At 48.5% G+C, this 71,580-nt stretch overlaps 1 protein-coding gene and 1 long non-coding RNA gene across 11 annotated transcripts; both read right to left on the bottom strand.

Annotated features, from left to right (window-relative positions):
• Positions 1-37,043: 37,043 nt before the first annotated feature.
• LOC308228686 lies at positions 37,044-64,808 on the bottom strand. 9 transcript variants are annotated; one of them, XR_013958228.1, is made up of 13 exons: positions 64,700-64,808; positions 64,270-64,496; positions 63,902-64,036; positions 60,552-60,647; positions 60,040-60,184; positions 53,463-53,579; positions 52,651-52,851; positions 50,762-50,822; positions 47,720-47,895; positions 46,251-47,376; positions 42,728-45,418; positions 41,360-41,452; positions 37,044-40,652 (listed from the first exon to the last, which is right to left on the bottom strand). It is a non-coding gene; the product is annotated as an uncharacterized lncRNA (long non-coding RNA). The 9 variants fall into 9 exon arrangements; XR_013958232.1 differs by lacking the exon at positions 52,651-52,851 and having other exon boundaries at positions 42,728-42,853; positions 43,763-45,418; XR_013958233.1 differs by lacking the exon at positions 52,651-52,851 and having other exon boundaries at positions 42,728-44,884; positions 45,234-45,418.
• Positions 64,809-65,644: 836 nt separating this feature from the next.
• ACKR3 (atypical chemokine receptor 3) lies at positions 65,645-71,326 on the bottom strand. 2 transcript variants are annotated; one of them, XM_080631997.1, is made up of 3 exons: positions 71,252-71,326; positions 70,745-70,904; positions 65,645-67,233 (listed from the first exon to the last, which is right to left on the bottom strand). In XM_080631997.1, the coding sequence occupies exon 3, from the start codon at positions 67,204-67,206 to the stop codon at positions 66,112-66,114; it is 1,095 nt and encodes a 364-aa protein (XP_080488123.1). In that variant the 5' UTR covers positions 67,207-67,233; positions 70,745-70,904; positions 71,252-71,326; the 3' UTR covers positions 65,645-66,111. The 2 variants fall into 2 exon arrangements, with proteins under 2 accessions (XP_080488123.1, XP_080488124.1); XM_080631998.1 differs by lacking the exon at positions 70,745-70,904 and having other exon boundaries at positions 71,252-71,310.
• Positions 71,327-71,580: the final 254 nt, after the last annotated feature.

Genomic DNA, 71,580 nt, shown 5'->3' with positions numbered 1-71,580 from the left:
CTGGGTGCCCAGTGACACTTCCTTCATGACAGGGCATTGACTCTCCATCAGCCTTCAGCATCCCAAAGCCGCAGCATCTCACCTCCTGCAAGAGGCCCCAGACACCGACAGCCTGGCTTCTCACCCCATCTGGGACACTGCAAGCAGACATAACCAGCCAAAATGCCTGGACTCAAAATCCACTGAATACCCCTATGGCCACAGCAGCTATGGCAGGAATGCTCCAATGGGCCACCAGCCAAAACCATGAGCTCCTCCAGTAATGTGGTGCTACATAGCCTGAACTGGGTGTTTTGCCGCTTCCATTGCAGTTTCTCCTTTTCATGCTAGTTTTGCCTAGACTCTGCAGCCCAGTAATTCAAGCATGCTCATCCTTCTTTGCAGTTCTTATATATGTATGATGGACCCATATTTCCAGTGGTCAGAGCGAGAATAAAACAGAATTAAAGAGTTTGTACTGTGCAGGTGAGTAAACGCAAAGCAGAGAGCAAGGAAAGCTCAGCCCTCCTTTACTCCTTAGTGACTACAGGTATGGGATGGGGCCTTCCAGCCGAAGTCTTCAGTTTGGAAGAACACGGGATCTGGGGACTTAACTGAACTAGAAGACAACAGAAAGATGAACTCCTTATCTCTGAGAATCTGAACTCAAAGCTGGAACCCTGAGTGCTATTGGGAACACTTCCCTGAGGGAGTTCACACCAGCCCCATCACAGTACTGCGCAGGACCAAACCCTTGATGTACATCCCATCCTGCAGGGAGGAGGAGACACCACTTAACATGATGTACAGATGTGAGGATTAGCACCCTTATCCCCCTCCATGCCCACAGAGAGCAGCATAGTCTTGCTGCCACAATGCTGACCTAAGATGTTCCATTAAAAGTTCCACATCTGAAAAAACATGCAGCATTTCCAAGCCAATCCTCCAGCCAGCATCTCAATTCATACACTGTCAAGTGCTGATGCCATTTAACACCCCACTCCCTTCTCTTGACATTATATTACACTGCACTGGAGCCAAGTGAAGCAAACCCACTGCCCATCGTATGTTAGTGCTCATCCTTTTCTCTTCTACCCACATCAAAGGGACTCTCAAAGGGACCAAGCACAAATAACTTAGCCTCTGCCACTTGGACTGGTTTTAATCGAAGGATTGCTGGGTTTCTACCATGTGGGACACCTCATTAACACCTTCACACCCTTAAGAAGGGCAAACCCAGAATGATGTTATCCATTTCATCATCACTGTGCTTAATGCTGGTATCTGGCGCTTTGCAGCAGGGTCCCCTCCCAGCACACGGTTCATTTTGGTGGGGAGCAAAACAACAAGAAGATTCATTAAGACAGCATTTCTGGGCTGAAAGGGCTTAGGGGTTGACAGGAGGGTGCTGGTCAGGAGGAGATTAGAGCCTAATGAAATTTGGCTTTGTGGCTGTTTCTTTTTTGGGGGGTGTCTTTATAAAGCCAGGCTTATTATAATGCAGGAGAGCCCCACACAAAGGACATCTCTCAGTGTCAAAGGCACGCTTTATTAATGCAGAGGGTTTTGTGCAAAGTGTGCCGGTCTGGGGAGACTTGGGCATGGTTTGGGGAGAAGAAAGCAAGCCTCACTGATCACTTTCTGTTCCGCTGTTAATCAGAGCAGCTGACGCAAGCAGGTGCTGCGATTCAAAGGGGCAGGAGACCGGGGGGAAGGGAAACATCATGGAGCAAAACTCATCTGCCGGAGGGGTTTCTTCTGGTTTGGCTGATTGGACTGCGGTGCAGCGGCTGAGTCTGTGCTCCTCGCTTGGGTGGCAAGTAGGGGCTGGGGAAGCATCGCACACCAGCAGAAGTCAGCGCCTGCTTCAGCTGTGATGGGTTGGCATCAATAGCCAGCAATGATAACCAAAGCATCCATTTTGCCATGTACATCTCTGGTGATACCAGACTGGCGTGGAAGGAAAGAGTGGAAAGACCTGAAAAATCTCCATGAGGCACTTTTAGCACTTCCCCTGACTCTCAACCCAAAGGGGAAAGCCCACATCTACCTCCTGGTTAGGAAACCTGCCCAAGGCTCCCAATAACCAGTGTTTCAAGTGTGACTTGTTTGCTATTTACAGCAGAGCCCTTGGCAGCGCCTACTCAAAAGAGCACAAACAGGAGTCTCTATTAACAAAGCTGTTGACACTTTGACAACAGTTGGATCCAACCAGATGGCTTTTTTTCCACACTGCTCACATGCTTCCACTTGCTACGCTGTGAAAGCTATGAGGAAAACCTTATGTGTTTCCTGAGGAGGCTTTTCTTTCTGAGGAAACATGGGAACTGGTCCTGTTCTGCCTCAGCCGAGAGCAGAGTCCACAGAGAGTAAGCACTGAGGATGCGACAAGCAGAGGATGGAACAGCAAGTGCTGGGAACAGAGCAACACGGAGAATGGACAGAACAGCATCCTGGAGAGGTGCAGCTGAAAACTCTCTTGGTACACATTTTCCTCTTTATGATTGATCTAAGCTCATTGCAACAAAAACCAGCACCGATGCTGAGGATAAAATACCATGAGCTACTCCTGTTACTGATTCACATGAATTATGTGTTCCTATGAAGTAGCTGATGGCTGTGTAGAAATACAAGTAATGACAATAAAATCCACTGTAAACGCATGACAGAACATCACCCGACTTGCTCTGCAGAGCCCCAGACAGTGCATCCTAATAAGATATAACATCATCAATGCCATCCCATTAAGATCTAACAAATTTGAGGGGTTTAAGTCCAACAAGGCACCCTATGGGCGAGAAAAGCAGAAAGCAAAGGCTGGGATAAAATCCCTTAATAAGCAATTTAGGGTCATTTTCACCTTTTGGGATCGTTTTCACCTTTGCTCAGAGGATATGTTAATGAAAATTAGATGGACGGAGCCTGGGGATAGGAGGTCAGCTCAGAGGAGCAACAGCTTCTCCCCCTGAGGCTGGTGATGGCGTGAGACCTCATGAAGTCTTTATTGTTATTGTACACTGCATCCCTGCTCAAGTGCCTCCCTCAAGCTGATGCCCCTGATTTGCACCACGTTACACAAGCACACACAGAGACGTGTTCCCTGACAGCTCACATATACTGTGATGGATCAAAATGAACATGACAATAGCATTAAAAAGTTGCCTGGGATAGTTCATCCCTAATCATGCCAGATGTACTTAAAGGAGGGATCTCTCAGTCAGACCCATGGCCAGCATCGAACAGGAGAGGTGAAGGAACTCCAATGATAAAGAGCATCTTTACTTGCTTTCAAATAGGTAAAAGGAGGATCAGCTGCCTGGCAAACACCATATAGCATCTTGGAAGGATGTCTCCCACCCCAAAAGATGCAGAGCTCAGGGCTTATACTGAAGGGTCAATGCGGAGTCTGAGGTTTTAAACCCAGTGCATGATTTGCACAGACTTCGTCTGCTTTCTGAAGGTTACCTTTGCTGGGGGTGTTTTCAGCACAGCAAATGGAGGGGCTTGGTAAGAGTTAATGGGATACCACAGGGCTCTGGGCAAATCCATGAGGACCAGCAGTATCGTGGCTGGTCCAAGTAACTCAGGCCCCTTGAAGTCCCTCTCTCACAGGCTACAGATGGTAACACTGAATATCAGCTAATTTAAAATGGAGATATATATATATATGTATATTAAAGAAATACAGATACACACACATATATATAAAATCACAGACCTGTGGAACACATTGCCACAACAGATTTTATCTCTATTCAAAGAAAGGATGGATATTTATGGTAGGAGCTCAGTCATTCCAACTAGGGTTTTCTTCACACTTGAAGGAACACATTCAACTCCATCCATCCCAAGGCAGGAAGAAATCTTGTTTGTTAATCACACCCTGGGGATTATTTCCACCTTCTCCTTGGGGCTGAGAAGCCAGACCAGGTGGACCACAACCAACTGATGGCCCGAACCTGTTGCTTGTGTTGCTTTAAGGCCCCAGACTCACCCCTGGCTTGGACCGACCACATCCTCTGGCCCCACAGCCCACCAGATGGTGCTCTCGGTATTAGTTAATACCCAGTTAATCTGTGCCTTTCTACTGAGAAGCTCCAGCTTGGTCAGGGTGTGGAGAAACACACCAAGAGCAATAGGTTTCTGTGTTTTCCTAGAGCACCAGCCAGGGTGCATCGTCCAAAACCCAGAAACATGGTTTTGAAGCACCTGAAGGCAATGGTGGGTTATAGGCTCTAGCATGGACCTTCAAGCCCTAATGCCATGTGTGAGCCTTTGGCTATCCCATTGTGTTGAGCCAAAGCACTGGGAGATACAGGAGACGCAAAGCAGTGAGGAGTATGAGAATGCCCCAACACTCATGGAATGGGTTGCCCAAGGAAGTTGTGAATGCTCCATCCCTGGTGGTGTTCAAGGCCAGGCTGGACAGAGCCTTGGGTAGCATGGTTTAGTGTGAGGTGTCCCTGCCCATGGCAGGGGGGTTGGAACTGGATGATCTTAAGGTCCTTTCCAACCCTAACTATTCTATGATTCTATCATTCCATATGCCAACGGACCTGTGAGCTCTTTGGAAACCCTCTGGCACATTGTGTCTTGAAGGCCTCCTCCACAGGATCAGTCTCTTGAGCTGTTCTGGAGCGATACCCACAGCCAAGATAGCTGTGAATAGGCTGGGATGGCCAGTGGAGTTTGGTATTCCTGCTGGCTAAAGATATGAGATGTTTTCTACTTGAAGGCAAATAGCAGGGAGAGATTGTACAGGGCCACCAAGGGATCTCCATTGCCCAACATGATCAGCTTGCACCAGCATTCACCAGCTGTGAGTTCTGATACACTCAGAAGCCCCTTTCAGCCTTCGTTTCCCCCCAGTTTTCTACAACAGCAATGGCTGCAGTTCCTGTGCCCTTTGCAGTCTGTGATGCTCATAATTACACAAGGTCTGGAGAACTGGGCTGATGTTGTAGGGCTGATCCTAAGGCTGTTTCTTTGGCCCAGCAGGATGGACTGCTTTCTTTCCGTGTTTCCGGCTTAATAAGGCTCTCTTTAATTTCTCTTTAATAAAAGTTGGGGCAAAGGGGAACATTTAATGTGCAGTTAAATAAGAACCAGAAAGCGCACCATACCGGCTGACTTCCTAAACACCAAGTGCATTTGCTACAGTTATCCATGGGACGTCAGCAATGAAATAAAACCTCAAGCACAGAAGTCTGACCGTGAAGCAAAGCAGCAGCAAGCTCAGAGGCTTAGGGGTTTTTACTAGCAACGTACTTTTATCGCCAAGAAGCAGGAAGGCGGAGAGCATTAAAGGTTGCCTGCATGGATATGCAGCAGCACTCCAGCCATTTAGGTCCATAATGAGTTTTGCTGCCTCTGAGCAGAGCACAGGTAATAACAGATCATAAAGTGGGTTTACCACCCGAATTACCAGTCTCTGAAGGTTACTAAAAGCCTGTTCAAATGAGCACGGTCAGATCTGCCTGCCTGTTTCCAAATCACCACCTTCTTAATGGTTAAGCTGAAACCTCTGTTTCTTCCCTCATTGAAACAGGTGAGAATGGGGAGCAGAGCAAATGAAGCCAACCTGGCTTTGTCCAGGAGAAGAGTCAGTGCCATGTGTTGCTGCATCTCAGTGGGACATAGAGAGAGCATCACTTCCCAGCCTACCTCCTCCCATCCCCCTGGGCTGGCGTCACTGTCCCTGGCACAAGCATCTCGTTCAAACCTCCACCAAGCTATACTGGTTTTCTGCTCAGCTTGGAGCAAAGTTTCTCTTCTTAGACCCAGCCACTGAGAGAGGGGGAAGGACTGCACTGATTGTTTCAGAAACAAAATACATCCGCTTGGAGCAGACTATATATGTACTTGCATTAACAAAGAGGTAGGAAGGCTATGTGGTCCTAAGCCCTTGGGTAAGCCAGGAGGGTATACACAGTGTTCTGCCTGAGGGAGGATGTGCAGCTAGTTAAGAATGAGATGTTAAAAAGCACCAAGAGGTCAGGGAGATTAAGGGCTCAAGCATGGACTTGCCCCAGAGGATGGTGCCCAGGAACTTGGACCACCTCTGCAGCATCCCATCCCAAGTGCTCTTGATGCAGGGCAGAGTATGTGCTTCCGTGCATTTTACTTAAGAACCATTTCACCTTTTGGAGAGCTCAACTCCATCTTGTGCACATGCTTGTTCATTTACAGCCACAAAGAGAAGCATTTCAATTGTTCCTGTAGCAATGATTTATCTCCATGTTCCTTGCCTTTGTCTGTGTGGGAATGTGCATTTGTGGCAATGCATAATGTGTTTTAATGTTTTCTGCAGTTGTTTAGTGCCTCTCCTTCTGCAGCCTTATGGACCACCATGGGATGAGAAACGGGGATGGAAGATCCAGAGAGACAGCCTTGTGTAAATCCAGAGTCATCCCTTTGATGTCCTTGGGGCTTCTATGGCAGCCAGAAGTAATTAGTGGAAGAAAGGAATTGTGAGAGCCATGCTGGCTCACCATCAGTGCTTCCTGCTGGCTCCAAACAAAGCGGAGCTGAGCCAGTACTGAGTACTCTTGGAATTACAACACCAAACGTCCAACCTCTTTATTGAGCAGGCTGCGGGGCTCAGGGACAGCTCTCCACAGCAGGACTCCCCCCATCAGCACCACAATTGTTTAGCCAAAATACACCAGATGTTCAGGTGCTGTGTCTGAGGTAGTCATTGTTCCTCCTATGTCCCAGCTGTTCCTCCTATGCCACTATCCCACCGAGTCAGGCTCTAACTTCCTTAGCAGACTAAGTTCAAGGCAGACCAGCACAAGCAAAAATTACCAAGTGACTTCATGCAGCTCATAGATTTGCGGAGAAAGTCATAATGGTCCCTCTTAACTCACTAAACCTCTTGCTCTGTCACCTCTGCCATGGAGTGCTGAGCTTTGCTGACCAGAACCATTCCTCCCCTCTTGATTCATGCAATGGCTCTTGCCGTATACTTGCCATTTCTGCTTGTCATTTTCTCCCCTCTCTATAAAGCAAAGCAGATAAAGTTTGAAGACTCTTGACTACTGCTAAACCAGTCAGCTCTCCCATGCCTTCCCCATGAATGGATGCTCCCTGTAGCTGGAGATACCACCTTCCCAAAGATGCTCCACATACAGGGAAAAGTCTGGAGTGCTGTTGGAGGAGATTCATGGGAGGATATTTTGGAAGAAAACTAGGGAAGAAACATTAAATGTGCATCCTGGAGAGGAACAAGGACTCTTCCTGCCTTTTTCCTTCTAGGCACGGCTTTGAGAAGCACTTTAACTCTGTTTTTCTTCTGCTACCTTGCTTTTTGTCTCCCATCTTGCCCCACTCCCCCTTCTTCCTCCCCAGCTATCTCTTAGCAAAGTTACTACTGCCCATGGCAAATACTGTGGGCATCATCAAGGTCAGAAGTGACCTCAGGAAGTCTCCAGTCCTACCTCCTGCTCAAAGCGGGGCCAGCTTCGGAGCTGGCTCTCAAGTTCTGCAGGTGTTTGTAAGCTCCATGCTATGAAGATGAGCACAGATGTGACAGCAAAGTGGGTTTGGGGCAAACCACTGAAATCCCCAGAGCTGTTTTCAAACAGTAAGTTCTGATTGAGCCAAAATAATTTCACTTGTGGAAGAACTTTGATTTTGAAGGGGTTGGACAGCAAAACCCCAGAACCACATCAGTTACTCTACCCTTTGCCTTAGTTTGACGTTTTTGTATCACTTCACCTGGTGTTTAGACTGAAACTAAATGGCCTGCTTCGGTAAGATCAATCCCATGTTTCTGACTGCATTTCACAAGAATTTCCACTCACTGATGAAAAACTTTGACTTCTCTTCCTCATCTGGAACAAAATGTGTCAGAAAACTTCATTCCATGCAATGGGAATGTAACTTTCGAGACAGCTTTCCCTGCTGTCACAGAGGAGTGGCTGCCTGAGACAGCTCATGAAGGCTTTGAAAGCTCATACAAAGGCTCTAAGCTGGCAACTTGTCCCTCAATCCTTGCATTGACTGCCAATAGCATGTGGATGGGATTTTCCAGGGTCCCCCCAAAGAACTGGATATATGGCTCCCAGAAGGCCTGAGGTCTCCAGTTCTGCTCGGCTCCCTTTGAAGAGTCCTAGCCTTTTCCAGTCTGTTTTAACCAGAGTGGGCCTCTCGCTCATGGGAAGCATTGTTAAATGTGTCACCTCCCACCAAGAAAAGTGAAGAAGGGAGGGGAAAAAGCCACATGAAGAAACTGGAATGTCTACAAACTGCTTGGAGAGTTCAGTCCCAATTCATATATCCCTATTTACTATTGAAAACTGCTATTAGCATCTTATGGCATTGTAAGAAATCACTCTTGGTTTCCACTTAGCCTCACATGGGTGGTTGGCACATATGTCTCATGTTGTACTTAAATAGGATGGAAAAAAAAGAGAGGGTATGGAAGTGAATAGACCTTTTTGGATGGCCACATCTGGTCCCCATGTGGAAAGCCCATGCTGACAGAGAAAAGCTGCATGCTGTGGTTCTAGACAAGCTGCTTTTATATATATATACACATGTGTATATATATACACACACACATACACAACCACTTTATGTATATGTGTAAAGATATATATACAGATAGATACTGAGCAAGAAAGAACCTTCAGTATTTCCTGAAGCTTGCAGAACCCACTTGGCCAGATGCAGACCACTGGGCAGCATTGATTTATTGTGGAGCTAGGATGCTATCCCTTACACGCTGCCAGATTGCAAGAAGCTGGGGAGCAGAGGGGAACTCAGAATATCCCTGAGTTGGGCAGGGAAGGACCCAGGACAGAGAGCAGAATGATTGCTGTGAAAGACTGGATAGGTTTATATAAACTTTCCAACCTGGATGCAAAGTGCAGGTCCTGTCGATGGGTGAGACAAACATTTACTATCTAGCCACATTGACCAGGCCATGCCCTGATACCCAAAAAGGAGAGCTGATTGATAGATTCCCCATCTATCTATTGCATTAGCTGGGATTTTTGTTCATCAACCCAACCTCAGTGGGCCAGAAAAGTCTGTCTTGCTCAACTCTTGTAGAAGAAGGATGCCTGGAGATGCCTCCGCTTAGTTTCTACAACCCCATCAGTATTTATACACACCCCTCCTTAAGTCAAGGCCTCCAATTCTATGATTCTATGATTCTAATTCACTTATAATAGTCCCACTACTTGCTTCTCAGCCACCTCATTCCCATCAGCAGTGCAATCCACACCACCAGCTGTAAGCCCAGTTTTTTAAGCCCACTTCAATGCTGACACCCCCCTCCTTAAAAGCAGAAGCCTTCACTTTCTCCATCTCCATGCAGAGTTGGTGTCTTCTTTCCTTAGCACCCCAGGACCCTGATCTCGACCGTGACAGAACAAATAGTGCTGCTGGGATGTTACGGCTCATCGGCAGGACATCTTTAATCTATTATTAATTTGAATGGCAAACAAAATAAGCAGGAACAAACCCAACTTGTCTCCTTGCTCCAAACATTCATCTCCCAAGGAACCCATGCTCTACAATATTCAGAAAGAAGCAAACTGTCAATGTGTGAGCACTGCCAATGACCTGGTGCTTTGCTGAATTAGAGCAAACAGCCTCCTAATAGTAAGGCCTTGTCAGAGGGGAGATCACTGCTGGGACTGAAATACACTTGGACAGGATAAACTGGAGAATGAAATTGGCACTGAAGGATTCACTCATTACAAGGCCAAAAGACATCCACAAATTTGTGTAAACTGGCACTTTTGTGACAATCCAAGGGGAAGCAGGATAAAGCACTTTTCACTTCCATGTTGGAGATGGGTGTCAGATGTCCCTATGTCTCTCTGAACCTCTGTCTTTCTGCATGGGGCGATCCAGCAACCCCTGCAGCAGAGAGAATTAACCCATCCTGCCATGCAAATGCACTCAGTAAAACCCTATTAACCAGCCCTGAGCTAGCAACTAGGTTTGGAAGAGCACATAAAGCACTAAGCCAAGTGATGGAGCAGCCTCCAGGGCAGCTGACTCAAGACCTGTTTACACCCACACTATCAAAAACATTTCCTCTTATCCACAAGTTCTCTAACACTGTGGCTTGGAAGAGGCTCTCAGCCTTCTCTATGGAGGGAGCAGCTCCTATGGATGCCACGAATCCTCACCCAGCCTTCAGGGATAGCTGAAAGCATCAACACAAGCTCATGTGTCCCCACTGCCATGCAACAGAACACACAGGGTGCCTGCTGCCTTGTGAGAAAACAGTGGAATTGGTGGAAACTATTCCAAAACACTACCCGCTTCCTTCCCCAGCCAGTGACTGCAGGACTCTCTGTCCCTGCCCATGGCAGGGGGTAGGAACTAGATGATGTTTAAGATCCCTTCCAACCCAAACCATTCTGTGATTCTATGATGATGTGATTCTATGATTTCCCATCTATCACATAAGCTAGGATTTTTACTTTTCAGCCCATCCTCAAGCCGTGCAGCAATGTCTTGGGACAGGATCCCTGTAGGACCAGGTCTGAGGGGGTTAGTTTGTGATATGCTCAGTGACCTGCCCTGACACAGCAATGCTTGCCTTATGTTCACATGCATCAGAGGGCCAGCCCACCTGCAAGGCATCATCTGCATCCCCAGCAGCTCATTCATGCTCCTGAGCCAGTCTGCTGCAGAAACTAGGTCAGGAATTCACATCAGTGAGGATGCAGGCTTATCCATCATCGGCTTTTCCGGGAGAACCCTGCTCACAGCACCTCTTCGTGCCATATTGGAGCAAAAGCGCCCCGGACTGATAACTGACCTGCTTCTCGCTGCTGGAAAAAGACTCTCACATCTGCCTGTGAAAAGCTGCCGCTTTGAGGCCCCAATTTTAACCAGAAATGTTTTTTTCCATTTTTTCAAAGGGCCTGAAAATGATCTTCCCATAAGGCAGCGAAAACCACCACCGAGTCTCAAATATTTGCACTTGAAGCTGCCATTTGTTGTAAAAAACAAAGAAAAAACCCCAATAGCTGCTCAAAGCCTGTATGCTCTCAAACCCTTCTAGCCTGAAATACCATATTTCTGCAGCATCTACTCACATTTAATATGCAGTTTAAGCCTGTTCACACTCATAAGTGAGCAACATGCATTAACTGCTGCTGGCTTTTTCCAGGGATAGAGGCATGGCTCCACAAGGGCATAAAGGAAACATTTCCCGAGTACTTGCTCTTTTTTATGCTACAGAACACCAAGTAAATGACAGAAAACACACGCTGTTAGGAACTTGGGTAAGTATTACATTGTCCTTTCCTTAGAAAATAACTCTTGCAGCAGAGGAAATTTCTGTGACTAAAACTGAGAATGAGAACAAGGGTTTGAGTAAATGATCCTTGCACCCTTGGCTGGATGCTGTGGATTTGGCTCAGCTGGAAGCAGAAGCAATTGGATTATGCAGAACGTACACAGGAATCAAAGGGATGTCAGGTTTCCCCCCCTTCCCTACTCTCTGCACAGATCTGGAAATCGGTGGTTTGCAAGATAGAGAAATTCCTGGGGATCATCCAAACTAAAAGTCATTTTCCCATTATAAGCGGACTGAAACTAGAGCTGTGAATCCAACCCTCCCCAAAACTGAGCTGCGGTTTGGATGAGATGCCCTGAATCTGGATCCATTGACTCCCATTTTGATGTGGGGACCCCAGTCAGATCAGTTCCATAACACTGCTTCAGGTATGGCTGAAACATCCTGCAAGCAACAGATCTTCCAGCATTTTCCTGCTTGCAAAATGGCTGCAAGTCCTGGCTTGAGCCAAGAAGCACGAGCACTGCTGGCAACATCTGTCAGCATCAACCCTAGGACCATTTGTCAGTGTAGTTCTGAGCCTTTCTGAAACCTAATTCCCAACCAACCTACACCACAGCATCTTTCCATAGTCCTCTTGGAGGCCAGCTCAAGCACAGAGCTTTGCATCCTTTTGGAAAGATGGGTTTGGAGGCAAGCACTTCCTTGGTTTGCTTGGCTCTCCTTCCAGTAACTGCTGCTAATGATCCCTCCTGCTTTCAAAGCTGTACAGTGTTTCCCATTTGCAAATGGAGCCAGTTTTAATTACTCCCATAATTTTGCCTGGAAGGGAAGAGCCAACCATATTAATGAGATAATGAGAGCAATTGCTGTGGGTGCCACACTCCCAAATACACAAGCCAGGGGATGAGCTCAAAAACTAAACCACTATTTACATTACATGAATGTGCCATAAAATAAAGGAACATTTACTTTGGAGAGAGCTCTGTCTCTTACATATCCTTAGGGCTGCCCGCATATAATGCCATTACCTCTCTTTCCTTCATCCCCAGCCCACATCTCTGCAACAAGGACCTTTGCCAAATGATACTTCTAGCTATATCTGAAGGATAAGACGCACAAAGCTAGAGTACATTCAAATAAAGATTGGAAATCATTTCCTTACAGGAATGAACTATCCCAGTTTGTCTTCCTTTTGATTACACAGCTCAGATTAGGGAGAGTCAGGAAATGACATTGTCTTTGGAAAAAAAGAAAAGAAGAAGAAAAGAAAGAGAGGAATATCAAGGAAAAGGAATTTTTCTCATTTCCTGCCAAAAACTATCCCACAACTTTGGGGAGGTTTCAAAGGCTCAGTTTTACTTCTTTCTTTTTGCTATTTTTCTATTGATTTTAAGCTTTACCACAATAATACCCACTTTGCTCCTTTTTGCACAACAAAACATGGATCACTCTAAGAATGTGCATGGAACAAATTCCATCTTATTTTAACATTGAAGGTGAATGGATATCAATGCCAAAACCACCGAAAGCCAACATCTGCACCATGCTCTCGAGTAGACCCTGAACACTTGGCTCTGTGTATTTAAAAACAGAGGGAAGAATTTGGGGCTTTTATAGCAAAAGTTTCTCCCTGGTGGTTTTGGATGAAGAACTGACCTAGAGAAAGGCACATTTGTCCCTGCACAGACAAAGCTGTTGTTTTACCTCTGTTCCTGATAGCTCCTTGGGGAAGAGGGAGAGGGCAGAGCTTTCTGATGGATGAAGATGAAACAGATGAATTATATACTTCCAGTGTTAGATTAACCACACTGTGGGAATGATGGAACCAGGTGGTGAAATATGTTCATCACAATTATTTACATCTAGCTTTCGGAAGATGATGTTCTATGACAGGCTGTACCAAGCTCAGTTTAACTTGACCTGGATGGGGCTTGGAGCAACCTGCTCTAGTGGAAGGTGTCCCTGCCCATGGCAGGGGGTTGGAACTGGAGGAGCTTTAAGGTCCCTTCCGACACAAACCACACTATGATGATTCTATGAATGGTCTTAACACTGCTGATTCCCTGCAGTTTATACATATATATGAGTTTTCTTTTGTATCAATGTGGTGAAGAAGAAAGTCAGCTGCGTGCTTCTGCAAACAGGATCTCAGCTCTCCATCATCCCCCATGGGCCCATGGAACCTGCTCAGAGATGGGCACCCAAATCCTTATGGCAGAGACAAACCTGGCCCCAGTTCTGAGGGCTGAAGCAGTAGAAGGGCAGGAGGAGGCTCCTGCAGGAAGGGCAATGGGGAGGAGCTGCCAGCAGTGAGCTGGAGAGGGGATTGATCTTCCTCACAGAGATCATCAGATCAGTCTTATCCGGCAATACAAAATCAAGGGCAGCACACGCGAGGCTGGCGGCATATGAGGGAACACAGAGAGCCTTGTACACGGCACCCATTTGTTATTCCAGCAGGGGATCAGAGCTCAGTATAATCCCCTCATGCACAATGTTTGCCCTCACACCTTTCCCTCTGGGCAGTAACCATTTGTATATCACAGCCCCGTTTACATCCAGCCTTAAATACATGCACCACAGGGATTAATTCATGCTGTGCAGCTGGCAAAGGGGATGCTATCACCCCCCAGAAGTGAAACCTCTTTTATGGAAGTGAGCACAACAGCAGTGAAACACCAGTAAAGTAGATCCGAAATGTCTTGTGACACTTCCACGTGCACAGCAAAGAATTTCCCTGATCCAAACCACAAATCTCTTTCAGAGCAAGGTACCACTACCACTGTAAGCTGCTGGGAAGGCAGAGAGAACTCAGCAGACCAGAAGAGAGCAGCTCTGCCTGGCCCCTTCCCCACATGACAGTATGAACCCACTGCCCAAACAATCCCTTTCAAGAAGCTCCTGACTATTCAGTTTAAACATCCCCCCCGCCCAGGGAGCACTCCTTACCCCTAAATCTCAGACCAACTCCCAGCAAAGCCTTTGCAAGCTTTGGCATGGGAGCATTTAAGACAGGCAGAACAAAACCTGCCTCTCCTGCCCAATCTAACAAGGATCTGCAGACCAGGCTGAACACAAAGCATCAGTTTGTTTTCTTTTGTTATTACTGAAGATCACAACAAAGCCAGGAGCACACAAAATGTCCCCAGTGTCAGCAGAGAAAGGGGAAGGGGTCAAAGCAGCATCATTAACAGAGCAAGGCACCATGTGCCAGGCCAGTTCCGGCACCCACAGCAGGGTGAACCAGCCAGGAAGCCCCTTTCCCTCCATTCATCTCCTCCAAGAGGAGCCCATAGGGGAGCTGCAGGACCCTCACCACGCTGGCAGCCCCCACACTGTCCGCAACAACCCACTCACCACTCTGCTGCAACAGAGACAAATCTGCCCTCACAAACATCCCCATGCAACAAGTATTTTGGGTTAGTTCTTCAGGGAGGTAAATCAGTGTGGCTTGTGTCAGTGGAACCACGGAGCTACTTCTGGTCCAGAGACACAGGTTGTCCTAACCTCATTTATCTCTTTGAAACATCATCATCACACGGCAAATCACGCTCACCAGCCTATGGAGCAAACCATCACCTCATCTCCTGATGGCCAGCAGACAATGACAGTTCTACAGCAGCAGACACACTGCTGCCTTTGAGCCAGGGGCCACACGCTGCCATGGCTCATCTGCCAGAGCCCTTGAGCAACCCCCAGCCATGGCAGGTCCTCCCTAGCACCGGTTCCTCAGTGTCCAGCCACCCCTGGTGCTCACTCCCAAGCCCAGCTAGTGTTTTATTCAATGGGTCATTCACCACATAGCACACAAAACACTTAAGCCATCCTTTAAAGGGTCAGCCTTAGAACAGGCCCAAACCCCAAATTTCTTGCCAAAAAGCTGCTGAATTTACACATCCATCAGCAGCTATTTCAGCTGCCTCTTGGGCCAGGCAGAAGACCATCCTGCAACCCCTCTTGGACAGTGGAGAAAGGCTCCTACCCCAAGGCCTGAGCACCATCCTAACATCATCACTGAGGAGCAGCTGGAGCACTAACATGTACTTGTAAAACATCTTACTTTTTCCTACTTTGAACATTTTATTTAATATTATCTGTTAATCTAAGTATTTATTTACTATTCCACCCCTCCCTCTAGGTAGCATCAGGTGTTCTGTAGAATACACGAGCTGGCAGGCAGCAGTGATTACATTACGTTCTCTGCACCATTCATTACTTCATAAACCCCACCAAGGCACATCTTACTCTGCTCCTCGCTGACTTAAACAGCCCTGACCTGTTTAACCCCCTCCTCTGCTTCCACCTGTGAAGACTTCCCAAGCTCCTTATCATTTCTGCCTCCCTTTGCTGGCCCTGCTCCAGTCATTTCAGCTCGGACACAGGAGAGCTCCCCAAGCTGACGGTGCTCCTGTCAGTTTATAGGATATCATTCAAATACCCTCAGGATTGCTCTCCAATGCTTCAAGGAGTCAAACACCTCCTGGCACAGGAGCCAGTGTAGCATCTGGGAATAACCATTGCCAGGCCCGGCTGCAAACTGTTTCAGGAAAGCATATTTCTACCTAGGGACTGTAAAGCTGGACATTCTCTGCCATGGGAGGAAGAGGTAAAAGAGCTGAATCTGCCTCTGGGATTGTCATTTTGGGGTTTAAAGGTTGGTGGGGAAATTACCATCTCCCACCTTGAGTCTTCTGCCATTGGTAGCAAAGATCCCAGTTCTCCCCCATTTTGGGTATCCTAAGGACATATTAATGGTGCTCATTGCACCCCTATAGCTTGTATTGAAACGTTGCCTCTGGAAGGTCAACAACACACCACCAATGTCCTTGGCAGCTCCTGGCACATGGAGACATTCAGGGCCTTCTGTTTCATGGAAAGGGTGGGTTTAGCAACCCTTGAGTCCGCAGCAGATCCTCTGCCTAAAGCATTTTGCCATGCAGCATCCCTATGGTTGAGGGAGAAGAGTATTCTCCTCTTCCAGCCTGGTTTTCTCTGGTTTTCCACTAAGAAAACCAGCCAGTTTTTAAAGGATGAAACAAAATCAAAAGCAGAATTATTTTGCTTTTCTCAGAAATCCCCCTTCCCCTTTTTCTGGTAAGGATATGGAAAATTATATGGGATGTGGAAGGAAAATAGGGGAAAAGTGTTATTTGGAATAAGAGCGAATTGGATCCCTTCAAAGATAAATACTGCCTTGTGGAAACTCGGATGGCTGTAAGCCTCTCGCAGCTCATTGCTCCAGAGCAAATGAGCTGGAGGTCTCCATCCAACGATGGGCAAACATCCAACCTGCAGATCCTGCATTCCAAAAGGACAGCAGCTGTGGAAGAGTCCACTGCACAGGGAGAGCACCTGCAGAAAGGACACATGCACAAGCCCTCACCATCCCTAAAGGAGGGTAGAGGGAAGCCAGTGCTGTTTTGGCAGTGCACCATAGCCCACAGCATGAAGATGGTCCCAACGATGCATGCCAGACATTCACTTGGCAAATCGTTGGTTTTCTGTGAGGAGTAACAGAGCTTCCCAAGAGAAGACCATGCAAAGGAAATTCAGGACCAAGTCCAAGACCAGGCAAGATCTCATCAGCCCAGCTTAAATTCCGATGTCACATCCCATGGGCCTTCATCCCAAGGTGGGATGTGCATTCCAATCAAGTCAAACCCCAGCACATCAGCAGGGTAGCCTGTCCCACTTCAGACAAAGCAACACCCTCAAGATCACCCCGCTGGCAGATGGGCTAGTGCTGCCTATGGCTCTTGGGCCATGCTGGTGCTAGCTGCTGCATCCATCCATGAGACACTACCAAACAACCGGAGTGGTCTTCCCATCTTGTCTCTCATCTATTTCTCAGTGTAAGGGGATTTCCATAACTTTTCATGCACACGGAGATTTTATTTCTCCCTTCTTTTTCAATTACATGTTTCATTAACTGCCTGCACCTCCTCATTTGCTGATGAGTAGCTGAGGCTTCCAGACTGAAGAAATGAAGAGGGAAATAAAGCAATGATCTATTACCATTCACAGCTGCCATGGGATGATACAAAACTGAATCAGTTGTTTGTAAAATGCTTTCACTGGCAGGGAAAAACACTTGGGGAAAAGCAATCCCTTGCTGAGGATCATTTCCACCTCATCTCCTTCTCAGTTTTCTTTTAAAGAAACACCTAGGAAAGTGCAAGTCCTCAAAGTGTGCCCCAGATGACAGCTCCACACTCTCTGTGAGAGAAGGCTCCCAAACTCCTTCCAAACCCCTTCCCACTGGTCACCAGGCTATGGGGTCACTCTTGGCCACTGCAGGCAAAAAAGACACCCTTGAGGACCAGAAGATCTCCCTCTGTCTTTGCCCAGCAGTGAAGCATGAGCCACGGTGGGCTCTCAGCAAGACAGTGTTATTTGCATGAGACCAAGTGAGTCCCTTCAGCCTTCCCTTAGTTTGCCCCATGTTCAGAAGGCCTCCGTAGCCAGCTCTGGCCAGGACAGATGGGTTTAGTCAGCACTCCTCTGGTGGGCATTTTGAGGGTAAATTCATCAGCCCCATTTCTGACCAGAGGAGTTCAAGGAGATCTGACCTGATGCAAGCTTGCCAGGCCTGACAGCTCCAAGTATCAGCTCCTCAAAGAGATGGCCAGCAGACAAATACAGACCTCTGAACAAGATAGCCCCATCCAGTTCACCTCTGCTGAACCAGGGAGCAGTGGCTTCAGCCATCACCGCTGTCCCACAGCATTAGAGGAATTCAGCTGGTCCCACACTCACATGTTCCTCCCTGATAACACATCCTTGACTCAGCCCACATTAATTGTGTGCAACATCTTAGAGACCACCCAGCTTGAGCTGCAGAGCACTCAGCGATGGATAAAAATAACAACTGCATTAAGCTGGGCTGTGCTCTGAGCCAGAAAGATTAGCAGTGGGAAAATTCCTCCTTTAGGGAGCTTTGCAGCCAAGGATCAGCCCATAGGGTTCATGACCAACAGCATGCCCCATGTACATTTAACAGCTATAGGGAAAACGTGGGAAGAATTATGAGTCCAGTGACTTCCCCTAATGCTTGCTTTTGTCCTCATTCCTAAAAGGGAAAGCATGGTGTGGTCAGTGATCCCGGCAGAACAGTAGGCAGCCGGCACTAAGGCTCATTTATCAAAGATGCCATGGCGGAAGCTGGTGACAGGAACGCTCTGCCAGCCGGAGCCATCATCTTTTCCCTCTACTCCATTTGTTGTTACAAACCAATCAAACCAAACCGAGGATATTAGAGAAGGAGGAAGAATCATCTCATTTGTTTGCCAGACAGATTTCCACTGGGCATCTCTGAGGACGGGTTCACAGGCAGCGGCCCCACTGTGCCAGTGGAGAGTGCATTGTATAGTGAAGAGCTACAAAAAGGTATAAACCAAACTATGGATCACAGAGAAGAATATTCTCTGGAGGCAAAGCTGAACGTTCACACACACACATCCTTCAAGTGCTCGTATTTTGCAGAAATGCAAAGAAAGGGAAAAATAGGCTTGAGACTATTGTTAGATACAAATGACTTAACCTGGCACCGTGCTGATAAAGAGAGAGTGCTGTAGTACCTAGACAAGTTATCATGATCTTACCCACTGCCTAAAAAGGTGAATTAAAGAGCTAATACCTTTGATTGCCAAATATTCAAAGCTATCTGTTACAAATGCTTATCCTCCTCTCAAAGTCAAGGACTGGTGAGTCCAGCCTGTGTAGAGAAGGTATTTGAAAGAGTCACTTTAAGGATCCCACTCGAGGAGAAGTTTGGGATGGGCACAGAGAAGCTTGTCCTCTGCACAACCTCTGACTCTTAAAAATGCCCCATGGGGCTGAAACGACATGTCTGTTCTCCAACACTTCCCAACACTTGCCCTCAAAATAATTCAGGAAAGTCTATTATATGGTCTGATACCTGGTTGTGCTGGAAAGAGCACTTCAGCAGTGGACCACAGAGGACTGCATGCACAGAACTGGGTTTGTTTGGCTGCCTTTCATCCTTTGAATCTAATCAGAGGGAACTTGACTAATTTTACAGTGCAGTGTGGATGCCACCTCTATGTAACACCAAAGACATACCTGTCTCAAGAGAAACACAGCAAGGTGTTGCGGAACCGTTAGTCTAAGATGCAGAACTTGATGCATCTATGAAGTACCCATGCTTTTTGTTTTCTGCTTTTCACAGATAATAGAGATCTCTTTCCCAATCTCCAGCCAGTTTCTAATCACTGCTAAGAAGCAGCCTTGACATCTTGTGGAAAAACAGTAAAATGCTGGGACAGGAGGGGAGGCAACAGCAATATTTAACTATTAAAATAATTTCCCTCAACCTCAGACTATTAAGAACCAAAATTTCTTCCAATTGAGCCAAACTGAGCCAAAAATTCTTCCAACTGATTTCAGAACTGCATGGGATGACAACTGTCATACAAATATGACGCCTTCCAAATCAATTACTATGTTCCCCCACCACCCACCCTTCTCCTGAGAGCCTCAAGGCCCAGTTTTCCTGCTTTTGACTGTGTTTACTTATTCACAGAGCTTGTCAGTCCCTAGCAAGCACCCCAATGGACTGCGGCATTGTGCTTGTCCCCCTTTGGGTTTCACACCCAGAGCTCGGTGATGGTGCCACCCAGCCAGATGTTCCCAGTGCCTTTTGGAAAGAAATGCATCTTTTCTTTTATTGGACACCCTGGCAAGAGAGCCCACATGGAATGTAAACTGTGAGCAGAGGTATATGATTTCTCTCACTGTTCATAAACACATAGAGCCCGGTTCTCCCCCCACCAGGGTTATATGAGCCCAGAATTTATCAGCGTTGGAGAACATAGTCCTGATTTACACTGAAGCCATCAAGCAAATTGTTTGCAGGAGGAAAACAGATTAGGCAAGGAATTACCCCTCTGTATAGAGATTTGGATACACATACAACACAATATTTGGATTACTTGCAACAAACAAACTTGCCTCAATACCCACAGGAGCAAACCTCAGATCCAGAGGAAGAGTCCGGGAAAAATTCCCCCATCTTCCCCCGTGGGAATGGAAGCTGCTCAGACATGAAAAATGCCCTTGGCAACACCTTCATTTGGCATCTGCTTTGACACCCCTGAGCCAGCCCGCTAATTTCTCTGCTAAAAAAACAGGGTCAGAGTGTCACAAACCATGTGCCCACAGATCTACAGTGGGTCCAAGCTCCCTTTCCTTTCTGATTCTCCTGCCTTGCTCCCTGGTCTTGCTGAGATCCATGCCATGTTTGCTGCTTCACAGGACCACAGGCTAGTCCTAAGAGGCAGACTGCTAGGCTGGATCTACCTTTTTCCACTCAATTGCCAGCCCAGCCTTCAGTACCTGGAAAATCACCCTGTAATTCTAATGGAAGCAGGCATGGGGGTTTTGTTCATGGGCTAAAACCAAAGTAGATTAGATGGCATACACATGGATAAGGTAATAAGGATGTTTAGCATCAAGTGTCCTTACAAGCCACTAATGTTTTGACATCAAAAACTTATGATACTTGTAAGGCTGAGCTCTGATATGATGCATTTTTCTGGCCCCAGTACTGCCGTTACTGTTGAAATAACATGAATGTGCTGGTAATGGAATAAAACCTTCTATATATACACATGTTTATACACAGTCATATTTATAGATGTATACACACACATACAGAAGGGGATAGATAAATGTATGTGATTCACAACTGAGCAGGTTTAGGAAGCTGCAGGACACGAGGGAGGGTTTTGTTTAGAGCACAGCTTCCCCCTTCATCCCTGCGAGACAAGGTCTCCAACATCTGCCACCCATTGCCTTACAGTGAAGCCAAAGGGGTCACAAGTGCAGAGCAGACACTGCACAGAGAAGTCACGCTTTGGGAAGGTGCTCACTTCATTTCAGATGGATGAGGAGAGCCAAATGCATTTATCCCCTGCGGCTCTGCCTCCTGGGGCTAAAAAGGTCTGAGGGGGTGCTGCTCCTTTACCACAGCGATTTACAGGGCTGGGGATACCTCCTAGCCAAAACTGGCCAGAAGTAAGCTTAATAATCACCAGCACTGGATCTCTCTTCATCCATCCTCACCACTCCATGACTGTATCTAGATATGAGTAGAGATGCCTCACTCCTTTAATCTTTTTACTTTTAAAGATTCTTCTGAAGGGATTCTGGGATCATCAAACTTAATAAAGCTCAACATGTTCAGAAAAGTAGAGAGAGCAGAAGGGTAGATACATACATGCACATGTACACATAGAACTATATTCTGAGAAGGAGGAGGAAGGAAGAGCCTAAGGTGCTAGGACAGAAACCTGGTGCTGGGCATCACCTACACACAGTGACCGTCAGAACAGTGCCACCAACATGGCAATCCACCTCTGCTTTGCCACCTAAAACTCCATCTGCCTCCTGCACTCAGGGCAGTGCTCTCGGGCAGCCCACAAACCAGCTCCCTAAGCATGAACATTCAGACCCTGCTCCTAAGGTGCCAGCAGGACAGAACACTGGTGCTGGGCATCAGCTATACATGGTGTCCTCTGGAACAGGGCCACCAACACAGCAATCCACCCTTGCTTAGCCTCTTAAAAGCCCATCTGTTTGCACAGATGCCTCTCTGGGCAGCACGCTCAGGCATCCCAGAACCCAGCTCCCACAGTGCACCCATCCAGCCCCTCTCACTCTGTCTGAACAACCAATGCCAAACTGCTAACCTGAAGTTAGAAGGTCTCATGTAAAGGTACTTACTGAGCCTCCATCTGTCCAGGAGCTCTCACAGGAGAAACCTTGGCTGCTGTAAATGAACAAACGCAAAACAAAAAGCTTTGAGAGCTCAAAGCCATCCAAAGGCTGAAGGAACAGCAGAGAACCGACTCCAGCAGAGCCCAAGAGATAGATCCCTCCTTGACGAGCAGCTGTAGCTCAGGTAAACCCCCTCCCACAATCCCCATGGAAAGGGAAGGAGAAAACCACCACCTGGGATAAAGGCAGGGGAGCACCTGCAGCACATCTGCCCCTCAGGAGGATGCTTATGGCTGGTGAAGGGGAAAGCCAAGAAAGCATCTTGTCTACAAAGGAGCAACACCTGCCTGTTGCCTATAGCTATGGCTGTTGCACTGGTGAGGGGACCAGCCATGCAGTTACATTGCGCATTCTGGGGTGCTCATAGGGTACTTCATACTCAGACTGTACATTTCTTAGGGTGAGGACACTTCACTTTTCCTTCTGAGAGTGCATTTTCAGATACTACAGGAAATAAGAGCCCAATCTCAGTAACGCACCAGCATCATAAGCATGCAAATACTTCAAACTGATCTCGGAATAAAAATCTTTACTGCTTCAGTGCAAACAGATGGAGAAGCATAAGCGAAGAACCAAACACGTAACCAGGAGTCAGTCACACGACAGCATTACTTCAAGAGCAGGCAGGAAAGAACCCAACTGCTTTAACAGCAGAATTAGACCAAACTGGTTTCTGAAAAGGCTTGTTGGGGGGAAAACATGGAGAGGGCCTCTATGACCCAGGGACCCACCTCAAGCTCTGGCTCAGACCCAGAGAAGCCCCAAAATCAAGTGCCAAGTTTGAGCAGTCACCACCACTGTGCTCAGGAGACCTCTCCTGGAGCAGCGCAGTGCAAGGCTGCACTACATCACCTGTGCCAGGCTCCCTGCTCCATTCATTTACTATTTGTGAGGCAGCATTTGGAAAAGCACCCGATGGGCAGCACCCAGCAGAGACCTTTACACCAAAGGGCTTGCATGGCTTCCTGTGAACTTCCCTACTGCTCATAGCTGGGGATGCAGGGCACCAACCCCAGCCAAGCCTTCCCCCCTGCAAACACATCCCTCGCTGGACACACGTTTGGATGCGGGTGGCTCATCCATGAACAGCAACAGTCTGGAACATCTCAACATCTGGTGGCTTCTGGTGCTTCTATGACAGAATAGGTGGATGACCACCAGCCAGAGGGAAAGGGCTTCCACCAGCAGCAGAGATTACATTAACAACGGTGGGTGCACATTGCACCCCAAGAAGGCGAGAGCTATCACAGCTCGACTTCAAGCCCCACTGCTCCTTCGGGAGATCAGATTCTCACAGCGATAGGAAAAGATTGATATAAAACATCTTCCCTTTCTCTGGGATAGTGCTTTGGGAAGGTGGTGCCAAGCCACATGGAAGCACACCCTCCCTTCACATCAAGTCTCCAGCGCAGCTGCTCAGCAATCCCTCTGGGGCTGTGTGGCAATCCAAGCCATGACACATACATCCTTCGCAAATTCCAAATGTCTGGCAGTGTAACTAGGGCTGAGCCTCTGCAGAAAGCAATGCATGCCATTTTCCTAGGAATAAAATAAAATGAGGCCTTCTTTTTCCTTTCATTATCCCTTTGAGAGGAGCTGGAGCTTTCTCTTTCTGTTCCAGGCTGTCTGGAAGCATATGATGGGACAAAGATGTGGGGATAAAACAACCAACCAAACAAGCAAAAAACCCCAACCCAACAACCACACGCTATCTCTTATGATACTTATATACTTATGATACTCTTATGCACTTATTACACTCTTACACACTTACGATACTCCTTCCTGGCAGCTGCCTCCTGATCCTAGCCCAAGAGAACCACCACAATGAAGTCACATTGGGTGGTCTATTAAGGGTACAGACCAGAAGATGAGCTGAAAAAACCTGGTAGCTGCTGTCACAACCATATTGTCTATAAGGCTGGCTATTCCCCAGTGCCTTTGGATAGCTCTTCACAAGATCCCAGAAAGGACAGCCAGATGATCCTACAACACACCGGGAAGTGGCAGGCATCCTTGGCATCAAATATGTGCAGCAGGGACAGTGGATGCTGCTGTCTGAGGATTAATGTGCAGTGTGTTTGCTCCCAAAAGCTAGCCACTGAAGTGAAGGATCAGGGGTGCAGCCCACCACAGCAAGCTGTGCTCAGAGGCACTGCCAAGCACCCCCAGTGAGGTGGCAAGAGCAAACTTGCTGTGAAAGCCAGCCAGAAAGGTTCTAGGGGAGAAGTTTCCCAACTTAAACAGCCTAAAATCAAAATCCCCCCTGGACGATATCGCTTTTGTTTGAGGGAGAAAGCAGTCCTGGAAAAAAGCAGTTTTTCTGTTGGAAAACTTGAATAGCCAAGCCCTGGGAAAGCATTGAATTCACTTCCCACAGCCATCAGGAGATAGGTAAAGCTGAAATATTCCACCCAGGAATGGAGGGAATACAAAACCTATTTGTTTGTTGCTGATTTTCTTCCTCTTTACTGGGAGAAGGGAACTGTCTTGATGCAGTCACCCACACAGGGAGCAGGGTCCTCTTTTCTCCTCAGCGTGGGGGTAGCAGCCACCAAAGACACGCTCACATTTTGAGAGCCAAATGCAAGATGTGGGGGTATTTTTTCATGGGTAAAGCAAGCAGCAACACCCAAATACATGTTAGCTAAAACCAACTAAATACAATCTCTTCCCAGGCCAGCTCAAGGTGGAGCTGGAAATGTTCCTTCCCTGGTTAAAGCAGAGGATGTGCGGGAAGAACCCACATGTTTTTGCGTTTGTATGAAGCCAAGCACCACACAGATGCTATTAACACAGATCTCATACAAACACATGCCTCCTACTCCCCTTGAAGTGGCAGCCCCATAGCGAGCATCCAGAGCTCCCCCAGATCCATGCAGGTAGCATCGCAGACAAGGCAAAACCATAGGCAGAGTCCCTTCCCTTGGTCAGCTCTATCAGCCACCTGTGTTTTGAGTTAAGACGGGGTATGTTTCAGTGAGTGATGCCCATGCAGTCCCCTCAGTAGTACCTCAATTGCAACAAAAAGTCACACATTTTGTAGTGCTATAGCAAGATTCAGCACTTAATTGAGTTGCAAGGCCTCAGGACAACTCAGAGGCAGCGTGGGACTGTAAATTCCAAGTCTTCCACAGAAATCTCAAGGTGCCATGTAACCAGGAACAACATTGCTGCTGCTTTAGCAACAGGGGAAACTGAGGCACAGGAGGCGATGTGACTGTTCCTGCTCATCTGGCTGCCCATGGCAGAGAATCCATCTCCCCACAGTTATGGTCCAGTTTGAGATCCACAAGACCAGATGCAGGGTCATTTTATGCAGCTACCTGTAGTGAGCAGCCTATGAGGGACACCTGCTCCAAGCAGATTGCCCCTGATGGAGCTGTGAGGAATCCTCTTTGCCACATGTTCCTGCAGGGAGGTTTGGTCAGACTTGGCAATGTCTACAAAGCTCCGAAAAGCTCAAAACTTCTATTCCAAATTCAATGGAAAAGCGATAGTTAAGGTTAAGGGAGGGTGGGAAAAGTACTTAGAGAGTTCTTTTATCAACATTTGACATAAGGGATGGATCAGAAGGATTTTGGCTCCCAACAGCAAAATGCCTGTTGACAGCCAGGGAAACTGTTCAGCTACCACCACTGGATCCTTATTCCATCCATCTTTGCTTTGAGGGGAAGATGCTGAGCTTTGCAAGCAGGGGCTGCCATCTGGAGCAGGCTTGAATAAATCACTGCAGCCCAAACGGCAGCCATCTCATGCTTTTTCACCCTGGAAATAATCTCGCTGCTGCATCCTTAGGGATTAAAGTTTTAACTCCCCAGGAGACGCCTCTTGCCTGGCTCCTGGTTGGTGCACAGTTTACACCATAGCTCCAGAGAGTCTCAACGTCCATTCACATGCATCAACCCCTGAATCCCATTTTGCCTGGGTACAAGCTGAGCACAGGGAGTTCATAGCCGGGATTTTCCAGGGGTTCCCTGCAAAAAGGGGCTGGAGTGCTTCTGTGTGAGCCAGGCAGCAGCAGGTACCCCTGCTCTCTGGTCTCCCAGCATCACTCTACACTGAGAGGTTTAACACAGGCAACTCATATTCCATCTGGGAGAAAGGTGAAAAGCCAAACATCTCCCCCTTGATAGAGAGATACACAGCCCTGGAATTCCTGTTTATAAACTGCAATCAGTGCAAGCACAAATGAGGCAGAATCAGTCAAGAGCAGGAAATTGCCATCAGAATTTCCTTCTCTCTCTTTTTTTTTTTTTTTAATCAAAAAGAGAGGAAAATAAGGCAATTTAAAACTGCTGTGGCTGCTGAGCTTTCATAGAGCTTTCCAAGACTGCCTTTCTGTGCTGTGTGTCACCATGGCAGACACACGAGACTTAGTGAATTCCCCCAACTTAATGTGAATTATGCCACAAACCAGATGTGCTCTTTGGTGCACAAAGAACCTTCCTGCTTCAGTTTCAAAATGACTACTGCCACATCTGATCAGCTGCTATTACCCTGCCGCATCGTCTGATCTGACATAACAAGTCATGACACCCTTGGATATCATCAGGAGAAGGGGTAGCAACTCCACTTGAGTTGGGAAGAGCAGTTCTAGCACTGCTGTGTTGCAGGAGCTGGCGCGATGGGAAGCTGAGGCTGCTGCTTCAAAGGTATTCAGGAATGGAGACATTCCCCCGTCTGCACTGATTAAGCCCTCGCAATCAGGCGGTGTGAAGAATGAAGGTAGAATTAATCGGTGAATCATATGGAATTTCACCCTCTGGGCTTGGCTCCCAGCTTGTGGGAAAAGACACAGATTGAATCAGAAGCTTTGAAAGCAGGAAGAAATCATTAGAAACTCCCAGCCTGGCCTCCTGTGTTAGAGCAGATTGTGCTTTGCACCCAGAAATTCCTACATCGAGTCAAATAACCCAGGGTTGAGAAGGAATCTGCATCGCATGACGGATGTAAGCTTGAGACAAAGCTGAGAAAAACTGCACGAGATCCTTTGGGCATCTATTCCAACAGTGAAAACCTTCTTACCTTTAGACAGGATTCATCTATCAGTTCTTTGGCTTCAGCCTGCACTTGCTGTGCCTAGGTGGGTTGAGGACACCTCCACAGCCAAAGCTCAGGGATGTGCAAGGGGCTGATCCAGGCAGATTTGCAGGGCTATGAGTGCAGGGACATTCAGTGACAGTTACAAGCAGCACCATTCCCTCCTACCATGTCCTCCTCTGAGATCTTTCCACCTCCAAGTGGTAACTCAAGGCCTGCCACCAACCACCCTTTTCTTCTGTCTTTCCCTGGATGCCCTCAGAGCCCAGGTAACATTCTGTGTGGTGCTTTGTCCCCATCTGACCATTGCATTCCCAACCTTTATCATGCCTTTGGATAGCCTAATCAACTGTAGCATCAAGTTTCTCCTTTCTGCTCTTGTCACAAAGAGTATAGATAACCATGACCATGGGAAACATGCCCTTCAGCATGACCTAATGTTGATTTAACCAGTTCTCCCCCATTAGAGCCTATAGATCCTCCACATAAGCCCGTATCTCTTCATTTCTATTACCATGACTCAAACTAACTCTGGGTATACAAAGGCACATTTGCACACCCATGCTGGCAGGGCAGCAAATGCACAGGGTCACATCTGATTTTCCCTTTAGGAAAGTTGCTGTAAGAGGAGCTCAGTGCTGAGCTGCAAGGTAAATTTTCCAGATGCAAGTCATTCTCCCCATCACGTACAGGGGAAAAAAGTCCAATTCTATAGCACTGCTCATAAAGGAATGCAGGGAATGTGTCGTAAACACTCCCCCCTGTCAAAGAGGTGGTAAATTGAGCTGCCAAGGGTTGAAACTGTACTTTGGAGAACGGGTGGGAATGATTTGGAGTTTTGAGACTCTTTCAGTCAAACTGTTTGTTCTTTCCATTCCTCAATTTCTTCTGACTGTATTTTATCTGATGAGGGAGGTTTACCCTCCTGGTGTGCTGTGCTGGATACTCATAAGGTGGCTACCAGAAGCAGTAAGCAAGAAAACACTGTGGCTATGCATATGTTGTCATTGGCTGCATGATGGTTCTCCTAAGAAATCCCAACCCAAACCATGCCCAGGGGCTGCCCTGGAGAGCACCTTTCTGCCTGTCAGACAGAAGCCGGGTGTTTTCCCACGTTGGGAAGATCTTTATCCAGAAACAGGCAAACAAACCAAGCAGCAACCTTCCTTCCCTAGTGAAAACACTTTAACCATCCCAGATAAAAGAGCCAAGCTTGACAAGCATTACATGTGCTTTTCATGAAGGTTTGCAAGAGGCGGTTTCTGGACTGGCTTAAGGAATGCACTTAGCATGCTGTTTCCCCTATATAAATCCACTGAATTAGCATTTCTCCCCGTGATTCTCAGTGTAATATTGCTACATGCAGAACAATACAGGAGAAGTAAAAACCCATAAAAGAGGCTCTCATAAACTGCACAGTGCTTGGCTTTCTTTCGCTAATCCCTTGACTTCATCGGTTGTTCCATCTGCTGATAGGAACAAGTCCCTCCTCCACAGTCTTCTAATGCTTATCAAAACTCTCTGCTCTCCAAGACACAAGTGGAAGAGGCGACCAGCTAAAAACAGTGATCCTGAAGGGTATCTGGAGATCCTATCCTGCCTCATTTTGAGCCGTTATGAGGCATGGGGCTGGCAATAGGAAGATGTGACACCGCCTCTGACCTATGGGCAAGCAGACCAAACAAGAGCGAGGCAGCATTAACAAGGGGAACATAAAGATTCTGTGCTTTTATGAGAGGCTGAGGAACTGGGAGCCAGTCTTCAGGGTCCATCTGGTTATTCCTTAGGAACAGTTTTATTCGCATACAGTTCTGTTCCCGTTTGGTACCTGGCATCTAATTTATGAGGCAATGTTTCTTTAAGGCTGGCATTAAAGTTCATAAGTACCAATCTAGGGTGAAGGAGGTTAAGCATTATGTCCAGATTAGTATTATCAGATGACCCAAAGCAGGGGTTATATTAAAAATACAGGTCAGAACCAGTTTAAACTCCAAACGTACAGTTATATTCACTAATTAGAAGGCTTGGACACATGCCTCAGAGTGATGGATGAGCAGTGTCTGCCTCATGGCATCACATGAAGAGCTGGGACATGGCTCCCCAGGCACAGGGCTAAGGCAGGATTGCACCAGTTTTCTTCATTTCAATTAACTTCTCTTTCTTTTACTCCCAGAAATTAATAGTCTGCAGCCATTTCGGAACAAGAAATCATTGGGGCACTTAACTCCTCTTGGGTGTTTCGCTCTGAACTTCAACTCATGCAACTCATTGCTAGCTGTTTTCTCAAGAAAAGCAGAGATAAATGATAGTTTAGCATGTTCTCAACTGCTGCCAAACCTCCAAAGAGCCTGTGCTGCAGCCAAGAGATACATTTTCCATCCTTTGTACAAGCGGGATGCCCTACACCTCTGCAAAGTGTTCTCAAAGGCTCCAGCCTTGCTTCGATAGAGACCTGTGCATTGTGCACAAGAAAGGTTTTCTGGGACACAGACCACAAGCAACCACATCTAAAGCACAAGAATTGGGCAATACAGCACAAGGCTCAGTTGTTATAAGTCTCAGCCCCAATAAACATCTCCTGATTTACACCAGGCAGCAGGAGAAGACACTGTGCCGAGCATCACCACCTCATTCACAGACATGCATACAGATGCCCTGCCTGGTTCAAACGCAGATAGAGAGTTTTGGCTAGGATGTAAGTTCTACCCTAGTCTCCATGGGGTCACCATGCAGCAGGACACCCGCAACAAAACCAAAACCACACTCCTCTCTCTTTTAATGTCATTTTTTTTTCTCAATTTAGAGGAAGAAAAAGCATTTCCCTGGAAAAAAACCAACAAACTGTGCAAGACTTGTTTATTTCCCCATGCACTCACACGTAGTGAGTGCTCCGCAGGTGTATATGTGTGTATATATGGTTCAGGCAAACAGGAAAGGGAATTGTCACAGAGAAAACTGACTTCTTTGCTGTTAGTTCTGCTGTGCTCTGGCAGTGTGCTTCTCCATTGAAGGACATTACTGCTGTCCTCCTGCTTAATTTACATAACGAAAACAGATGAGTTGTCAAGGCCTGTGTGGCGAGGCACCTCATCCTCTTTCATGTTGTAGGAGAAGGCAAGGTGGGCTCCATCCCACCACCTTGTCGATCTACCTGGGGAGGCACCTCAAGTGACCATAGCATAGCTTTTCTAAGCACAGGAAATCAAATCCATCCTGCCCACCGTTTCCATCGCCCTCACTCATGCAACACAAGGAATAGCTCAGCAAAGATCTCCTGCATTCAACAGCAGTGGCGGAAACAACCCAGAGCCCCCATGGTGAGATTAACAACCAAGCACCATGAGATCTGTAGGGCAAAGAACATCTCCATCGGTAGCAATTTGTACAACCCCTCACACCGTGTGGCTCTAATCACTGAGCAGAGCTGCACGGTCTCCAGCTTGACAGATATCCCATTTCTTTATAATCCCCATGGGCTCCAGCCCCCGCCTGGAGAGCTCTACATGTGAGTGCTCATGCGTGACAGAGGGACAATGGCATTTGGTGAGTGCTGCTGACAGCTGAATGCGTTAAGAGATCACCAGCTCACAGACATCTTACAGCTAACACAGTCATAAGCCTCCAGCATCCCTATAAGCTGCAGAGAAAAGAAAAGAGACCACATCTCCTTTTGAAGAGCATCGTCTGGGTGTTCGGCCCCTTCCTGACACCTCAAGCACACACGGGACAGCAGAGCAGGCTTTCCTCCATCCGAGATTTATTACTGGAGAGGACCTCTCCCAGGAAGCCTGCGGGGTCTCTGGTTCTCATCTCCTCCTCCCTGCAGCTGCCGCGTTGCTCAGCGCCACAAGTTGCATAAATCAGCACTAACAGCAGGGAGATGAAAGCACAAAGAGGCAGCCAGAGAAGTTATTGACACCAAAGGGCAAATCCTGCCCTGACTCGCACCCTGCAGCTTCCTGTTCATTAGGAGGGAGAGGGAAGGGGTGTACGTCAAGGTGAATGTCAGCCCTCGGGACAGGTCTCATTGATGGCAGGTCCAATGGATACAGGCACCTGCAGGTCAGGCAGTAAGATGCTTCAGCCCTATCCACTTCTCACTGACTGATACCTGGTTTTAGCAGCTCCCCACTATTTATTCAACTCGAATCCCATTTCCATCTCATAGATCCCAGGGATTTAAGCACCAGCAGAGCTCGAGCAGGGCAGTTGTGCTTGCAGTGAGGCTGGTGAGTGTAAACCACAGAGCGCCTCAGATGTTAGGAAGACGCTAATAAATCCCAAGTGCCTCCTCTGAGACCAGTGAGGACGGGGAAGAGGAGGAGAAAAGTTGAGAGCAGAGCACTGAGTCCTTTAATTCAAAACTCTGATTTGATACAATTGATACTTAAAATGTTCTGTCCTTGCCTTGTGGGTGAGAAGCCCGGCTTCTGTTAAAGGAGGTGTGTGTGGGGGGAATGTTCTAAACCATCTTTTCAAAGCTGTGAGCTGAAAACGAAGAACCCACATACATTTGTATTTAAAACTCTGGGATTTTACACACTGCCTCTGAGGTGAGGGTTGGGAGAGCAGGAGAGTCCCCAGGGAGAAGCTGACTCCCAGGGCTCCATGGCTCGGCTTTAGCTCATTGCAAATTGACAGCAAAACCAACAACCAACCAAGCAAAACTGGCTTGAAATAACCCTGAGCCCACCTGGAGCTTCCCAAAGCTTCACTGGAGCATCCGCACTCAAACTCCCACCCGAGGGAGTGGCAGCCCTGACATCACCAGCTACAGAGCACCGGCTTCCCCCCATAGCAGACCTCCAGCTTCTCCCCTCTCTTGTACCTTGCTTCTTTTCACATCACACTCAGGCTTTCCCAAGGCTGCTGCTCCACTGCAAGAGCAAACAGGAGGAATGTGGCACGCCAGGTTTGTTTGGATAAAGTGAGAAGGAGGGATTACCATCAGCTTTCTAATGGGAAACTGGCACCGAGTTAGCTCTTGGATTGGTACGAGGTTCTGCAAACACAAATTGGACACAGGAGGGGGAAGCCTCTGAATTCCCAAAGCAGCGAATTGCCGATATCCAGGAGGAGCAATTAGGCAGAATGCCAGGCCATAGCGAGGCTTTTCCAAAAACAACTAAGCCAAAAGTCCATAAACATCAGGAATTTCCAGCACTGAAACTACAGCCCCTGTGTTCCTCGACAAGCAGCGAGGAGCAAGCCCAGCAAAGCCTCCTGTGATGGTGGGACTCACGCCACTGACTTTGGTGGTCCTGGGAGCCAGCCCCAAGGAGCTGCTTATGTGGCCTGTGTCAGAGCCAAAGCCACCTTTTGCCCGATGCCCTCTTGCAAATATTTTCCTGCTGGTGAAAAGCAAAACAGGAGCGAGAAGGGATGAAAGGAGCTAAAGGCTCGGTTCAGTTCGCTGCTGTATCCCCTGACCCTATAAGCCAGACCTTTAGCATTCCAATAGGGAAACCAAGCGGAGATTGGTTAAATCCTCACCCACCAAGCCCCCCATAGAGGTGCATTGTGCTGACAACTGCTCTTCCTGCACCTGAACTGCTACTGAGGTAGTTTAAGGTTGCTGAGATAGCCCCTTGACTACCTCACAGCGACTGCAGTGGGTGAATACTCTTTCTCCCTGGTGGCACTGCCTGCTCTGCATAGCAGGGGATTCATAGGGAACAAAGATAAAGAAACAACTGTAAAACTGCTTTTAAGACCTGCCAGGATGTGGCACAGAGCTAGGAAGTGTCCCCTATGCCTTAGCCCCTTTTGGGTGGGAGACTGCAGCTCCACAGAGGTGGAGGAACACAAGCGGACACCTCAGCTCCTCTTACAGACATGGGTGGCATCAGGCAGGATGACCACTGCAGGGGCTTTTTGCCTAGAGATGACTCCAGCAGAGGTTTTCCCTCTCTGCTCACACAGATGTGGGGCAGTTGTTCCTGCAGCCCCACATCTGGCAGTGCAGGCAGGTGGCAGTGTTTGGGGAACATCCTCTACGATTCCCTGCCCCACTCGAGGCACCGCAGGTGAAATCTGCACATTCGTTTATCATCAAGCCCAGCGCTGCTTGGGCCATTGCAGAGCTGAGACGAAACCCAGGACATAAAGTGTTTTGCTTGAAGATGCAGAGTCATGTATATGGAAACATTCACAAGGCTCAGTGCTTTCGCCTGAACAACCCCAGGAGGAGAGGCCAGCAACTGGACTGAGGCTTTCATACAAATCCCATATGAAGGGTATTCTTCCAGAGGTACAGTTTTAGCTGTCAAAGCGATAAACCATAATCTCATTAGCTTGGCCCCTTAGCAATGCAGAACACCCTCTATCTGATTGGCCAAAGGAGGCAGGGCTTCAGAAAGTGAGCTTGCATTCTCATTAAGGCATGGGCAGGATTCTTTTCAGCCTTCTCCCGTTTCAGCAAGACATTGGTATGTACAACGTGTGCTCTGGAACTAGTTCGATCTAATCCTCTTCTTTGTCTGCGTTTCAGAGCTGCAGCTTTTAAACCAGTGCTGGACCAGCCTGCTGAGGAAACGCAAGGCTTGCTCACTGCAAGTACATTATAGGAGCCACAGGCTTTGGTTGTGTGCTACAGCACTGCCAGGATCAAGTCCTTGTGCTGAGCAAGGTCAGGAGAGCCTGGGGTGGGTTTCCATCACCAGTGACAAAACAGGGCATTAGTGGTGAGAACAAATGTGAATTAGGGACACATCAGCCTCTTCCCAAATCATGGTTATTTTTTAACTAAACATCTAACAAAAGTTATCAGGTTTTTCCATTTTCAAAGTATTGACTTGTCAATGGAATTGCCCAAAAGTCTCATTATCAATAACTTCAACTTTCTACTTCAGAATAAAATAATGGTTGTTACAATTTGACATAAATGCATTTAAAACCACTCTTAAAACGGTACGTATTTCAAGCCCTGGAGGGAAAACCCAAAACTCTGTGTTTTGAAGTCACATTTGAATTCAAATTATTCCCCTTTTTCCTATGTAGAAAATCCTGGTGGTTGACACAGGGTTTCCAACACTCAGCAATGAGTCTTTCATAAAGTGAAGAGCAGCCAAAGAAAAACCTGTTTTCAAGAGCCCTATTTTTAACAGATGCAAACACCGCCATGAAATAGATGTAATGACACATGATAAGCAAAGTGAATCCCAAAGGATATAAGATACTGAAGCAAAGCTTGGAAGACACAAAGAGAGAACCTGCATTTACCTGGAAAATCAGGATCTCTGTTACCAAAGCACCTCTTTATCTCTGTTTACCTCTTCCGGGGAGAGTTCCCCCACTGCACTATTCCTCTTGTTTTCCTCACTACTGCTATGCCATGGGACTGCAGACCAGTGCCACCACTGACTAACAGCCTAAGCTCAGCTGCAGGGAGCTGGCACAAGTGAATTACCTCTCTATAGGGCAATACCTCTGCTGGGATATTCAGCATGGAGTACGGTTGTATTAGTGAAACCTGGAGCTAGAGAAGAACGTGGCATGTGGCAGAGTCTGCTGCCCCATCCTCACTTGTTCACACCAAGGAACAGGCCCTCTGGGTTGGGTGCAGGCTGTGAGAGCCCTCCAGCCCCTCTGCATGGCCAACAATGAGCCCGAAGGTCAGCGAGGGCAATGCAAAGCAGGCAGAGACCCAAGCACTGCCCTAGCTTCCAGCTGCAGAGACCAGCTGGCTGCCCCCACCAATGCAGTTCCTGTGCCATCTCCTGGGGCTCCAACACCACTTTTTGCTGTCAAAGGATGGTGGTAAGGAAGAACGGAGCCTTCAGATGTCCTTGGACAAACAACTACAACAGGCACTTGGGGAATTGGCCAACAAGTGAGGTATTTGTCTCTCTAGAGCCCAACTTGCTCATTGCCAACAGAGAAGGGGTGAGCTGATGAAAGGAATACCTCAAACACTGCCAAGCCCCAGAAACCTTCTGTCTTCAGAGAAATGTCCTGCTCCCACCTACCCCATCCCACTGTGAGCCAGGTGTGATCCCACACTGTCACTGTGATCCCATCTCACCAGGGTGCATTGTGGCATCAGGAGCAGGGCTTTCCAGCCCTCCTCTGCCCAGGAACACCCTGGACAAGAGCAGCTTCCATCCTTTTAAAGCTTATTCTTATTTTCTCCCCCACTTCCTTTAAGCCTTACATCCAGGACCACAGCAGCTTTATGAAATGACAGCAATATCAGAGCAGTGGAAAGGAGGCAAAACCCAGTGTGAAGCCCATCTCCCACCTCCATGCCAAATCATCCCAGTCCTATTTGGGATGGCTCCCAAAAAAACCCACTCAAATAGGTATTTTACCTCTTTTACAAAGCTGAGGAATTCCAATCAAAGGATAGAGATGAGCATCACTGGCTGTTGCAGAGCTAGAGCTTTGCTGCACGCCTTCAATGTCCTTCACCCACTATTGCCTTCCCAGCATTCCCTGGAGCTGATAGACAAGGCCAGGCAAACAGGGAAGTTATCAGTTCAGGTGCAACTCCACACAGATTGCACCAATTCAGCTAAATGAGAGGGCACAATCTAAACCACAGCAACCTCTGCAGCTGTGTTTCACTCTATTTCTTCAGCTTTGGGCTGCCTGATACATCCATCAGCTCCGATGGTAGCTCCTCCATGAGCCCTGCATGAAAGTTATTTGCCTTTAATGAAACTACAGAAATGTCCAACGTCCACTATTGACACCAGATATCATTTGGACTGAAGGGCCAGACTACACAGAGCTGGTGGAGGGGAGCCTTACAGGCTGTAAAACAGGGTTATTACTGTGTTTCAGGCACCATCTGCCCTGTTTGGAAAGGCAAGCCTTCACTCAAGCAGCATTTCTCAGTATCCCAGCATGGTTCCACAGGAGCCGCATCCTCAACTGACACAAATCAGAGCTGTGCAGTCCACGGCATTGCACCCACTTTCTCCAGCCACAGGATCTGGCCCCCGAATTTTCTAGCGCAGCATCCTGTGATCCTGTCGGCACTGTGGTTCTTCCAAGACAATCCAGGTCCTCTTGGGAATGCCCCTATGTTCAAGGGAAAACATTCCCAGTGTTGTGGTTTTCCATCTATGATTACCAGGAGGTTAAATTCCTCTGTTGTGAACAAGCATGATTGCTTCCTTAAGACTCACTGATGTGTGTGCTTTCAGAGAGTGGGAGAGGGAAGAGCAGAGGAAAGGAGATGAGGAAAGAGGCTGAAAAGGAAAACCTAAACAAAGCACTGATCTTCTATTTGGACTGCACTAACAGAGCAGATTGTCTGAATTTGGTACATCTCTTGGCTCAAGAACAACCAGCCCAGTGGTGGGAGGTGAAATCAAGGCCATGTTCTCCACCAAGCAGCTTTCCACAAGCCACAAGCTTCTTACATTGAGGACACATAGGCTGAGCTTCCTTCCTGAGCATCCTACCCTGGATGGCTGCCTCCAAGGAAGAGTTTAAGCCTCTGGCCTGGACTCCAAGGCAAATAAAAGCCAATTACCAGCATTGTTTGGGGTTGTTTTACTCTTTTTTGCTAATAGCACTGTGTATTGGAGTGTGAATTACAGCCAGTAGTAATAATAAGTTCACAAGATAACACTCCTGGGAAGGGAACAAGGATCTGGGGCCAGGATACAGAAGCTCTCATCAGGCAGATGGAAGGCTTGCTAAGGAAGGGCTGTGCGGCAGGGGACAGTTTGGATTCAAGCACTGACGCATCAAGTCTTTTACATCTCATACAGGTTTTTCCATGCTTTCTGCAGGCAATTCTTGCCAACATTTTTTGGACTCTATTTGGCAGAGAAGTGTTTAATCAGCATCCAGCCTCTTTAGAGGGCTGCCTCTGAGGGAACAGATTGAGGCAAGTGATAGCAAGTGGTAATTCTGGCTGCTTAATCTCAGTTGATTCATTTTAACAGTCTGCTTAACAATAGATACCATGTGGCCACGACCAAAGAAGTTTCATGGTCTTTACTGAGATTTAAAGGAGGTGTGAAATGCATTAAAAATGAATCATTACTGCAGGAGCGATAAAAGCTTCATTGCCCTAATGAGGAAAAAGATTGGCCCAAGATGCAGAGCAATCACTACTCTTCTCTGTAAGGTCATCCAGTGCCGCCACATCCCTGGCTTTCCTTCATAAAGTTGCAGAGGAAAAGATGAGAGTTTGAAAGCTCAAGATCCTGGAGCCAAGTGTTCAGATGTATCCATACACTGTTCTGAACCTCTGCACCACCCAGGAAGGAGAAGTTCAGGTCTTAGAGCCTCAGAGAATGACCTCCGTAAAGCAATTCAGCTAAAGGAATTGCCCATCACTGTAAGACAGACACCTCTTAGTCCATCCCATCCAAAGCTCATCCTCCTCCCAGCCATTCAGCCAATGCTCAGGTGGACAAACTGTTCCGTACCTCATTCTAGCTTTCATACTGAACACATTATTCTTGCATTGCTCTGGAGTTTTTTACTTTTCTTTGAGACAAACAACAAGCATAGAACATCTTAGCTCACGTTATAAAGCATGACAGATGTGTTTGTGTAATGCATTTTGCGATTCACAACTGCAGGCAGACAATGAAAACGTTTTGAGGTGAGATAGTAACAAAAGTTTTGCATTCCTAAATCAATGCCTGTGCCAGTTGTACATTACATATACAAAAGTGATCTTTACTCCAATAGTAAAGTCAACTCTTACGTAAGTAAGTGAAGGCCCAGGACCAGATTTGGGGCCCCCAACACCAGAGGGACTTGGAGCTGTTGGAGCGAGTGCAGAGGAGGCCATGGAGATGCTGCGAGGGCTGGAGCAGCTCTGCTCTGGAGCCAGGCTGAGAGAGCTGGGCTGGGTCAGCCTGGAGAAGAGAAGGCTCCTGAAGGGGAGACCTTAGAGCAGCTCCAGTGCCTAAAGGGGCTACAGGAACCCTGGAGAGGGGACTGGGACAAGGGCCTGTAGGGACAGGACAAGGGAAATGGCTTTAACCTGCCAGAACAGGGGAGACTGAGATGAGCTCTTAGGCAGAAGCTCTTCCCTGTGAGGGTGCTGAGGCGCTGGCACAAGGTGCCCAGAGAAGCTGTGGCTGCCCCATCCCTGGCAGTGTTCAAGGCCAGGTTGGACACAGGGGCTTGGAGCAAGCTGCTCCAGTGGAAGGTGTCCCTGCCCGTGGCAGGGGTTTTAGGGTTCTGAACACCAAGGCAGCCCTACCTGACTGCCTGTGCTACTGAGGGGTTTCAGAGGTTTAAGGGCTGGCTGATTCCCTGGGTTGTCTGGTCCAAAGGGTTGCTCAGCTTGGCTGGGAGACACCTGACTCAGGACACCTCATCCTAGGGCATTGCCTGTGAAGTTCAGACCTGGAAAGTCCATCAGTGCTCAGTCCTGGGGCAGTTTACCAGCAAACACCAGACCACAGTGACAGAACTGAAATCCTCAGTGTTCATCCACTTACAGTTATCCAAGTGTTTTATGCATAAAATCAGCTCCATTCCAAAAGCACAGACTGTAACCAGGTCAGTCCCTATGCAGAGGGAGGTTTGGTTTAGTACAGCCAGGTCCTTGTGCTTACATGCACATACTTTCCATCAGTTCTTAGAAAACACGGGCAGAGTGCACACACGTGTGTGTCAGGAGAGAAAAGAGGACAAAGGAGAGGAGAAAACCCATCTCCAAGAAATCACTGATTAAAATTGCTCCCAAGTTCCCGTTCCCTCCACAAATAAAACAGTTTGTGAAAGTCCAACTTGGGGTGGATAAAATATCAGCCACGTGCCTGACTTACAGCACTGGGACTGAGGTTTGGGCACCACTTCAAGACTTTCCCCTAGGAGTCTATCCAAACCCTCTTTGCTTCTGATGTGGAATAATTTGGAAGTGTTTTTAGGCTGCCGGCTGGGATAACACAAGGGCTATTGTAAACACACATGCAGGCTATCAGCACCAAACCCACACAAATATGGGCTGTACACACATAAATAACCAGTGCATATCCCTTTTTGCTTTTCTTTTTTTCAGAAAGAAATGAATTGAAACGTTGAGTTAAAGAAAAAGATGAAATCCCTGAGCAGGTCATCAGGAAAACAGTGATTGTGCATGGAAGGAATCCTGCTTCACCTCATTTTCATAAATGAAACATACTTAAATGCAGGCCACTAGATCTGAAGAGCTATGGATAAGAAACAGCCATAACCAGCTCTCATCCAAGCGTGTGCAGTGAAGCAAGACCTGCATTTCTGTGGTTGCTGTTTCTAAAGTACTGCTGCTAGCCAAGAAAGTTTGGGAATCTCAGAGAGAGTAATCAGGGCATAGAGACCCGCACAGGCTCCGAAATAACCTGCTGAAGATACCTGACCCAGCCTGGGGCTGTAACCCTGAATCACTACTCTTTGAGCTCTGCTTTGGGTGGAAAAGGAAGGAATTGCTCTTTCAGAGTCATGGCTTTCTGGGATAGTTTTGATTTTCTCCACTACAGAGGCCAGGATGAAATCCATCTTACCTGTGAGACACATCATAGGATCATAGAACCATGGCATGGTCTGGGGTGGAAGGCGCCTTAAAGCTCATCCAGTCCCAACCCCCTGCCATGAGCAGGAACACCTTCCACTAGAGCAGCTTGCTCTAAGCCAATTACATCCATATCCTTTAGTATTTCTTCAGAACTCTTCAATTCCATCTGAGGAAGGGACTGCAGCAACTCCACTTCCCTTCCTCCTGAAACACAGCATTTTTCCTTTCCCATCTCCTCCAAGAGGTGCAATGGGACAGAGGAGAGCACAGCGAACAGCAAGGCTGCTGTCTACCATGGCAACTGCTTTTCCTGCAGGAACAGTCTCCTCATATCTGGCCCCAAAAGGATCCAAGATCTCCAGGAGATGCAGCAGACACTTTTGTCCATGCCAAGCCTACCCTGTATGTAAAGAAAACAACCGCAAAACAACCTGTCAAGTTGATAGATGTTGAGGTTTTCTGCCTTGCCATTGGATGGGGTTTGAGCAGAACCATTCCACATGTTGGTGAGAGGAAATGAGATAGCAGATGCGTCTGCAGTAATAAATCCATCCTGCTAACAATGGGGTAGCATACAACTGCACTGCAACTGCACCATCTGAAATAAGTATTTTCCCACGTAGGAAGGAGCTGGAAATTGAAGTAACATCTCATGTGGAGACGTGTAAGTTCTTTGCTCTTCCTCCACCAGCGCTGCTTTGACCAACCTTGTACCTGAAGCAATGCTTCAAATAAAGAAGCCATTCAGCCCTTACATGGGTCTCTGGTAGCTGTAATCATAAAGCTTATGGGTTGGACCCCACTTAACAGGGCAGAAGGGCTGGTTAAAGCCCTCTGAATGAGAAATCTTGTGATTCCTGCTCCCATCTAGGCTGAATTTGCAGGGAATAGCAGTGTGTTCAGAGTTCTCTTAGAGCAGCTTTGCTGGAGATTTGATCCAAAGTCTGTGATTAGACTTTCTCGGCCGCAGCAGCCTCTGGGCAAAGCAATGTCATCAACTCTTTATGGCCCATTCATGGGGCTGGTCTGATGCATTTCCCGAAGCAGAATCCCGGTGCCAAGGTCCCAGCAGTCACAAATGACCAGCAGCTATTGTAGGAAGGAAGACAAAGCTCCTGATGTTAAGCACATCCGAGATAACATGCAGAAAAGAGTGTAAAACAATTAAAACACCTAATAAAGCACTGAGGAAATTTGAGAGCGTGGATTTTAGCTGAGTTCATCGTGCACAATGCTGAGTTTAATTGAATTAAGATAGCAATCAAAGCGTGATCCTTCACAACAAAGTCCTTCCTCAAATCTTGGTTCTTGACCTTGCCTGGAAGGCTTTGCTTAAGCCTTCAAGACCTGAAAGAAGTAGTAATCTGAATCCCCCATTGTTAGGTGACCCATCAGGGCCACACATAGAGGGGAGAAATGAGAAGAAATCAAGATACAGTCAAGCAGCAGAGAGTCCCAAAGCAGGGACAGCAGAGCAAAGCACCTGAGGAGAATGAACCTGGTTTGCAAGGCTTGACATCTAGAAGACCCATTCATCCAGCTTCGAGATACTTCAGCTTCAGATGCCTGAAGGTTCACCCACTGTGGAGTGAGAAGAGGCTTCTACATGTACCAACAGGAGTTAATCAGTTGACGCAGTGGGAAATGGCATGAAATGGGAGAATTTACCCATCACGCTCTGCCACAGAGAACCCTCCCTGTTTTGACCTGTCCCAACAACCTCATCAGGTGCTTTCAAGCACTACTTGTATCCAGGATGCATTTACAGGTTATGTATGAAGCAATCAGGATCTCACCTTTAGCTCCCCAGTTTCACCATTACACAGTAATGGTTTGTGCTGTGATCCATAGCACCACTGAGAAGACAACTCCTGTGAGAAAACCAGCTCCTGTGTGGAATAGCAGAGATGTCAGGGTGGCCACATGAGTCCTAAACAGCAGTAAACTGTTTGCAGTGCACAGACACTTTCCAACAAGAAACTGTGTCAGGCTGAACACACGATGTGAGCATCGGGAAAGCATGACAACTGCTCTAGAAAATGGAAGGAAAGCCAAAGACTGACCAGGAGCATACAGGCTGGAGCCAAGAGAAGGAGCAGGAGGCAATAATCTCTAGAGGACACATTCATTTTGGCTTATAAATAGCAACATTAAAGAGACTCTTCCAGATTTCAGTGACTTTTCTTCTTGTGAGTAACATTAGGAGTACACGCTCTGCAAAGCCATTATCATCATTCACAGAAAGATAAGGAACATTGGCTCAACCCAAGGCTCAGGGCAGTTGAATATTCGGCAAGCATCCTTCACTAAGCCAAGGGGGGAGGGGGATGAGGGTTCATGCACATCATTAGAAGGGCTGGTGAGCAAAACAGCCTAAGAATATTCTCAAGGCTGAAATAAATTAAGACACACATTTCCTCGGGATGCCTGGGATGCTCTGTGATTTTATGGCATCCAAAGTGCTAAGAAAAGCAAAGTGCTGCCAAGCCTGCATTGCTATTCATGTGCTAAAGGTCAAAGAGGTGCAAAAATGTCAGGTTTGCAAGTTAGGAACTTCTGTGGCAGTTATAATCAAAATGCACGCAATGTCTAAAGCTCTCCTTATGGTTAAGTAACAAGCACGAACTATGGCAATGACAACGTAACACACAACTTAAAGCACCCATCGGTACCAACTTAGCACATGAATCAGTGTCTGGTGCTGTGGATAATGTTGCAGCATACAAAAAATACCTCACTATTTGCACAGTCCATTAAGCCCCGTCTAGCCTCCAATGAGAGGAGATGGTACGCTGTGTTTGGAAACATGAGCTAGGAAAGATCAGTCTAAGCAGCCCTTCAGCCTTCTTAATGTTCTGGTTCTCTTAAGGCCATTACAGAGGTGTCACTTAAAGATACTCCTTCACACCTATACAAAGCTGTACTGCAATGAAATGCCCCATTCCTGGCAGGTTGGTTGGGGCTTGGAGCAAGCTGCTCTAGTGGAAGGTGTCCCTGCCTGTGGCAGGGGTTGGAACTGGATGAGATTTAAGGTCCCTTCCAACCCGAACCAGTCTACGGTTCTATGACTATGAAATGCCAGAGCACGGAGGAGCAGCTTACATGAGCTCCTACAACAACAAAATGAAGAGACATATTTGTAATCTCTTTCGGAGCTGCCTTACCTTGGCAGAGACCAGCAGAGATGACAGTCATGGTTCTGCTACTCCCAGCAGCCACCCGGTTATTCATGGACAGCTGAAACATCACAGACAGGAGGCAGAAATGGACGTACGTTCAGTCTCTCTCTCCTGCAATGATCACTTCACATGATTTCAGCTCCATTCCCCCCCTCTCCATATCTGCGGCTGGAAGCACTGATGATGAAGATACTAAGCACTAACTCTGCTCTGGTGAAGCCAAGCTCTGGCTGAGGTCACTCCCAGCTGGAAAAGCAACCGCATAACACCAAATGTGGGTCCAAGGAATAGAAAAGCAGCAGTCCTGCCCCTTGCTCTGCCACAGACCTCTTGTGTAACTATGGGCATGTCAGGTGAGGCTGTGTTCTAAAAGGAGTTTGGGTTTAAGACCTGCTCTGGCAAAACCTCTCCATTCTGTCAATGCACTTTCAGCTGGAAACTTCAATCTGCAAAAATCCCTGTATACCAACACTGGGAAATTCCCAGTCAGGTCTAATTAACATTGCAATTCCAATGCGAAGGGGTTTGGCTGCACAGACTTCACTTTAGACAAAAGCATTTGTGCTTGCACATCAGACACTGCTCCCTCTGAGACACACAGGAATTCTTCCTGCCCATTCCCAGCTTCTCTCATGGTGCTGTGGATCACAAGACCTCAGGCCAGCTGTGGATTACAAGTCCTGACCCCAACACCAGGTCTTTGCGCAACGTGAAAGGGAGGAAACTCTACCAGGAGGAATGCAGTGAAAAACCTCAGCTTGGGGAGAAGGATTAAAAGCAGAGTCTACCAAGGGGAGAAGCATCCGGCTTCGTAGCAGGGTGGAAAGCACAGTTCTTCACTGCAAAGAGAAACACATATCCCAGGAAGCAAGAGGCCAGAACCCATCCGAAACATCTTCACAAGCTCTCATCAGAAACCCATAGTCCCAGCATAGCAGAGGCACGTCCCTTCCCACTTCAGAGTAAGGCATTGCCTGCTGGGTAGGAAAGAGTAAGTTGAATCAAGCCAGCTTGACTTACACGTGGGCTGGGATTTCAAGAGTCAGATCAGAACGTAGTAGGAGCTATGAGAGCCCTGCAGCCAAACACCTCATTTTGAGCACATCAGCCTGGGCTCCTCACAAACATGCATGAAGGTGTCTGACTGCTCAGCCAGCCTTTTCCCATGTTGTGATGACAGCAGAGTTGTTCCCACTGCTGGCAACACCTCCATGGTTATTAGCAGCAAGTAACCCAAGCATTTCTGGGCTCATCATTACAGTATCTGAGGGTCTTTCACGAGTTCAGAAGTATTTAAGAGGTTTTCTTTGGCTGTGGAGAGTCCAAGCGGGAAATCTGAGTGCCTTGATCCTGGACACTCCTTGTAGGGAGACATGGATGGTGATGGGCTCTCCAAAGGGGAATTGTGACCCAATGGGCAGTCCCCTTGGAGTGCTCCAGGTGGTGGGAGGAGGTGGCACTGGTTCCTTTCCTTGCCCATCAGTCCTTGTCATGTTTTTGTTCACAGTTTCAGAGGTGGAGTTGTGGTGCAGATCTTTCAGGCTGGCAAACAAACAGCAAGTGGTCCAAGTTGGCTGTTCCCTTGGGCGAGTGTTTCAACACAAGTCCTTACAGGGGGAAGGGTGCTGGCAGCTTCAATGGCCACTGGATGGAGTGACAGCTGGATTTACAAGCAGGTCTCACCCCGTGAGCCTGGGGATCTGGGGAAGCTGAGCCTTCAAACTGAGACATGCAGGTACCTGATATCTCTGTTCTGATCAGCCTCGGTCAGTAGATAGACCCCAGGTTGTTGAGACCAAAGCATAGGTAGAACCTTATATCACCCTAAAGGCTGCAGGATCAGGCAGGTTGAGTAGAGGTACTTAAAGCATCAGCTGGGACATAAGTAGGGAGGCCATAACTTTGGTGGTGGTTTCATCCAGAATGCTTGCCAGTGCTGCTAGAGAATAAACCAGCTCCATGGCCACCTGCCCGGCTCCAAAGGGGTCCAGTCATCAACTTCAACTGGATGGAAAGTGAGGATCCTCCACGCTACATCAAAGCCTCGTTCCTTTTCACATTCTGAGAGAACTAGAGCTGAGCATCAATGCTGCTCTTAACACTTGTCTCCATTCCAGTTGTTGTCCTTGAGCTCATGCACATCTGGAAAGGCAAAAAAAACCCCAAAGAAACAGTGCAATGGAAAAGATGCCTTTGACCTGAGTCACTGAGTGGGACACAGAGGAAAAACCAGTCATGTGGAGACAAGGTGAAAGGCGTTATTCCAAGGAATTGTGCAATGAACAAAAGACAAACCCAAACCAAAGCAATCACACCCACCGGGGAAGCTGCCTGCCCCGAGGAACCCCACAAATCAGAACCACCCATGAGAGCTCAGCCATCTGTCAGTATTCCTGTAACCTGCAGGGACAAGACACACAAGCATGCTGGGATCTCCTGGAAGAAATTCCAAGCCCAGTGGTGAATATAAACCATGTCTTAATGCACTTACACTTAAGTATCTCCAAAGCAGCTCATGGTATTACAACACGCCACTCTCCTGTCAGCTTTTTAGTGGGATAAGTGAGCATCAGAGGCTTGGAAACAGGATCACAGTACATCCCTGGGTGACCAAGAGGGTCTCCAAAAGGTAGCCATCAGCCCAGATCAGGAGGTGAAAAGTCAGCTTGCCATCTCCTGCAGACACACATTTCTATGAGCTACTGTTAGCAAACCACCCTAGGCTGTGCTTAACAATAGATTACAGTTGCACCAAATACAGCTATGGGCTACCTTTATGGGCTACATTTTACCTATAAAACCCCCCAGAACCTGTTGTGTTTTGGGGCTTTGGTTTGGTTTGCTGGGTTTTTTACATGTTAGTCTCCAAAAATGTAGTTCTTCAGGGCAAATGAAAGACATTGAATCAAAAGTGGGTTTAACTTTTCCCTGAAGAGTCCCCCCAAAGCCTTCCATAGAGTCAACTGAAAGAGCTTTTGATTACTGTGGTTTGTCTGCCCCTTTTGTCTTTAGCTAGTCCAGCCAACCAACAAATACTTGAGCATCTACCTCAGCTTTTCCTTAATCTGCATTTCTCCTTTGGCAAAGCTGCATGGTCCCCAAGCACGTATCCTTACTAACACAGGGCCATATCGCCATGCTCTCCAGCTCAGCAGGCTCTGAATTCTCAATACTAATTAGATTTGTCAGACACTATCTGCTTTTGTTAGAGATTACTCTCACCCCTAGGGGACTCCTCTCTTTCCTTTGAATCTGGCAGAACAAGTCCTGCTGCCTGTTAAGTGTGTATGGAGGTACATCAAGTTCTCCTTCCACGGAAGGCTCCAGTACCTCGGGCTGTATAATCAGTTCCGCATGAAGGTTTGTGACAAAACCATCTCTTCTCTGACAGAGCTTTCCATGGACAGAGTTTTAAACTCTTTCCAAGTTGCTATTAAAAAAGAAAGGGGGTGTGTGTGTGTGTGTAAAAAACCACTTATGCAAATAGTGAAGTGTTAACAGCTCTTACAGTATTTGGTGCTTTTCCCTAAGCCACAGCTCCTGGGGGTTAACAGGGGAACCCGAGCACGTGCGTGTGCTCCTGAGCCTCACATCTGCGAGGGGAAAAGGAACATTTCAACAGTGCCAGAAACAGGTTAAACAAACATTTACAAAGACTCACACAGGTATCACTGGGCTTGCCTTGGAATGAGAGGAATCTGTGGGATGGGGTCTCCGGTGCCTGCTCTGGGACTATTTTCTCCAATCCTTTTGAAGTCTGTGTTCCAAGAGGTCAAATCTCACTGGTTTTAGCCACGCTCTCATTTTATTTGAAGCATGAAGGGAACAATATTTATCATTCAAACAAAGGAGCCAGTTCTCTTTCCTCCCTGCTCACATCTTCTGTCTCTAGACACGTGCGTCCCTCCCCTGCACTAACTAATAGGTGGATACAGGCTCACCTTGAGGTTGAAAGCTTTATAGAAGAATTAATTACAGATCCTGACTTTACAATTACCAGTGAAGGTGCTCCCGTTATCTGCCACAAGACTCACACACACAGTCATGGCCTTACCTGCATAGAAAGAAGCTTGCAATGTGCTGAGAGATGACTTTGAAGGCTGCAGGAAAAGCTGATCTCTAAAGAAAGTACAAGACTATTGGAGGGGCCACCAAAGTCCTCCATAATGCTGACCCATAGCTGGGGGAAATCAGCAGGTCAGAAGGAGAGAGTAACAATAATAGGTCAGATATTACAACGTCCTTGCCAAAATTTAGGAGAATTGAGGCTAAGACCATAAGAAAATGATTAATCGACTGCACTGACGATGTGACATTCAGCATGTGCTGAGGGGCTGTAAGTCTGCTAAACAGACTGAGAGTGATTGGAAGAAGATGTGAAATCACAGCAGAGAGGAACCTCTCCTCGGAGAAGACATCTCAGAATGCCAGCATGCAAACTGTGTTGCATGTTCCCAGTTCTGCCTTTGGACCCAGCAATACGGAGTGGCTTAAGATCAAGACCACTTGTGTACTTACGTCTCCAACGTACAAACGCTTACATAGATGCTTTGGTATTTGCTGAGCTGGTGCCTCACGCTCCCCATTCCATAAATCCTCTTTCCCTTCAGGCTCCAAATGATGGAAAATGCTCCCTGAACACAGAAAACACTCACTGAAGTCAAAGGGGAACTTGAGCTGGAGAAGCGCATCAGGAAGTCACCGTCTGTAGAACACAAAGGGCTCCTCATTTATAAAACCAAGCTGTTAATAAGCAGGAGAAGTGGACAGAAACATCATGGTGGCACTCTGAGAGCAGGGCTGCATGGTCTGCATGGGTTTACCAGCACCCTGGGGGCTCACACTGCCAGCTGCTGCAGGCTGGGACACCCTTGCACTATGTGTTTGTACAGCCCATGACACATCTGGGACCTATTCCCTACAGGTAACTTTGGGCACACATATCACTTAGAAAGCAGGTTAAAGTCAACACCTTACCTGTGCAGGTTTATACAGCAGGACAAGCACCTGGTACTAATCCTCCTCCACAGCCAAGGTGCTCAGAGCAATCAGGAGCACATCTCCCACATTGAAGAGGAACCACTATTAAGGAGGAGCTGGTCCACTGTAGAGAGCTGCATTTCTCCATGCTTAGGAGTCTTTGCCTGACAATTCTATATATCAAATATATATTAAAAAATATATCAACAAAATAAAGAGCAATCAAGTGTCACATCAGCAACATATACATGCAAACGGGATTCCTCACACATTCACCCCCAAACCATTTTCACTGTCCTTGTAAGAGGCACTATTTTGCTGTGGATAAATCATTGAAATCTGTCTTTCAAAACCCCTATAAGATAAAAAAAGACAAAGTTCCCAGTGACTGCCACAGGGAAACAAAGCGATGAAAGAAGAGGAAACAGTGAGTTGTGGACCACCGTTGGTGGGCACTTGAATGGGAGCCCTGTGCTTGACTCCACCATGGCTTTGAACAAAACAGGAGCCAAACAGCTATTTGTCAGGGGGTACAAATGCACACAAGCAGTGAGAACCTGGCCCTGCTCTAAAATCACGTCAGGGACTCGTTTGTGGGGCCGTGCCGAGCCCCTGATGGATTGCTGTGCTCTGGGGCAGCATTGTCAGCAGCAATAATAAGACATCTGGTCCCTTCTCTCTCTGAAAGAGTATTTTGGCTCGACTGAACCCACGTGAGCAGCTCCTCGCACAATGCGCAGACACAGCATCTCGTGGTCACTGATCCACAGCACCGGGTCCATCCTCCTCGCATCCTGCAGCATCCCTTTGGTCTCAGCCCCACTCCTTGACATGCATCCGGTTCCAGCCCCCTGCCACAGGCAGGGACCCCTTCCACTAGAGCAGCTTGCTCCAAGCCCCTGTGTCCAACCTGGCCTTGAACACTGCCAGGGATGGAGCAGCCACAGCTCCTCTATGCACAGCCATTCATGCTCCTCAGACGTGATGCTCAGGACACCACATCCAAGCTGACACACACAAGCCTGTGCAGCACTGCCCAAACCTCAGCATTAAATCCAACCTGCAGGCATGGGACTGCAGCACAGCATCACCTCTGTAAACAGAGCGGCCGGGATGTGCAGCAGGGCACAAGGGTTTTAGCAAGCTGCCAATGCAAACAGGCTCCCCAGCCACAGTTAAACCAGCAGCTCCTGGGAAGCCACCTGCTTTCCTTCCTATGCACAGGCAGGACCTCAGCGCACAGGCACAGCCCCAGGAAGTGGGCATTAATTATAAAGCCTAATTCATGTAAAAAGCACAAAGTTTCTATAGAGAGCTTCGGCTCTGAGACAGCAAAAACAGAAATGGAAAAACAGGGACTTAATGCACTAAACCCTTCAACAGACCTCTCCTGACACCCTACACCCTACAGGGCACGAGGGGAGCAAGGGCTGTGTGAGACGGCTGGGAATGGACTTGAGACATAACGAAAATAAGGGAAACGGACGCAAAGGAAGGAGCAGCGAAGTGGAGGGAGCAAAGAGAAAGATGTGTCTGTGCTTCAAGCGCTTCAAACCAGAGGCCCCACTTCCCAATAACATTGCACTGGGGGAGAGAGGGAAGGGGCAGGCTGGTTTTCATTTCATTTTTGCTTTGAAAACACCATTTCTCCACACATCCACTAAAGTGCAGATTTCCACCCAAGCCGTGTAAAAACGGAGCCTGCCTCAAAGCTGAGGCTGTCAGAAACCAGGTCTGTCTGAGCTCACAAAGCTGCGGCTGGAAAAGCCCCCAGGACAGCAGCATTTCCCAGCACAGCACCCAGGCACCGGGCAGAGCAGGACCCACCAGCTGGGAAGAGCCTGCAGAGGGGACACAGGGACCAATTGCTTCTGCTCCAGCCCTGAACAGGGACCACGCCAGTGCTGGGAGGAGAGATAAGGAGCAGCGCGCACTGGGGTTGTGTGGGGTGATGAATGGGGGGCTTGGTCACACAGCCCCAGCACTGACCACCAACACCCCTGCAGCTCTTCTGGAGAGCACCAGCCTGCCCATCCTCTCTTCCTTTCCTAAGGAGCTCAGCAGCGCGGGCAGCCACAGGCAGGCACTGAGGTTAACATTAAGGAAAGAGGGATGCTGCCCATTGCAGCATCTCTCCAGGTCTGCCACGGCTGTGCCAGACCCCAGCTCTGTACCTGGGGCTGACAGATGGCAATTATAAGGGAGAAGTCTAGAAACCTCCGGAATTCCCTGCTGGCACACAGCAGGCTCCCCTTTCCTGGCTGGCAATGGGCACCTGCAGTGCTGTGTGCCCTGAGATGGTGCAAGCACAGAGACCCCCTGCCTGCAGCTTCAAGGGGCTGGGAGGCCAAGAACCTGGCCCTGGGCATGGGGACAGTCCCCACAGTGGCAGCTGCAGCAGGGATGCCTGTGGGAAGCAGGTGCTCCTTTCCCAAAGGCTGGGAATGGGAACGTTAGCACTGGCGATGCCTGTGCAGTGATGTGTACCACTGGCTGGGTGCCCACTGCTGATGCCCTGACAAAGGAGCCATGTAATCCCAGTGGCACCAGCTGGTGGGGCTCAGCTCCGGTGCACCCTAAAAGGCTCCTTCACCCCATAAGAGCTGGCAGGAAGGACATAAACCATCACATACCTGGTATCCAGCTTCACCATCCCAAAAGGGCCTTCACATATTGCTCAGGCTGGGGCTTTTCTCCCCCTGTCACATGCTGCTGCCTCCCTCACAGCAGCACAGCCAGCAACCAAGGTCTGTGGGTTTGACCCCCCTGGCTCTGCCTCTTCTCAGCATGCTCTGGGGATGCCAGCACACAGCATCCCACATCTGCTCCTGCCCCACAGCCTGCTCTAGTGGAAGGTGTCCCTGCCCCTGGCAGAGGTTGGAGCTGGGTGAGCTTTAAGGTCCCTTCCAATCCAAAGCAGTCTGGGATGCTGTGATTCTATGACCTGCACCCTCCCTTTCTAAAGACTGTCCCAGTCTGTCTGCAATAGGACAAGCAGACATAGAGCCTCCTAATCCCCCCTACCACACCGCAGCTCACCTTCTGGGTCCGCATCACTCCCATCACCAGCAGTGGAGGCCTCTGACACAGTCATCCCAGCCTGTAAAAGCAGGGATTTTGGGTAACATGGCCATCAGACCCCAATTAGCTGGCACAGTGGCTGGCCAGCATGCTGCTCCTTTCCTGGTCCATGTGTTTTGCAGTGCAAAGGAGTCCTTTGACATTCAGTTGAACATATCTAACCCAGCCTGTGGGGCAAACACGCCATGGGCTGTAATTGCACCCAGAATAACCAATGACTTCCTATTGGGAAGCCACAAAGTGGGCCCAGTCCCCTCCATCCCAGTCCACTCTGTTGTGCACAACATCAGGTGCAAACAAGGGTCCACAATGCCTTCTTCCCCCCTATGCACAAAGCTCCCTGCAACCTCCATGTGCTGGGCTGAGCAACCCATGATTTCCCTAAGCTGTGCCCTTGAAACCAGCTGAGAAGCCAGAGTTTTCCCTGACGAGCCAAGGAATCAGAACTGACATGATTGGAAAAAACAAGCCCCATTCCTCTTGGCAGGGAATTACGTTAGAGATCTCTGGTGTCATCTCCCCAATTTACGATGAGTTTGGATCCAAGCTTTCCTAGTGCCAGACAACACAGGGATTTGACAGAGAAGGTAATTGAAGGAAATGGCTTTGTAACCTAGCTATTGTGCTGGCAAGCTCCAGCTCTCCTGCAGAACAAGGTTCACTTCCTGGCATGGCTGATTCATCATCCTTTATTTGTCCCCAGTGCCTCTTGACTTTCCTCCGCCTGGCAGGGATAACACAGACCCCTCCATCAGAAGTCTGTGGGGCAGTCAGGCTTTGTCCCCATCTGGTGAGCAGCAGCAAGGGGGTGATGAGCCCCCAGGTGTCCATGGGGCAGGGTGAAGAGCATTCTTGAACAAGCCTCACAGTCTGCACACCCCTTGGGCAGCATGCACACCCAGCGGTATGGGCATGGAGGAACAAGGATGGGGGACCTTCAGGTGGGAGAAATCCCACCCAGTGAGCCCCAGGACCTCTATTCATTCCACATAAATAACCAGGAGCATGGGAAAACCTGAGCTGGAGCAGGGTTCGGAGCAAAGCTTGTGATTGCATCCTTAGGGACATCCCAAAGTGGAGTGTACCTCAGAAAGAAAGAGTATTCTCTGTAGGGATACTGGCAAGACATAGATCCTCATTATTGGATCAGGCATTTTTATCCTCCTTCTGAGAAGGATACTACAGACACAGGCTGCACCAGGCAGACAAAAGAAGAGCCTGCCCTGGTCCCATCAGGAAAGAGGGAAGGAGAAAAGGGGGGAACAGTGAGGAGAGGTTCCAAGATGTGCTCTGTGCTGAGCTGAGCAGCACTTGCATAGCTCACGTACACAGATCATCACACGCAGCATCTTACCACTGCTCTAACAACAACAACCATTGCACTGACCTGTGCATCCATTCAGTAACCACTTTGTTTCTGTAACCACCGTTATCTAGGCTGGCTGTGAGCTGCTTTGGATGGATGTCAGATCTAAGCTGTATTCGAGACCTAGGGCAGCGTGAAACCCTAGACCTGCAAGCCCTGCAGATCCCACCAATGCCTGACATCTCCTTTGGGAGCCTGGTTAAAATGAGCTCATGCCCTTCAGAAGGCTCCTCTGTATTTAAATAAACAACCTGGAGGATGGAGCAGTCGAACATACCCTGGTATCTGAACAGATCTTTCAGCTCCATGACCTGATTCCCTGATGAAGCCAGCACAAGCACACTGAGTTTGTGCAAAGCCAGTAACTTTGTGGAGGAGGAGAGAAGCAGCCCAATTATTATAGCTCATCTACTAGCAAAAAGTATTAGGAGAGTAAACAGCCAGCAATCACAGAGGCATGCCTGTGAGATCTCTTACTTACTGGCATGCAGGTCTCTCATCTGGAATTCATTTATTCATATACACAATTGATGCCATTAAGCTGCAGAGGTGGTTGGGGAAGGACATATTCAAAAGATGCCGCAAGTTACTGAAGCGGCCAGTCTCCACTGCCAGTGTCACCTCCAGAAACAATGAAACTGAACCATCAGGCCAGTGTTGCAGAAGAAGAAAGCAGCACCACCTAAAAATCATCGAACCATAGAATGAATCACAGACTGATATGGCTCCCATCACCCTGACAAGCAGGATACTTCTTTCTCCTGCAAATCCATTTGTGTTATCAGAAGTAGGCCACAAGTCACCAAGGTCCAACCTTGGGATCAACCAAGATGAGCTGGCTATGCAGTGTCTGCTTCTGCAGTTGGTAATTGCCCATCGCACCCAGCATTACCACTGAACAGCTTATGTGGGATGAATCCTGGGGGTCTCTAAACCTCCTGGGGGAAAGGCTGCCCAGAAGAATGGTATATTTATTCCATGGGTTCTATTCTGCATCCCATTTTGCTGCTAATTCCCTCAGGAAGCTTTCCTAGCGCAGAGGATGGCCTACATCTTGTTTAATTATATTCAGTAACTTAAACTGCTGGAGAAACCCTCTTCAGCTATAATCATTTGGAGCTCTGAAGAAATCCCATAGCCTGATGGAAAATGTCTGTATATATAATCTGTATATTCCCCTTAAGTGCTGTCTTTTATGTCTGCAGTGATGCATACATAGGTATGGAAAGTCATTCTCTTACCTTACCCTGAACGTGGGTCCTACAGGCTCAGAAAAGCAGATGTGTTGCTTACCTCTGTTTTGGGGTGTAAGTGGGAGCTCTGGCAGGAAAGCAGATGCCTTCCAGGAGCCCTGCATCACTCTCCAACGTGACAGGCAGCTCCAGGGCTAGGCTTGGGCTCAGCACCACTCTGTGGGAAGGGACCACACATATTCAGGTTGCAGGGGTGGACAGGGAAGCACATGAAGATTATGGAAGTCTCAGGGCAAGTAAATTACTGTTAATTGTGAGATATTTGATTGCAAGGAGCACAGATGGCCAGCCATCTGGTTTTGATTATAAAATGAAACAAGATTAACCCAAACAGGATTTCCTCAGCATTCTTCATCGACTGGCTCACAAATACATCTTTAACACCTATGCTACAGATACAGCACAATCAGAAGCTCTTCCTGCCTTTTCTAATCTATTTGGGCTAAATACTCTGCTGCGCAATGCCCTTGTACATAAAAGGTTTCCAGTAGGACTGAAAAGGAGCAGAGGATGGATTCATTAAGAGATGAGAGAACTCAGAAAGCTCAAACAGAAGTAAAGTAACCCCAGCAGAACACCTTTTATACAACACCAAACTCAGGTTAGAAGGGCACAAGCCTATGGGAAGAGAGGATGCTGCCAAGGGCAATAGCAGTTGGGTACCAACCTCTCCTGCCCACATCAGCACCCAGTCGGTGCTGTGATGGAAAGGGATAGTATAGCAAAAGCTGGGGAGAGTGGCCAGAGGCCACATCCTTAGTCCATCTCCTATAAGACCCTCAGACCTCCACTCATCCTTCTCCCCAGCTTGGTCTCCTCTATGACCATCCCTATGACTCATTCAGTCCCTCTACCCCATGAGGCACTGTGGGCAGCTCAGCACACAAACTCATCCCACCAAAGCAAAGCGCAGGACAAAGAGAGATGTCAGCATCCTCCTGACTGGCAAGGACGGGCACGCATCCCAGTTTAAATGCACAGCTCAGGTGCAACTTACGCAGCATCACATCACTGCTCAAAACATGTCTCTTACTACAGCCTAACTACAGTGTAACTACAGTCTTGCTAGAGTGGCCATCTACTAGATGATCTTAAGGTCCTTTCCAACCCAAACCATTCTATGATTCTACAGTGCCTCTACAAGCTCAGGCATTTTCTTTGCCTATAAACTTCAGGCATCTCCTCCTTGCCACAGCATCCTCTCCATCACATTTCTCCTGCCTGTGTCCCAGGAGGGCAGCATGCAGCAGCTCATTTTTGCTTGTATGATTAGTGACTTTGAGGTGTTTTGCAGGTTTCAGCCACTCTTTGCTTCAAGATATATCAATTGTGAGATCAAGCCCTGCAGGAATCAGCTCTGACCCATTTTGCCCGGTGAGTTGGGCTTGCAGGACCCACTAATCCATCCAGTTCCCAGCCCTCAGCTACCAAACCTGCTCTGGGAGTCAACTGCCTCTCACGCTCTCCCTGGAAGCTGGGCTGAGGCCAAGAAGGCGTTTCCAAGCCCACCCAGTTACCCTATGCACACGTATGGTATGGAATCGGATTTAGGAGACCCTGTCCCTCTGCAAGCTTTTCTCATGCAGATTACACATGTCTTTGTTCAAAGCAAATTGGTTGTGAATGGAACATAAAGGGTGTTGCAGGGAGATGTCCCCTTGCATGCTCCCCAGTGTAAATCCCCAGGACGCGCTGCATACAGAAACTGTCAGTAGGACCCTGCTCACCCCTCCTATCTTATCATGTACAGGCAGACAACCCATTGGGAGAGTTAAGTGCCCATCAGCCACCAACAGGCCAGGGCTCTCGCTCATGTAAACATGGGGTTTACTTTAGCTTTGAGTAGCTTCACTTTTAGGGCTACCCCACACATTAAAATGCCATCATCCTCTTGGGGACAGCAGCTCCCTGCACCACGGGCTGTTTGCCCACCCTGCCACTGCTGTCGGAGGCTGGGAAGCCTGTTCCATGATTCCAGCCTGCACCCACTCACAGGGTGCCAGGGAAGTTGGCTTCTCAAGGGGCTACTCCCACAGCCCCTTCGGGATCCTGTCTGAATGCAAAAGGAGGGAAGTGTGGCTGCGCTTCGCCAGGCTGCTCACCTGTAATTCAGAGACAAGCTTCCTGTGTCTGGACTCAGCTCTGGCCAAATACAGCAGACCTGGAAATACAGCGTGACTCCCCCCCGATCATCTCTGACCTTGCATTTGACTGATTCCTGGTCATTCTGCACGCAAGGATGCCCGCGTGCTGCAGGATCGCTGCAGTCTCTCCTGAACAGCAGTTTGACACACTCTGCAATACTGACCCTCTGCAGGACCAGTGAAAATGAACCCAAAAGGTGGATGCTGACAGAGCTGATCTTACCTGCAAACACCGACGAAAAATGGGGAACAGAGGAACCACCCTTTCCTCCCTAAGCTGCAAGTCCCCTTGGTAAGAAAAAGCAAGGTTCCTGCATAGGCAGGTTCATGGAATTAACTGAAAAGCTTTAACATGCCTTCTTTTTATTCTTTTCCCTTTGCCTTTCCCACAAGAGAGAGCCAGGTTTGCTTCAACATGGACCAAATTACTTGAGTTTCCACAGCCTCATTCTCAGCACTGATTGTTTCACTCTGAGCTGGTGTTTGTCCAGAAGAACACAGTCCAAGGCAGAAACCTCGGCTGAAAAACTCCAATCCAAACAGGCAAAAGCATGTGCAACTGAGAAGGGCACCTATCATAAAGAGGAGCAAGGAATTCCTATATAAGCACTGCTGTATCACACACTTGCAAAGCATAGCTTAAAACCCTCCTAGTTTTCACATGAACAGATGCTCTGACAAAAGCCCTGTGCAAAATGCTTCCTTTGCCAAGAGAGTAAAAGGAAACCCATTTTACCTAAAGAATCAGCTTTTAAAGGCAATCCCTAGTAAATGAGGTATAAAACTGAATTCAGAGCATTTCCACTACTTTCTCATCTTTCCAGCATCCTCTGGGCTGGACTCTCACTGACAATCCCTCTTCCACAGCAGCTGGGGAGCTGCCCCAGGAGGTGGAAGCACACAATAAATACATACATAAATAGAAGCAGTTAAAAACAAAGAAATCACAAGGTTTTTAAAGCTGATTTCTCCATGCTGGGTACTCCTCGAGCTAACCAGATGCTGCCAAATGCCTGGCACTAGAGAAACACCTATCATTTTACCCCATGACATATTACCAACCCATATTAGACTTGCACAGAAACACCATGCTGCTGTTGCAGGGGAGGGAGAAGAGGGGGAAGTAAGCGCACTGCACCATAGAACAGAAGAGACTTCAGATAGCTGTGGTATTATCTCAGAGGAGTTTCAGTCTGTCAGATGGGGATTGGAGGGGGAATTGCCTGGGGAATGCACTTCCAGGGATGCTTTCTACCAAGAGAAGAGCCCCTTGCATCTTTGTAAGCAACTGATTAATGGAGTAGGGATGGGAAGCCCCTATCTGAGCATCTACCAAGGGGCTTTCATGCAGAGACACATCAGATTTGGACTCTACCAGATCCCAGGCTGCTGCCAATAACAGGCACATAACTCTTGCAACATCTCACAGTGTTTGATAGCACAGGGACCACGATGCATGTCTTTTATCATCTGGCTCTACGTGATGCACTGATACCACTGGAAAAGCCAGCGCTGAGTCACCTGGGGAGCAGCAGATATGCTTTCAGCCTGAAGGATGGCCTGTCTGGTCTTTCCCAAATCTATCAGCTAATCTAACAGGAGATATTACTTCCTATGAACCTCACCTCGTTATGGGAGCACTGCAAACAGCAAGACCATCAGTGCATAAGGGAGGGAGCTGGCTGGAAACCCACATTGCTCTCGTTCCTGTGGTGGTACAGCTACAGAACAGCTTTTACAAAGCATCAGCACTTGCACATGGTTGTGAAGGGGCCCAGAGAAATGACTCCCAACAGGCGGGGATCTGCAATGGGAAGGGAATAGATGAGTGGAGAACTTGGTGCTCACTTCCAGCCCTGCTGTTGGGATTTCAGGTGCCAGCTCCTGCAAAGCTGTGCCTGCAGCACCAGAGATAGGGCAGTGTCCTGCTGCTGGCTGCAAGGCAGAGATAAGGCCGCTGGGACCTATGGAAACACAGGGCACAACTAAGCCCAGGGTCTGCAGAAGGAGTGAAGAAGAGCACATAAGGCAGAGGAAGAGCACGGTCAAACCAGTCCAGCAAAGCACCTCGGAGAAGTTTCATCTAAGCACAGATACAGGGCTGGTTACCAAGCAGATGCTACAGCTGAAAATGAAGTGGTTTTGCACTTTGTACCAATGTGGGCTGCTTGGTTCTCCCAAACCAGCTCTCATCTTCACCCCTGGCAACTGAACAAGAGCAACCAAACAGAGAGGCTGTGCACTATGAAAAAGCTTGAGCAAGACCTCAGCTGACTCAAAACCACAACTGAACCTGTTTCTGGTTAAGATGGAACCTTAACTTGTATCATACAGCAGCAAAGGGCAAAACCCCTCCCTACCTGTGAACCACAGCTCCTGGAAACAGTCAGCAGCTTTGCTCTGCCCCCACCAGCTGTCTCCAGCCACCTTCTCCTACAAGGCCTGGGATGATGGGTTACCTCAGAGCCTTGTTTTGAACCCATCTCCTGTGCTATCTGCTTCCAATAACTTCAGCCATCACTCGAAGGGGGGATGGTGAGAGCCCAAGCAGTCTTTCTGGTGCTGGATGTTGCCATGTTCTCCACCCTCAGGACTGGCTTCATATGGCTTGTCAGCCATAACAACACCTGTGACTTAGAAGCGGGCATCCCTCAACAGAGATGATGAGCCACTGACACACAGGACGTCCCATTGTGCACTGGAATAACATTCAACACATGGAAGCAGATCAGAAGATGCATGGCCAAAGAGAAAACCCCATCAAGCCAGAGCTGCTTCCCAGCCAATGCTAAATCATCACCAAAACTCAACTCAATCCCAAGCATTTGTTTCCTTTTATATTCTGCGTGACAACAATGCACCTTTGGGGCTAAACCATCTCCAAAGGCATCCTTGCGTGCATATGCTTTCCTTGCACGCAATGCAGACAGCTCAAATAGGAAACAGCCTTCCCTTCCCCAGACACTTCCCAGGTCCAACACACACTGCAGGCAACAAGCTGCTGGTCTTGCGGAGCAGGGAGCAAGCAAGAAGCCTCATACTAAGAAATCCAGGCCAAGCAGTGTCTGGGACTTTCTCACTGCATAAAACAGGTCACCATTAAGAGCAATGGCAAACCATGGGAAGAAGGCTACGTGTACAGACGCACCCACACACCCATGCAAGTAAATCCCATTTGCTTCCACTGAACTACCTGAACAAGACTTTCCAGCCACCTAAAGCAGTATAACCCATGATGCTGATGGACACTGGAAGTTTATCCCTGGAGATGCTCCTAACCCTTATAAAAACAGCAGCGAGGGTGGAATCCCATTTGAGGAATGGGTTTCAGCTCTACAAGAGCAAATCTCCCTGAGTGCAGTGTGAAACTTCTGCCAGCACACAACTTCAGAGGAGACGCAGACCTGGACCTGTCTGGGGTCTGGTTTTTGTTCTTTATTAACCATTTTCACAGGCCTCTTCACTTGTGGATTCCAACCTGACTGGAAGCAGCGGAGGATGGAAACCTCACAAAGCTTTCCAAGTGTGAAACCTGCTCCCTGGAGCAGCCTGGATGCACTTCAGGTTTGCCTCCAGGCTTCCAGGGGCTGAGCCAAGCAGTCACCCCTCTCGGACGCTCAGGATGTTCCCCTGTCAGAGTTCTCAACCTGGAATATAGGCTGGAAAACAGGAGTGGGAGATCACCCGGTGCAAAGGGCTGATGGGGCTCACAGGCACAGATAAGGTAGTGCCCAGAGAACAGCTCATTGCAGCCAGCAGTGCTTTCCTCACTAAACCCCCATTTTCCACCCTTTCCCAGTGATCTCCCCGGCTCCATCGCTCTCATCCCATAATTAGGTTGAGCACACAATGCCCTGCGCTCGCCTCCACACACAGACACAACTCTCAGGCAAGATTTAAAAGCCTCAAGCAATGCCAAACTCAAACGTGGCCGGGATGTGCAGAGCAAAGCTGCCTCTCGGCCAAGAGAGCTGGAGCGTGTATGGGGAAGAGCTTCCCTCTCTCTCTGCTGCTTTATTCTCCAGACTCACAATGAGGGCTGTTCTCTCCTGAAAGGGAGAATCCAGCACACCCCAGCTTTGTATTGATTCACTGCAAAGCAAAGGCACAGATCCTCCTCCATGAAAGCAGCCACCTCCGGCCCATGATGAACTGGTGGAGCTGAACCAAGGGGAAGCAGTGGCTGGTGGCTCTCAGAGGCTTGAGAATCAGTGTTTCCAACTGACTGCCTCCCTTGCCCCTCTGGGCCCCCCAACCATCACCACCGCATTCACCAGCCCAGGCGGGACGGGAAATGAGAAGAAAAACTCTCCCTCCATCACCACTCTCCTTTACAGAGCTGCCATCCGCCTCCCACCAAAGCAGCCTTGAAACCCAAGCCAGCCATTGGAACCATTAACTGGGTTGAGACAAAAGCTCTGGACCACATCCTCAAGGGCTCAGCATCCTCCACGCAGCGCAGGATTCCCATACCTTTCATCCTGCATTGCTTTCAGAGTGAGGCCATGGAGAAAAGGAGAGGCAGGAAGGAGCATGGCTGTGCTGCAGAGGGCTCACAGGCTGCTTCGTGAGGCCTATTCTGCATCCAGGTGGTGTGGTCTCAGATCTATTACCAGACCTTTATGGAAGGAAGCAAAAATGATTCCAGTGCTCCCCAGAGGGGGTTGATACAGCTGTCACGGATAGTCCTGAGCTGGGCAAACCCACTGTGCCCCAGTCATTGCTCCAGATGGGGAGTGACAGCCAGTTTGCAATGGGGTGCTGGAGGAAGGGAGATGCCAGCTCACTGGTCAGAAGGTAGAGATCTGACTTTCCTTCCCCCTCATACCTGCTCTTTGGAAACAGCATCCCACATACCTAAACCAAAGCAGAGCCTGTTGGGGACAGCCGAGGGGATGCCATAATCCCAGTCTATGGGACTGGAACCATGCACACCAATGCTAGGACCAGCTGGGCTCCCCCACCTTGAAGCCCATCTTACCCACCTTCAGCAGGGCTGAGACATGCACTCCATGGATCAGGCACTACCATCCAGCTGTGTTTGCACTGCCCAGCTCAATGCCTTCACTCTCCTGGGACTCCTGCAACACAAGCCATAGATGATGAGGATCTTCAAGTGTTGTGTGCCCATTGGACTGAGACCCACAGAGCTGACCAGGGAGCAGACCCTGGGAAGCTGGCGGTGATGGGGCTGTAACCCTGAGAGGGGTCCCCCAGAGAGGGACTCTTCATCAGGGCCTGCAGCAACAGGATAAGGGGCTTGGAACTGGCTGAGCTTTAAGGTCCCTTCAACACAAACCATTCCATGATCCTATGATTTGCTGACAGACCCATCCTAATGCACGATGACTGTGACTTGGGCTTATTGTGCATCCCGATTCCCTGCTGCACAAGCCATAAATGTGCCTGTAGGTGGCCCAGAAACACTGACTTATTAAAAAGAGGAAGAAGGAGGAGGGGGAGGAGGGAATGAATGCAGCTCTGTCAGGCTTCTACAGAATTGTTATGTTTTGGTGCTTGTTTCCCAAAGATTTATGTTTTTCTGCATGTGTCATTCCCTTTTCATGCATTTTTGAGACCCTGGAGCTTAGAAACTCAAACCCTTGTCAGTCACATCAACCCCTCTGCACAAAACGTAGCTGCCACTGGAGTGGGTTAAATAAACCACAACAAACCAACACCAAACAGAATGCACTTTTCCATCATGCTGTGACTGGGTCACTCTGCTCAATGCGAGCGAGACAATGCTCAGAGAAAGCAAGAAACAGATGAGAGTTTTCATACTCATGGCTGGAACTAAATGGATTAAGGTCATTTCCTCGGTAGGTTTGAAACCTTCTGCAACAATTTTATGCAAAGAAAAGGAAAAGTGTCCATTCCCCCCCGAAAAAAAGGGAAAAGTCACTGCTGCAAAAACATTAAATCTGCTTGGGTAACTCAGAATGTATGTTGGCAAGGCAACCCATCTTAGCTTGAACAGTAAACCTGCAATGTCAGAGGCTCTGCAATGTATGAAAGAGGCTTGGGTTTCAATATATCATGCCGAATTTACTTCTTTTCAGCCTTTCATGGCAAAGCATTTGATGTCTGTCCTTTCACTGCTGCAATCGATAGGGTGACCTTACTTAAAAGTTGCCTGGCTTCGCTGTTGTCGGTATTGTTCTGTTAAAATGTAATCTAACTCTTTTTCTTCAGTCTGGAAATAGCACTGTACAGACAGAAAACATGATGGGGGCTTGGTGTTCCCCCCCAACAAAATCTAGAGGCAAAAACATCCATCATCAGAGCTGGCTTAGAACCAGGTGATGTCAAGAAGGCTACAACACGCAGCAGCCCAGGCCCTCTGCTGAACTGGCCCTGTTGAGTTGCACTGATTTCTTACTTCACACTGGCACCAGGCCCACTGGCATGTGCAGAGGGTCTGGTTGGTTTCCCAGCACTTTCATAGCATCCCAGACTGGTTTGAGTTAAAGGGACCTTAAAGCTCCTCCAGCTCCAACCCCTGCCACGGGCAGGGACACCTTCCACTGGAGCAGGATGCTCCAAGCCCCTGTGTCCAACCTGGCCTTGAACACTGCCAGGGATGGGGCAGCCACAGCTTCTCTGGGCACCCTGTGCCAGTGCCTCAGCACCCTCACAGGGAAGAGCTTCTGCCTAAGAGCTCATCTCAGTCTCCCCTCTGGCAGAGTAAAGCCAGTGCTAAAGAGCACCCAACTCACTATTTTAGCCATAGGATTGGGTGGTATCCCTGGATTCACAGCATCACTGGATGTTGCTATCTGTTTGGTACTATGAAGTTGTAACATTTCCAGGCTACAGCTTTAGCTTAGACCTTGCAAGGATTCCACATAACCCCAGGAAACCAAACAGATCAAGAATTACATGAAAAAAATGTGGATTGTTTTCAAGCAGCAACTACTAAAACGGAAGGAGACAGATTTGTTTCATGACAGTGGGTGTCAGCAGAGTCAGGCACATGCTATAGAGTTACAGCTGGATTATCCATCACAGGACATTTGTGAGCCTGGCTTGAACCATGTTATAACCCTGTAATGCAACTCACTCTGTTATTATCTGTTCTGTTGCTGTTATGGCTGTGTTTCATTGCATTAGTGATGCTGATGCGCACATCTGCACTCACACCCACACATTTGCACAGGATTATGGCTACAATTCCTGATCCTACTTATAGAGAGCCCTGTAAATCCCAAATAGCTCCCTTTAAATCAGCAGCATTATCCTACTGTAAATCAGGGCAGACTCCGGCTCAGATGCTCTTCACTACACTCCGTTATGGAGCGGGGAGGCTAAAAGCAATACCTGGGCTCGGTACACACCAGTTCCCCCCAGACCCCATCCCACGGCATCATGCACTGCTCAGCCCCACACCTCATCACAGGGGCTGAGCGTCACTTGCCAAAGTACCAGCAGAACTCTTCTGATGAAGAAACTCTCTGAAGCAGTTTAAGAGCTGGCTTTGGCAGCACAGCCACGTGCTTAAATATCGCTCACAGCTGAGTTATTTCTTGCTTCTTTGGAACTTGAAATGGCTTTTCTGCTCAGTGAGCTCATGAAAGGGTAGTATGTAAAGTCAGCAGCACAGAAACGATGAATTAAGGAGAAGCAGGCCAGTTAGGCGTTCCCTACAATACATTATGTAGATGGTTGCCAGAGGAACTGATTTAAATTCACTGTGCTACACCTGAATGTCGTTTATGGCTCATAAAAGGAACTCTGTGTTTAAGTAACAGTAAAGCAGGACTGTGCTTTCTATACATAAGAAATAAAACCAAATCCTTTCTCCCCGAGCAGATGTATTTGTATTTGCTCAGTGCCTGCCCCTGAGCTATGTGGAGTCTGACAGCACTGGGATGCTTTCAGCCATAAAGCCCAAAGGTTAAGCACAAGGACTTGCTCCAGCATGCATTATGTTTGATTTTTACTGATCTTAACATAGTAAATTTAACCCTGCTGTGAAGGCAAGACCTGCTCCCCCTCCACATACACCTGTAGCTGTCAGAGGAATAATGGGGATCCCTGGGCACAGGCAGCCACAGAACCCATCAGTCCTGCCCCAAAGCCACAGCCCTGCAGCAGCAAGAAGCAGGGACGCTTCATCTCCAGGGTTGGGACATTTGGCCAAACAAGGTGGCAGCAGCCACCACATCACCTCAATCACTGCAAGTCACAGTCACACCCACCTGAAGATGTGTTTTCACTCTCCTGTTATCTGATGATAAAATTCCCTCAGATCAGACCCCAAGGCGTCCAAATCCACTTCTCTGGTCTCTGCCCATTTACACCCTTCTCACAGGGCCACCTCAGGGCCACTCACCTCCACTCAAGTAGTGCTGAATCCCAGGGAGAGCCTCGTGCAACCCTTCCCAAGCCCCAGTGCTGGTTCTGCAAACTCCAACCTCCAAATCAGATACAGCACCCCTTAAATACAGCTCTCTGCCGGAGGCACAACCTGAAATGAAATAGTTACACTGCTATAAACTGAGCAACACCCTGCAGGCACATGGGAGTGGGATACAGAGCTGTACCCAGTGCCTTTGGTGAGGATACACATAAGGATGCTGAGGCATGAAAAGCAATACTCAGCTAAATCAGGAACATTGATTTCTCAGGATTAACACACCATCTCCAATGTTAACTAACAGCAGGAGGGAGCACTTTTCTCTCCTTGCAGTTGAGCAGTACCTTAAGAAAGGCTTACGGGAAGCTCAAAATCCCCTTCTCCTCGAAGCAGCGGCACAAAAGGCTATAGTTATATAGCTACATGGCAACAGTTACGCTGGCAGCCTTCTCTGCAACTGGCTCCTCTGTTTGGGGATGGACCAGTGATATTTTAGAAGCACAGGGACAGGATGGTAGGCTTTGCAGTGCTGCCAGATGTCCCTATAGCATCACCTCCGAGGCCAGAAATGCTGCATGGAGAAAGAAACAAAATACAGGCATTACAAAACTGTTTAGCTCTTGAGATCTCAAGGGGATGAGGCCTTGAATATTAAGCCAGGAATATTAAGCACAGCCTTCACAGCAGTTACCACTGCGCTGAAGTTGCAAAACACACACCAGCAACAGCAAGTCAGTGGTGGCTGTGAGACACCATTGATTTAACATCAGTTACCTTGTCCTGAGATGAGGATGACCACGATTCAAGTGTTTGGTGGCTTAAAGATCTACTTCATGCCTCCAGCAGCAGCTGAATCTTGCCCCACACTTTGACAGTACAGTGCTGCAAATTCAATGCAAATTATAACAAAGAGAGGAAGAGATAAAAAGGGATTTAATGCTGTCAGGACTGCTAACCCCAAATTCCATCACAAGCAAAACCCACAGAACCTGGATTAGTCCAAACATCCACTCCATCTGCATACTTGCATATTTTCCTTCCGCATGTTTATCTCTAAGCTACAAGCACAGCCTTTCATCACTCCCTACAGCTTTCAGCTTATAAATCCATCACCTTTCCCAACAGCACAGCCTTCGGCAGAGCTGCTCCTCCCACCCCTTCCCCTCTCCACACGCACCAGCACTGCCTCACATTCCTCCATCAAGGGCTCCTGCCCACTGTCAACAAACATGAGGAGAGCACAGCCTGACCCGTTTGCTGCTGCACCAGACAAAGGAGAGGAGGTGGCTTGGGGATTCTGGCAGAAAGGACAGCAAATCAAACGACTTGTGGGCACAGATTGGGGTTTTTTCCAGATCTTTATTTTACAAAAATAACTTACAAATAGAGACAACTCTCAGAAGTCAGCTCATTCATTCTGTGCGTAAGGATAGAGCTTGGTGAAGGACGGGCGTAGGAGTTAACAACTCTTACAATACTGTTAATTTTAATATGATGGCAACTATATTACACTACATTTCATGCTCCAGATGTGTGGGTATGACCACTCCACAAAGCTATGGTCAGTGAAGTGTGTCAGCAAAGGAGGATGCACCTAAGAGCATCATTTCCATGCTGCTATTCATCGGCATCCTCTTTCCTACCACAGTTGAAAACAAATGGCAATCTAACACTCAGACTACAGCACTCTGGATACACTCATCAGCAATACACCTCAAATACATGATAAAAATATATTTAACTTTCAAATACAATTGTATAAGGTACACCAAGAGCCAGAAAATAAAGTCTCGAGCTTTTAAATACAACACACTATATATATATATAACATATACAAGGAGACAAGAGGGAATCTACAAGTGGAAGGAAAAGCTTATGCTGAAAAATGCATGTTATCTATGGTACACAATGGCTTTGTCTGCTAGAAAGTCACCCCCATTTGCATAGCATTGTCGAGAAGCCCAGACCAGGCTAGGAGAAAAGGCTTAATTTTGGTACCACTTCAATTCTTGCACTTGATTCTACTAGTTTGCTATTTCTCTTCTGTAGGCTGGAATTCATGCCCCGTTCATAACATGTATAGGGAAAGCTGGGTAAAAACCCTGCACAAACAAACAACACACACAAAACCATCACGCAAAGAACAAAGGTCAGAAAGTCAAAGAGGCGTCTTCAGGGGGTTGCAGTCATTTGGCATTTTGCTCAAGAGCAGAGTATTCTGCTTCTGACACCCTGGAAGCATCGATCAGTTTAGTGAGACCAGTTTTGGCAGAGTACTTGAAAATAAAGGCTTTCATGAGCTCGTATCTGTAGTTGCGGTTAATGAAGCTGTAGAGGATGGGGTTGACGCAGCAATGCACTAGAGAGAAACACTGAGTGATGTGAAGAGTGGCGTATAAGAAGTTCTCCATCTGACAACTGAAAGGTATGAAATGAAGGCTGTAAAAGATGTCAAGCAGGACAGCTACATGGTAGGGCAGCCAGCAGATGAGGAACACGACAACGTAAGAGAAAATGATCTTCCCATTGCTCTTCCTCTCTTGGTCACTGGAGGCGGAGATGGTCTTCGCAAGGAGGAAATAGAAAAGAGCGATAATGGGAAAAGGTATAAGAAAGCCCAGCACGACAGAAATGAGCTCCATGCCAATCAACCACTCTTTGAAGCTCTCCTCTGGATAGACGGGACGACAATAGGTTTCATTGTTGGAATAGACTGTCTTGAGATAATAGGTGTCTGGCAGAGACACGGAGAAGGCAAGGAGCCACACTAAGATACAGATGCAACGACGAATTATCTTCTTCTTGCGACTGCTGGAATTGGTGAAATAGGCAACTGAGAGGTAGCGGTCCACACTCATGCATGCCAGGAAGAAGATGCTGCCAAACAAGTTGATGGAAAATATAAGGTGAGTTATCTTGCACATGATTTCTCCCATGTTCCACTGGTTATGCTGAATGAGGGAGACAACCCACACTGGAAGGGTGATGACGACACACAGATCGGCGATAGCCAAATTGAAGATGTAGAGGTGGGTTTCATAGCCAGTCATTTTGGCTTGGAGGTTGACCCACACCACAACCGAGTTGGCCACCAGCCCTGTGACGAAGATGAAAATGTAGAAGAAGGACAGGGTGTACAGCAGGGCACTCTTGTTGAGCGTGCCGGGGCATGTTGTCGCATCGACCGTGATGCAGTCGCCGTTGTTGCATGTCCAGTTGATCTCTGTCAAGTTGGCTGTTTCCAGAAAATCAAGGATGGAAGTCAAGTCAAGTGCGCTCATGTTAGCTCAGTTCGGAGTCCAAGTGACCTACAGGCAAAATAGGATAAAAAGAGGGGAGATTGAGATGAGCTCTTAGGCAGAGGCTCTTCCCTGTGAAGGTGCTGAGGCGCTGGCACAGGGTGCCCAGAGAAGCTGTGGCTGCCCCATCCCTGCCTGTGGCAGGGGGTTGGAATTACACGAGCATAAGGTCCTTTCGAACCCAAACCAGTCTGAGATTAAAATTAACCTAAATTAACAAAGATATTTCTGCTATCATCTTCACAACACAAAGCACACGCAGGACACGGCATTTAAGCCCTACGCTTATAAAGCCCTTTCCGTAAAGTGATGTATGAAATAAAACACCCAATCCAGACACAGCAAAACTCCTCTGGCCGACAAGAGGAATAGCACTGGCTTTTTGTGTGGTTTCTTTCTGCTTGCAGCTCACATCTGACATCATCAGGTTGGCTATCATCCCTGGGTGGGAAATCTGCAGAGTACACCGTGGCCAAATAAATGTCAGGCAACTAAATCTGTCTTCTCTAGCATAAATGATGATCCTATCGCTTTCAGCAGGGGAATCTTTAAGCCATTTTATCTGCACTCCCTCAAGCGTAGTAGAATTGATCTGGCTGATACACGGTACCGTAAAACATTTACCACAAGCTCTGGTAAGCATCTTGTCAAGCCCAGCTCCAGCTGCACTAAGCTGAAATGGGAAACTGAGGGGCTTTGTACCCTTGCCCAGTTTTAAATGCTGCTCCGTCCTTCCCCCGTCCCTTGGATTCCCTGTTACACGGCATTCCCTGCCCCTAATGGTATCACGTAGCTTGAGAGAAAGAAAGAGAGAAGTCAGAACTTGACCACTGGGCTTAAGTTTTCTCTTTAGGAGAGTGCTTTGATTTACAGAGCACTCCCCCATCACAGCTGGCTCCACAACAACTGCTTCCTCCCCACCCTTTTACTTCCCTACATCGCCTTTTCCTGCCTCTGGAGCGCCTTCTTCTATCGGCAGGCAGCGGACACAGTGAGGGCTCTCGTGACTTTCCTCACCAGCATCAAAATGGCCCCAGCAGACCCACGTGGCTCACGCAAAAGCCGAGGCCACGCTGCTCATTACCACTGTGCTTTAGGGGGTGAGTATAAACACTGCTCCCTCACTGGGACCCTCTCACCCCACAACAGTACCACCCACAGCACCTGCCTTGGCCTGTGACCCCCATGCTTCAGCCCTGCATCCATAGGCTCCAGCACACCAAAATAAAGATGGAGAGGGGTGTTTCCAAGGGATGGACCCCATCTCATTCCCCATAGCTTCACTGGAGCCACAGCAGTATGTCAGCCAGCCCACCCAGAGGCCCCACCATGCACACTTCTAGCATCCTCAGCAGTGGCTACCTTGTTTTTACCCATGCCAGCAGCCCCAACAGGGAGAGGTACCTCATGATGCTGGCTCAGCCCTAGGGCAAGGCCAGCATGAGCTTGTGGCCAGAGAGAGAACAGGGGAGTAACATCCCTACAAACACCTGTGTCTACGATCATCCTTGACCCCACCATAGGCCAGCTTGGTAGGGCTTAAAGAGCACAGAGAGAAGAGCTCTGAGCACTCTCTTTTAGCCCCTGCTCCCAAAAAAAGGGACATGGGCTGGCACAGCACCTCTCACTCCTCCATCTGCATAATTGGCTCTTCCCAAACCTCCCTCCCTCCCCACCTGCCAGAGATACAGACTACGGAAGAGAAGGGAGATAAGGGGGGAGATTACCAGGAAGGACTCAAGGCACTATTGTTCCAGCAGAGAGGAAGCTGGTGGCACTAACAATGAGGGGAGCCCTGCATGCATCCAGGAGAGATCAAATCTCTCCACAAACAGGGCCCAAATTGGCCCTGTGAGGAGATCTAGCCTATCACTTCAAACCTATTCAGCCTTCCAGGCTTTCATCCAGCTGGCCTGCTGAAAGATGGAGTTGAGATTCAGACCAAATTAAGCATGGGTTTTGCTGAAACGCTGGCTAAAGAGGGAGCTCAGACAGTGGCAGCTTTCTGTCCTGGGACAGACAATCCCCGTCTTCAGGAAAGCAGAGAGTGATTTAACACATGTCTATGCAGGGCAGAAGGGCTGCAAGGGGAAGAGAGGATGGGTCTCCTGCCTGACCTCATCCAGGGTCTCATCGCTACCACTGTGTCCCCAGTGCAAACACTTCTGAAGGCCTCTCAAGTGTGGGGAGAACCAGCGTGATCCCAAAGTCCCTGTATCTCAAAACCCCACAGCAACCAGAGAAAACTCCCTAAAAGCCACAACAATCCCAGCCCACGGCATGGGCCACTGTCTCCTGCTGGCATCTGTGGACAGCAAAGGGAACAGAGCAGCAGGAACACCAGGCTACTCCCATAAAACCCTACTGAAGTAGCACAGGTGGGGCTGGGCATCTTTTGTGGTCCAGCAAGGGGGGCAGGCTCTTTCCACATCTTGAGACCCTCCAGGCAGCTGTGACCACCCAGCACAAAGCCTCCAGCACATCCCCTAAAGGAGAAGAAACCCAGACCTGGCTGTGGGGTGTCAGATCACCAGTGCTAACAGAGAGGCACCAAGGGCGATCACGGAGGCAGCAGGAAGCCCCTGAAGCTGGGGCTCACACCAACACCAGCCTAGGACAGCAGCTAGGAGAGGGCATCACATCCGAGGCACTCACTCTCAGGATCTCATGGAGCAGAACACAATGATCAGCCCAAATCTCCGCCTGCCTCTGCTCCAAGTGCAGGTCTGCTGCATGCACGTGCATCCCTCTGCCTGGGCCGGCCACATGCCTGTGCGCTTCCGCATCCCCAGCGTGGCAATAAAACCTGAACCCGATACGGCCTCCCAGGCTCAAAGCCCTGCTGGCCAGGACAGCACTGTTCCCGGATTACAGCCTTCCGAGGCCAGGCTCCCCATAGTCTGGGATTAGCTGCTGTTACGCGAGCTCTGATTCCCACCCAGATTAGCCGGGAGTGAGGGGGGGAACCCACCAGACAAACTCAACACAGCCTCCCCGTGCTCCTAAAAGAATACCTTCAGTGCACTCTGCAGACAGCACAGCATCCTAAACATTCGGGAAGGCAGCTGGACCTGTGTTCTGCGGCCATTGCACTGTGAAGCCCTTGCCGGGCCATCAACCCTTCACCTGGCTGTGCTTCACGTGTGCTGTGGCCAGTCCCTTAGTTCACTGGAGTTACGGCATGAAGGGAAGGCAATGTACCCGAAACCCTGCCCCAGACACCCAGAGATGTCCCTGGAGCCGATGCAGCCTGCAGGACTGCACCTTCCCCATCCCTGGGCTGTGAAGGAGTAAACAGGCACAAGCATTCCTGTCTGGGAGGGCAGCATCACACTGCGCGGCAGCGTTCAAGCCCTTGACACTTCTGGGAACTTCTCAGCACCCCACAGCATCTTGCAGCCTGGTCCTGCCTGCACTCAGACTTGCCTCAGGCAAAGTGGGCTTTGCCCTTCTCGAGAGGAGAAGCAAACAGCTATGCCAGCAAAAGCCAGGACGGCTGCTCAGGGTGTCACCTACAAACCTTCACCCTTCCCATGCCAAAGGACCAGCCTGGATCTCCAACATGGGAAAGTGAGCATCGTGTCCTGCCAGGGCATTTGGATGCTGCAGAACACTCATGCTTTCACGCGGCTTCGCAAGGCTGAGCCGGGCACATTCACACTCCCTTCTGCAGTTTCGAGCTGAAGAAAAGAAACCCAGACCGAGGTAAACAAGTGTCCCACACAGCTCCGGATCCCGCTGGGAAAGGAGCACAGAGCGAGCCGCACCGGGTGCCGCTGCGCGGCAGCGACCCCGCGGTCTCCATCCCTCCCGCACACCGCTGGCGAGGTGCGGCACCCGCTAACCCGGCCCGGGGACACCGAGTGCGGGCGGGAACAGCGCGCTCCCCGCTCCGATCCCAAACCGGGATCCCGAGAGCCGGGGCCGAGGGAGCGAAGGTTCGGATCTCGACCCTGCGCAGAGCGGGAATGGGGGATGGGGGGATGCAGGGATGGGGATACCGGGGCGCGCACGGCCGCGCTCTTACCTCGCACAGCCCGAGCGCAACCGCTACCGGAGCGACTGCCACCGCCCGCCGCCGCCGCCGTTTATAGCAGCGGCACGGAACCGCCTCTTGGGGGCGGCACCGGCGCCGGCCCCTCCCGGGACAGCCCCGCGGGGAGGATCGGGGGCCCCGCGGCACCCCGGGAGGGAAAAGGGCTTGGTGGCTCGTTGCGGAGCTCTGGTAACAGCGGGGGGAGCGGGATGCGGGGTGCAGGGCATCAGGCACCCGCGGGCAGGAGAGAGGGAATGGGAGCAGGACCGGGGTGGGAAGGGAAGGAAAAAGTGGGTGGAAGAGAGAGTGGGAAAGGGAGG

Source organism: Psittacula echo (genome assembly GCF_963264785.1).
Source record: "Psittacula echo genome assembly, chromosome: 20".
Taxonomy (NCBI): Eukaryota; Metazoa; Chordata; class Aves; order Psittaciformes; family Psittacidae; genus Psittacula; species Psittacula echo.
This window is presented reverse-complemented; position numbering and strand designations above follow the sequence as displayed.

Excerpts from the sequence above, each read along its gene's own strand:
- ACKR3 (XM_080631997.1), bottom strand. The coding sequence starts at position 67,206 with ATGAGCGCACTTGACTTGACTTCCATCCTTGATTTTCTGGAAACAGCC.